Source organism: Hemitrygon akajei, chromosome 6 (assembly GCF_048418815.1).
Source record: "Hemitrygon akajei chromosome 6, sHemAka1.3, whole genome shotgun sequence".
NCBI lineage: Eukaryota > Metazoa > Chordata > Chondrichthyes > Myliobatiformes > Dasyatidae > Hemitrygon > Hemitrygon akajei.
The window spans coordinates 153,220,227-153,281,174 of NC_133129.1; the positions used below are offsets into that span (position 1 = coordinate 153,220,227).

Sequence of the window (60,948 nt, forward strand, 5' to 3'; positions counted from 1 at the left end):
GTGCTGAAGCAAGTACAGGCGGATGTTGGAGAGATTGGATCAGTTATAAGGGAAAATCGGAGAGGTGGGGTTGTTTTCCTAGGAGTGCTGGAGGCTGAGGATTAACTTGACAAATGTGAACATGGTGTGGATATGTAAAACAGCATCAGTTTAAAGTGAGAGATGGGAGGTTTAAGAGGGATTTTTTCTGCTGTGTGGTTGGAATTTGGATTGCTCTACCTGAAGAATTGGTGGAGATAGCTACTCTCACAACATTTAAGAACTTGAATGGCAAAGGCAATAAGTGCCATGGATGTGATGCAGGTAAATGAGATTAGTATAGATAGGTGTGATGGTCAATGTGAACGTGTAGGCTAAAGGATATAGTTCTGTGCCTTACAGCTTTATGACCTTTAACCGAAGTTTCCATAATTGGGAAAAGATCTAGTAAATCTCTTACTCATATCTGCATAGGTGAAACCATTAGGAAATTAATTCATGTGACTTTGGCTACGTGGTGCAGAGATGATCAAAGGTAATAGCCAGAACATTTATATCTTTGACACTCCTTCAAATGTGTCTGTCATATTTTTCAGCAACATGAGGTCATAATCACCTGTACTTTCCTGTGTCATTAAGGTTTTGAAGGACATCATATTATACACATAATTACAGTCTCTGTTGTAAATGTAGAGGAACAACAAAATGGAGATTAGTGTTTGCTTTCAGATCACCTGTGTTCAGTCCTCAGTATAAATCAGAGATTCTTGTTTGCCTCTTTCCTTCTCCATCCAATTACAATTATCTCTGTCTGTGGCCTCCTGAACTATTACAATAAGTCCCAGCATAAGTTTAAGGTACAACACCACATTTTCTGCATAGGCAGATGGCAGCCTTCCAAATGCAAAATCATCTAATTTGCTTTCTCTCTTCATGTCAAAACTAGTAATTTCTGTTGTAAACTATCCATCCGGTGGCTGTATTTTTAACATTCCATTATCATAGATGGAATTCCTGGGAATTTCCTACAGTACGCCATTTTGCAACATGTCTGTTTCCATTTTGTTTGCTTTATCATGCTGACTGTCCTCATTTCTTATCTTTGTTCATTTGCTCTTTCTCTAGCAGCCCTCATTAACCCATTAACAGATGACTTTCACAACTTACCCCTCATAAAATGCAGAAACATGGAAGACCGATAGCACAATACAGGCCCTTTGGCCCACAATGTCGTGTCTAACATGTCCTTACATTGGGTTAGCCATAGCCTCTACTATTCCACACTCCATGTACCTGTCCAGCAGTCTCTTAAAAGACCCTATTGTATCTGCCTCCACCACCGTTGCCAGCAGCCCCTTTCATGCACTCACCACTCTCTGCGTAAAAAAAAATTTACCCCTGACATCTCCTCTGTATCTACTGCCAAGCACCTTAAAACTGTGCCCTCTCATATTAGCCATTTCAGTGCTGGGAAAAAAAGCTTCTCACTATTCATACGATCAATGCTTCTCGTCATCTTATACACCTCTATCAGGTCATTTCTCATTCTCCATCAATTCAAGGAGAAAAGGCCAAGTTCACTCAATCTGTTCTCATAAGGCACGCTCCCCAATCCAGGCAACATCCTTGTAAATCTCCTCTGCACCCTTTCTATAGTTTTCACACCGTACCTGTAGTGAGGTGACCAGAACTGAGCACAGTACTCCAAGTGGGGTCTCACCAGGGCCCTATGCAGTTGTAACATTACCTCTCGGCTCTTGAACTCAGTCCCACAGTTGATGAGGACCAATGCACAGTATGCCTTCTTAACTACACAGTCAACCTGCACAGCTGCTTTGAGTGTCCTATGGACTCGGACCCCAAGATCCCTCTGATCCTACACACCGCCATTAATACTATATTCCGTCATCATATTTGACCTACCCAAATGAACCACCTCACACTTATCTGGGTTGTGCTCCATCTGCCACTTCTCAGGCCAATTTAGCATCCTGTCAATGTCCTGCTATAACCTCTGACAGCCCTCCACACTTTCCACAACACCCCCAACCTTTGTGTCATCAGCAAATTTACTAACCTTTCCTTCCACTTCCTCATCCAGGTCATTTATAAAAATAATGAAGAGAAGGGGTCACAGAACAGATCCCTGAGGCACATCACTGGTCACCAACCTCCATGAAGAATATGACCCGTCTACAATCACTCTTTGCCTTCTGTGGGCAAGCTAATTCCGGATCCACAAAGCAATGTCCCCTTGGATCCCATGCCTCCTTATTTCTCAATAAGCCTTGCATGGGGTACCTTATCAAATGTCTTGCTGAAATCCATATACACTACATCTACTACTCTACCTTCATCAATGTGTTTAGTCACATCCTCAAAAAATTCAGGCTCGTAAGGAACGACCTGCCTTTGACAAAGCCATGCTGACTATTCCTAATCATATTATGCCTCTCCAAATGTTCATAAATCCTGCCTCTCAGGATCTTCTCCATCAATTCTTCATCCTCAATACCCGAAGCCTGGACTGACACCTTGCCCTACTGTCCTGTTTATTATTTATTGTAATGCCTGCACTGTTTTTGTGCACTTTATGCAGTCCAGTGTAGGTCTGTAGTCTAGTGTAGCTTTCTCTGTGTTGTTTTTTTATATATTACGTAGTTCAGTCTAGTTTTTTGTACTGTGTTATGTAACACCATGGTCCTGAAAAACGTCGTCTCATTTTTACTATGCACTGTACCAACAGTTGTGGTCGAAATGACAATAAAAGTTGACTTGACTTGACTTGAATTTACCAACCACTGAAGTAAGACTCACTGGTCTATAATTTCCTGGGCTATCTCTACTCCCTTCCTTGAATAAGGGAACAACATCTGCAACCCTCCAATCCTCCAGAATCTCTCCCATCCCCATTGATGATGCAAAGATCATTGCCAGAGGCTCAGCAATCTCCTCCCTCGCCTTCCACAGTAGCCGAGGGTATATCTTGTCTGGTCCTGGTGACTTTCCAACTTGATGCTTTCCAAAAGCTCCAGCACACCCTCTTTTTTAATGTCTATATGCTCAAGCTTTTCAATCCACTTTAAGTCATTCCCACAATCGCCAAGATCCTTTTCCGGAATGAATACTGAGGCAAAGTATTCATTAAGTACCTCCGCTATCTCCTCTGGTTCCATACACACTTTTCCTGACACACTTGATTGGTCCTATTCTATCACGTTTTATCTTGCTCTTCACATACTTGTAGAATGCCTTGGGGTTTCCAATAATCCTGCTCACCAAGGCCTTCTCATGGCCCCTTCTGGCTCTCCTAATTTCATTTCTAAGCTCCTTCCTGCTAGCCTTATAATTTTCTAGATCTCTATCAATATCTAGTTTTTTGAACCTTTTGTAAGCTTCTCTTCTTGTCTAGATCTTCAACAACCTTTGTACATCATGGTTCCTGTACCCTACTGTCTCATTGGAATGTATCTATGCAGAGCGTCATGCAAATATCCCCTGAACATTTGCCACATTTCTGCCGTACATTTCCCTGAGAACATCTACTCCCAATTTATGCTTCCAAGTTCCTGCCTAATAGCTTCGTATTTCCCCTTACTCCAATTAAAAGTTTTTCTAACTTGTCTGTACCTATCCCTCTCCAATGCTATGGTAAAAGAATTGTGATCACCCTGGCCTCATTCTGTCAGAGAAGTTTTTTAAAAATCTTTTCAGTGCCTTTCCTATAATATGAAACTGAATTGCTTTCTCTTCAAGCTGCTGGAGAAATGCTCCAAGTCGGGCAGTATCGAGGGAGAGAAATAGACAGTATATGTTTCTGGTTGAGACCCCCTCTTTCCCACTTCTGCTGAAGAATCTTTGACATGAAATGTCAACTCTATTTCTTTTTCCAAAGTGCCACCTAATCAGTTGGGTATTTCCAGTTTTTCTTCTGGCTTTATTTCAAATTTCCAGCACCTGCAGTTCTTTAACTGAGGGATTGTTCAGGATCTATGTGGGTAGAACTTGAAAATAGGAAGGAGGCAATCACTCTGATGGGATTGTACTTCAGACCCCCAATAGTCACCGGGACATTGAGAAACAGATAAGGAAAGGTGTAAAAACAATATGGCTGTTTCTATGGGCAACTTCAACCTCCCTATTATAAACTAGGACTTTCTGAGTGCAGGAGGTTTAGATGGGGCAGAATTTGTTGGATGCATCCAGGACGGTTTCTTAAATCATATGTAGATAGTACAACAAGAGAAGGGGCTGTGTATTACATGGTGTTGAGGATGAGCTTTGCCAGGGTACTGACCTCTCAGTGGGTCACCAGTAAGGGAACAATCACCACGACTCCTTGACTTTTAAGATAGCTTAAAATACCTTAAGTTTTAAGTAGTGGACATGGCCCAGTCCTTCACTAGTAAAGCCCTCCCCATCATTGAGCACATCTATAAGGAGCATTATTGCAGGAAAGCAGCATCCATCATCAAGGACCCCCACCATCCAGGACATACTCTCTTCTTGCTGCTGCCATAAGGAAGAACCCTGAGGATCTGCACCACCAGGTACAAGAACAGTTATTACCCCTCAAACATCAGGCTCTTGAACCAGAGGGGATAACTTCACTCACCCATCATTGAGCCATACCTACTAAACTGGAAAAGGACTCTTCATCTCATTTTCTTTATATTTATTGTTTATTTATTTATTGTTGTTAGTTCTTTTTCTCATTTTCTTTTTGTATTTGAATAGTTTTTTTAATTTCCACATATGTTGTTATCTGTAAGATATAAGTGCAGAATTAGGCCATTTGTCCCATTGAGTTGGCCCCACCATTTCACCATGGCTGAGGCATTTTCCCTCTCAACCCGTCTCCTGCCTTCTCCCCATATTCCGTCATGCCCTGACTAATCAAGAATCTATCAACCTCTGCCTTAAATACATCCAATAACTTGGCCTCCACAGATGCTTGTGGCAACAAATTCCACAGATTCCCCACCCTCTGGCCATTATGGTCTGGTCCGGAGTCCGCATTCCGGGTCTTGATCTGGTCCACGGACTCCGGACTCTGGGTCTTGTAGCTGTCCCTCCTTTCGCCCTTGAGCCCAATTAGTCACACCTGTGGAACATCATGGCTTGTTGGGGCTCAAGAAGGCACACCTAATGCCCATCGGCTGGCGGTGTATATAGGGGGCTCTGGGACTGAGTGGAGTTGGGGGTGGTCATGGATTGGAGTCTCCCTGGTTAAAGATGAGTTCTTTGAGTAAGTTTGGCAGTTACCCTGGACCTAGTTCCCTTCCTATCCCTTGCCTCTGTTGGGCAAGCCTGGCTGGACTGCTGTTGCCTGGTGGGGGACTTTGCCCCTTTCCATCCCTTGCTGCTGACGGGTTGTGCCCTGCTACCTACCCAGGTGTCCTGTGACCTGCCCAGGCCCCTGTGTTCCTGCCTGGAAGGTCTGGGCCCTGCCCAGGAGTTGTGGCCTGCCCAGTGAACTCTGGGATCCTTCTTTGCCTGAACTCTAAGACTCTCCTGGAACCCCAGAATCACCTTGAATGTCACATCCCTCATGCACACCATGGTCACCACATCTTGTCTCTTGTTTAGTTGTTCCTGTCCTGCCCCTAGTACTTCAGTGCCTGCTTCCTGCACTTGGGTCCAGCCTCCTGTCCCCCCTATGACACTGGCTAAAGAATTTTCTTCCCTTTTCCATTGTAAATGGACACCACTCTACTTTGAGGCTGTGTCTTCTGGTCTTAGACTCCCCCCACCATAGGAAACATCCTCTCCATACCACTGTATTGAGGCCTTTCAACATTTTCAACAGGTTTTGAAGAGGTCACTCCTCATTCTTCTGAATCCAGTGAGTAGATGTCCAGAGCCATCAAATGCTCCTCATACAAAAAGCCTTTCAATCCTGGAAACATTTTCATGAACCTCCTTTGAACCTAATGTCAGCACATCCTTTCTTAGATAAGGAGCTCACAAAACTGCTCACAGTACTCCAAATTAGGCCTCACCTGCACTTTATAAAGCCTCTACATTACATCCTTGCTTTTATATTCTAGTGCTCTTGAAATGAATGCTAACATTGCATTTGCCTTCCTCACCACTGACTCATCTAGCAAATTAACCTTTGGGGAATCCTGCACAAAGACTCAAGTTCATTTGCACCTCAGATTTTTGAACTTTCCCTCTATTTAGAAAATAGTCTGCACTTTTATTTTTTTCTACCAAAATGCATGACCATACAGCTTCTCAACACTGTATTCCATCTGCCACTACTTGCCCATTCTGCTAATCTGTCTAAGTTCTTCTGTAGCCTCTTTACTTCCTCAAAACTACCTGCCTTTGTATCATCCACAAATTTGGCAACAAAGCCACCAATTCCATCATTCAAATCATTGACATATAATGTAAAAAGAAACAGTCCAAACATGGACCCTTGTGGAACATCACTTGTCACTGGAAGCCAACCAGAAAAAGGTTCCTATATTCCCACTCTTTACCTCTTGCTAATCAGCTAATGCTCTATCCATGCTAGTATCTTTCCTGTAATACCATGGTCTCCTAACTTATTAAGCAGACTTATGTGTGAGACCTTGTCAAGGGCCTTCTAAAATTCCAAGTATGCAACATGAACTGATTCTCCTTTGTCTATCCTGCTTGTTATTTATTCAAAGAATTCCAACAGATTTGACAGGCTAGGTTTTCCCTTAAGGAAACCATGGTGACTACAGTCTATTTTATCATATGCCTCCAAGTACCCCAAAATTACATCCCTACCAATTGGCTCCAACATCTTCCCGATGTCAGACTAACTGGTGTACGATTTCCTTTCTTCTGCCTCTCTCTCTTCTTGAAGAGTGGAGTAACTTTTGTAATTTCCCAGTCCTTCGGAACCATGCCAGAATCAATTGATTCTTGAATGATCATTACTAATAGCTCCACAATCTCTTCAGCCTCCTCTTTCAGAACCCTGAGATGTATACCATTTCATCCAGGCTGCATATCTACCTTTGGACTTTTCAGATTCCCAAGAACCTACTCACAAGTAATGGGCATCTCATCCAGTTCTGACCCCTGACACTCTCCATACTGTTATTGCCTTCCACGGTGAAGACTGGTGTAAAATACTTAGTCAGTTCATTCACCAATTCCTTGTCCCTCATCACTTCCTCTGCACCATCATTTTCCAGTGGGATAATTCTGGAAACTATAGTCCGGTGAGTCTCGTGTCAGCATTTGGAAGTTGCTGAAGAAAAAACTTAGGGATAGGATTTATGAACATTTGGAAAACCATGGCCTAATTATGGAGTGCCATCATAACTTTGTGCAGAGCAAATTGTTTCTTATTAACCTGATTGAATTTTTGGTGAGATGACTGTTATATTTCTTGACTCCAAAACATAAAATTACTTTGAAGAAAAAGATGGGTGTCCAAAATTTGAGTCTGACTCAGTTTAACTTTAAGCAAGGTGTGTGTATATTGTGGTAGTGTCATGATATATGCAATTCACTTAATTTTTACATATAATCTATAATGAATGATTTAAATGAATCAAACATGTTTACAATATTACTCAGATACAACTGTAATATTAAATACACAACAGTGATGGGGGTGATTGATGAAGGCAGATCTGTGGATGTTGTATTCATGGATTTTAGTGTTTAACAAGGGAGGCTCAACCAGAAGATCAAGGTGCATGGGATTCCATGGTGAATTGGCCATTTGGCTTCAGACCCAGCTTGCCTATTGAAGACAGACTGTAGCGGTCAAAGGGACTTATTCTAGCTGGAGGTCTGTGATTAGTGGTGTTCTGCAGGGGTCTGAACTATGACCTCTGCTGTTTGTGATGTGTATAAATGGATGAAAATGTAAATGGGTGGGTTAGTAAGGTTGCACATGATTGGTGGTGGTTGGATAGTGTAGATGATTGGCAAATAATGAGATATAAATTAGTTGCAGATTTGGCAGATGGAGTTTAACCCAGCCAAATGTGACATGTTGCACCTTGGTAGGTCAAATGCAAAGAGACAGTACACTGTTAAGGACAAAATATTTAACAGTGTTGATGAGCAGAGGGATCTTGGGGTCCAAATTCATAGCTCCCTAAAGTGGCTACACAGGTTGACAGGGTGGTAAAGAAGGAACATGGCATGCTTGCTTTTACTAGTTGAGGCACTGAGCTCAGAAGTCAGAAAGGTATGTTTACAGCATTATAAAATTCTAATAAGGCTGTATTTGGAGTATTGCATGTAGTTCTGGTTGCCCCATTATAGGAAGGATATCGAGTAATTGGAGAGGGTACAGAAGAGGCTTACCAGGGTATTACCTACCTATATTAGAGGGCAAGTTTGGACAAACTTCTCTGGAGACTCAGGGGACACCTGATAGAGGTTTATAAGAGGCATAGTTACACTACACAGGAAAATATTTTTTCCAGTTGTAATATCTAATACCAGAGGGCATGCATTTAGGGTTGAGAGACAGTAATTTCAAAGATATGAGGAGCAATTTATTTACACATGGTCTGGATGCGCTACATGCGGTGGTGGCAGAGACAGAAATATTAGGGACTTTTAAATGACGTTTATATAGACATACGAATGTGGGGAAAATGAAAGGATATGGATATTGTGTGTGCAGGAGAGCATAGTTAGCCATTTGATTACTAATTTAATTAGTTTGGCACAACATTGTGGGCCGAGGGGCCTGTTACTGTGCTGTACTAATCAATGTTCTATTCCGCTTTTTCTCTTCGAGAGTGCTTAATCATGTTTTTTTTAATTTCCGGTTTCGAATTGTAGTTTTTTTTTAAAATCTGGAAATCCCCTCAGGGTAAAATACGAGTTTTTAGCGCTTTGGGAGGGAAGGGACACTGAAGCAGGTGCGTCTTGAAAATGCTCTTTTAATAAAGCGTTATTGACAGAAGAATCGAACAAAAACATACTAAGTGCGTGTAACAAAAGCGATGTATAAATGCGGAGCACACCGATCTGTTCCAGCGAGCACGTCCCCATCGATTGGCTGGTGTAGGGGCGGGGCCGACTGGATTTCCAATCACATTCTTTATTACTGTTGCTCCAAAACGCATCACGAAGGAGTTTTATTCCTTCGCATCTTGTTAGATTGCGCATACGGAGCTGTGTGGCCGACGGGGACCGATATTGTCTTTTTCAGTCACTGCTGAATCGCACCTCTTTCTTTCCAGAGCTGCCGATATCTTTCTCCGCTGACGTTTCCGGTTAAAATTTAAAGTATTTTAAACAATTTAAAAACATCTTTATAGCCCCCTCTGTTAAGTGTGGGTTATTGAAGTAAGATTTTTTTTTAATATCTTTTTTTTTTGTCTTCCTACCTTGAGTTTCTTGACGTTGCTTGGAATAAAGGCGAGGGGAATTTGTTTCCATTAGATTTCTCCTTCTCGTTGTAATTGTAATTTTATTTTACCTTACCGTTATCGGTATAAATGAAAACCAAATTCTCTAGCGCAGTGGACACAAGGATGGGGCTCCTGATTGCACAGAATGGCCTCCATACTCAGCACGAAGAAACCACTGACTACAAAGCGGGAAAGCAGGACGTGCCCGACCAGCAGACCAAGCATAAAGCTTACCTATGGTGCAAAGAATTTCTTCGAGGTGCTTGGAAAACGTTAACAGAAGAAGAATTCCAAATCACTATCCTAAGGTTTGTGTGTGTGTGTGTATTTTCTAAACTAACGTTTATAAAATGCTGTGGGGGATTCTGTGTTTTTTTAAAAAATGTGGACTGTAGATATCTAAAACGACTGAGTTCGTGGATGGAGGATGTTAAATGAGCGGCAAAGGATTAAAAATGGAAGCTGCGCCTCTGCACGAGTGAAGGAGCTCGGATCAGATGGAGTTTACAGACGAAATACAATGCAGATCAATTATATCTGGAGTCCTTGTATGTATGGTCTTGTTTTAAAACAATGAAAAAATATAAGGGGACAATAATAGAAGGTAAATATTTTGGGTGGTAAAATGGTGGTTCGATCAATCAGGCTTTTTTGGCGTGCGGTTGTATGGTGAAGGAGATCATGCGGAGGGGGGTATCAGCGAATTTGGGGCGTTGGTATGTCAGCGGAATTAAGTAAATTATTTAATATGGCGGAGGGAAAGGATAGTGATTTGTGACTTCATGTATTTGAACCCTTATATTTATATTGAAGCTGTTTTTACCTGAAGCTTCTCATTACACTACTGAATTTCATTTCTAATATGGAAGGAGAAATTCCACATAGTATTGGAGCTACTAGGTTTTGAAACATTTTGAGCTACTAACTATATGAGAATAAATTGATTAAATGTAATATACAGAACCTTGCTATTACATTTGCAGTAGAAGCATTTTTTGACTTAAGGTGTGGGGGAAAGGTGGTGGGCTCTACGGCCGTACAGAACTAACCCGTCTCTTCCCAGTGAAATGAAAACTGATCTAAAGGCATTACGCACTTTGCTTCCCTGTTATGCTGCGTGTCATCTGATACCCACCAAAAAAAATGTTGTCTTTTGTGATGCTAAAAGCTGAAAATAACGTCAGCAAGCTTAGCCTGTGAAGGTATATTGATTTAAATAAGCTTTCATGTGAAAATTTACAGTCACCTTTAATCATCTTTAATAATTTCTTTATCTTGGACAATCAAAGGAGTAGAATCCAAATTAATAAAGATTTTTCATAATTTGAGCCTGAACCTCTGTTATTGACCTTTAAATCAAAACAATCATTAATTTGGATTACTGGACATTTGCTCTGGAAAATTTAAACTATGGTTAGGGGTTAAAATATCCATGGTATGCAGAGTGTATTGTAGCAATGGGAATGCAGTACAATAGATTGGATTTCGCAATGGGCCTGGTTTTGGTTATTGGCAAATGCATTTTCTTCACTTGCAGTGATACAGGACAGAACTGCACTCTATGGCCCAATTCATTCATGCCAATCTTAGTGTCTTTCGAAGCTAGTTTCCTTTGCCTGCATTTGGCCCATATCCATCTAGTTCTAATCTAAGTACTTGTGCAAACATCTTTTCAATATTGTAATTGTATCTGCCTCTACTACTTGCTCCAGCATTTGCGCCATATGGGAAAACTTGCTTTTTAGATTCCCTTTAATCTTTTTTCCATATAACCTTTAACCTATGCCCTCTAGTTTTATACTCCCTTTCTTCACTGTGTGGAAAACTGTCTCAGCCTAGCCGGTTTCTCCTTGTAACAGAAACCCTCCACTCCTGGCAAGGTAGTAATCTTTTCTGCACCCTCTAGCTGGATTACGTTCTTCCTATTATATGGAGATCAGAACCTCACACGGTGTTCCAGGTGCAGGCTCATCTTTACTTTGTAACATAATGTCTTGAGCTCCTAGACACACATCCCTCTCCAATGAAGGCAAACATGGCATACGCCATCATCATGTCTACTTGTGTTGCTATTTACTTTTCTTTAGGTCTCTGTTCTACAAAGCTCCACAGGACCCTGTCATTCTCTTTGCGTCCTACCTGGTTTGAACTCCCAAATTGCATCACTGCATAGTTGTCTGTGTTAAATTCCATCTTCCATTTCTTAGCCCACTTCCTATCTGATCTCCATACTGTTGTAGCCTTGGACAACCATCTTCACTGCCCACCGCAAACAATATCACCCGCATTTTTATCCAAATCGTTAAAATATGACAAACACATAGACCCAACAACAATTCCTGTGCATGCCACAGGCCTTCAGTGTCAGAAATAACCCTCCACTGCCACCCTCTCTCCTTCCTCTGAGCTGATTTTGTAACCAATGGGTTATCTCATGATCCCATGTGATCCAGCTTTCAGAACAACCTTCCACCAAAATTCTGGCTAAAGTCTATTTATTCTACATTCACCTTGCCCTCATCAATCTTCTTGGTCACCTCTTAAAACAAAACCTCAATCAAATTCATGAGACATGATTTCCCGTACACAGAGCTAAGCTATCTTTAATCTCCCTTGCCTTTTCAAATGCTGTTTCCTACCACTACCCTGGCTTGTCCTTCCATCTGTTCTTGAATAAAGGCACAACGTTAACTGCCCTAGAGTCTTCCTGGTGTCTGCCTGGGGCCATACAATTGTCAGGCTTCATGGATTTATCCAGTTTTATACCCTGCAACACCACCAGCATTGTAATAGCAATCTGTTTCAGGACATTGTTCTCCTTCCCAAATCTACTCGCTGCTGTGACCTTGTCTATAGTAAATAGAGACGTTAAACACAGTTGGTTGTCTGTTATAAAACCACAATAGCACCAGTGTAGAAATCAATTGACCATATTTGCATGTCATAAAAAGATTATCATCATATTGTGGCACTCACCAAACTTCAGGTTGGCATTCAAATTTAGTTTGAGAAAATTTGAAATACATTATTTCAGAGAAGGTCGAGAATCATGTTTTGGCCTTTTGTTTAAGTTTACTTTTCGGCCTTTTGCCTTGTAATCATATCTTCTCATTAGGATGTCACTTGTTCAGGTAGACCCAGCGACAATTCCTGTGGCACACCACTGGCGCAGGTCTTTACGTCAGAAACAATACTCCAGGTTGTTCCTGGGCTGCTCTTCGCAGCAATTTTATATTAACTGGTTTCTACCTAAATACTATATGTATCCACAATTGCATTCTCTTCTCTATTAAATTCAGAGATAATGTAGCACAGGCTTTCCCAGCCGACAAGCCACACCTCCCAGCTACCCACCTAGTCAAGCCTGGCCTAATCACAGGATAATTGTTGGTCATGAATGTGCATAAATTGAAGAGCTTATATTTCACTGGAGCTGGCAAAACCCATTGGCACAAGGATTCATTGCAAAGGGGTACATATGCCTAAAAATCTAATCCAGGTGATTTTAGCAAAGTATTTGATCCTCATGAGATTTGGCATATTTTATGCTTTATATTTTAAAAAAAACTTAAGTAATTTGAGGGACTACTTTGCATAGTTGATCCCAGAATTGGAGAGAGTAAGAGGAGATGCAACAGACAAGTTGGACGAATTTAAACTAAGAACTTAAGCAGTAGTGGTAACAGTAATTAATAATACAGAACATCTCTAAGTATCAAAAGGATCTTAATGATGTGAAACTGGTCACCAGCATAGCTGGTGGGGTATGAATCTTTAATGACCTTCAAGAAGGAAGTGATGCAACAGAATTTTTGGGGTTACTGCAATTCCCTGGCTAGAGGTGGGACTCATGAACATGCATCAGGTTTAATCCCTAGGTGAAATGGGACAACTGAATGCTTTCTTGATGAAACTTGGTACGTAAATAAAAACTAATGTAGATGATCAACTAGTTCATTGCATTGCATACACTGCTGCTCCCCCGGCATAGTGATTAGAGATGTATCTTTCAGCTGCGAATGTCTAAAAGGGGGGGAAAAGCAAATAATATTTATCCTACTTAAGACACAAATATTAATTCAGAAATTTTCCAGACTTTATTGCAGGCCACTTGTGAAATTTCTTTTCAAACCACTCTGTACTCTTAAATAACTGGATGACTACAATGACAATTTTATAAAGTTATCACAATTTTTTTAGTCTTTCACTCAGTCTTGAAGAGCGTTGTGGCTGATGCAGTTACATCAGCCCTGAGGTTTTCTGAGGTGTAACCAGTTGGCCTTTGTTAAAGCATAAGATATTTGGCAGACTTTCTTACTTCAGGGAAGATTGCAGCTGGGTTTGATCCTAACCTCATTAAACATGCATACTGTTCAATCCTCGCAAGATTCACTAAGTATCAGCGAAGACATGCAAATATGGTGGAAGTTCCTTCTCTAATTCAGACATAGAACATAAGAAGTGGAAGCAGAAATGGGTATTTATCCCCCTTGAATCTTTAGATAATTGCTGACTTTTTACCCCCATGCCACTTATGGAGGTAAAAGGTCAGCAATTACCTGAAGATAGAACAGTGTATTTGTGTCCCTTTATCCCATTAATGTACAAAATGTAATTTGATTTTTCTGTCGGTATGTGGGTTCCACTTTCCCCCCACACATCAATGGTGTCCTGCTTTCAAAATCAATTGGCTAATATAAATTATCAAGTGCCAGTTATTGCAAGAAGAATCTAGGAGAGGCTTTGATGAGGCTACCAGGAAATGTGGGATTACATAGATGATTCTTGATGATTAGTGCCATATACATTGTGCTGAAGGACCCATTTCTATGTCTCTGATAAGTGCATAGAATCAAAAGTAGACTATTTGGCCCCTTTTGCTTCATCTACTGTTTAAGATCATACCTGATTCTCTTTTTAAAAAAATTCTGGCTACACTTTCAAGCACTAATCTTATATTGTTTTTATTCTCTTTTATCCAAAAATGTATCGGTCTGTCTTCAATATAGTTGGTGCCTGCCTCCAAACCCCTCGGGTAAAGAATTCCAGACAGCCTCTGGGTGAAAAGTGTTCTTCTTACCTCAATCCTAAATGGTTAACCTATCATTTTGCAATTGTGACCTTAATCAGTGAAATTTAAACCCTGGAGCTAGCCTAATGAGATTCTTTTTGTTTAAATTCTAGCAAATGTATGTCCATTTCTCTTAAACATACTTAATATAACAGATAAGGAATCTATCTGACCTATTTGGTCCATGCTGACTCCTGACAGGGAAAAGCCATGCCCTCATTTATTTGTTTTTCTGTGTCATTATTATCTCTCAGCTCTTTTTTTTGCCACTTAACAGTAGCCAGTTAACACAAATTTGGTATGTGATCTGGAGTCATGGGGAGACTGCACATAAACCATACATGTAGTATCTGAAGTCATGGTCAATCCAAGGTCCTGAAGCTGTGAAATACCAACACTAATTGTTCAGTTCCAAGTTGAATTGTCATTCAATCATACATGAATACAGCCAAATGAAACAGTTCTTCCAGGGCCAAGATGCAAAAAGACGGTACCAACAGTCATACCCAGCACATGGCACTTACAGGATATCAGTACAATGCAGTTGCACAAAAAATATACATGCTGTGGCATATTACTTCTGCATCTTGTTTTCTAATTATGTTCATAACTTGTGTGATACCTTATGGGCTCTAGTCCAAATACATCCCAATCATTTGATCAGTTAGTTACAATCTAGGGGGAAAATTACAAAAGTGATTTCTCTTTTGTAATTCCATGTTGAGAATTCTGATATGTCAACCTTTGCAAGGGCTATCCTGAAATTCTATCAGAAGATAGTTGGACCATTTCCTAGAGTAAATGCTCCATTCTTGGTTTGCAGTAATTAATGTTTCTTTTCCAATATTTTTTGGAACTAATTTGATGAAAATGTATAACTTCAATATGAATTAATGTACAAACCATATTTAGCATTATTCCTATTGCTGATTGTGTTTTAGGGGTGGCCTTAGTAATCTGCTTTTTCTGTGCTCGTTACCCGATACTAAAAGCTGTGTAAATGACGAACCTCGCTGTGTTCTCCTTCGAATATATGGAGCAATTCTTCAGGTGAGATTGGGTTTCTCATGGTGGGATATTCAATTCTATTTGAGAGCTAAGATCTTGCGATTCAACCAGAAGCTAATGTTCAATTTTAGTCAGCTAAATGATTGAATAATTTTTCATTTTGATAAACTTTTCATATGAGTTCAAACTGTTCTCTATGATCAATACAAGTTTTACCATGTTAAAATTGTGTAAACTAATCCTTTGTTCTGCAGAAGAACAAAAGCAATAAACATTTCTTATAAAGCTAGTTGAAAAGTGTACTAGCTAGTAATAATAGAAGTAATATTTCTACTACTAGTTTACAATAACAATAGAAATGAACCATGGCTGCTGGCAATCTCATGAGAAAAATTCATAATTTACAGATTTGTTTAATCCAGTTGGCCATGAAATATATAGTAAGACAATGTAGTTTAATAACTTTGTATGACATTCAATATTTTATCCAACGATTGCAGAAGGCGTAAAATAGAGTACAAGGTAACCTTAACCGATGTAAAGGTTTTAATGAAGCATTTGTTACTTGAGAAGAATTGAAAGATATTGTAGCTAATAAGAACTTTGCTTATTTTCAGAAAATGTACAAGTGAAATGATCCAGCAGACTGCTGAAACATTAATTATGGAAATGCATGCAAAGTAAAATCATTTCATTGTTTCATTTTGATTACCGGAAACTGCTAGGCATGTCACTGATTGGCTTTTCAAACTTCAGGTTCATATGACAGAACAATTTGTTCCTTAGAACAAAGACCCATGTGTAAATGTTTGAGTTTAGAAGATACACCTGTTACAAATAGTCAAAAGGTAGGATTTTACAATTTCACAGTCACATCTGTAGAATTTCATAATATGTAAATGTTTTGATGGCTGTGCACTGTCACAGGATATTTATAAGAGTGTAATCAGTAAAGATGATTCATTCATCTTATGATGGCCTCTGTGTATCACTGCAGTGGTTAATCATTACAAGAAGTGCAATTGCTGTTGACTTCCAGTGTTTGCTTTGCAATTGGAAGCTAATGCCAACAGGTGCAATTTTAGATGGCTTTGAATGTTCAATTTGTGTAGTATGTTGAAATGGTTCATAAACTGCCATTCATTCAAACCTTGTAAGCGAAACAATACATAGAATTGCCAGTGACACCTATATCTTGCCAGTTGAAGTGATAGTAATAGACCAGTTGCATTATTTGATCATAAGGTCATAAGACAAAGGAGCAGAATTAGGCTGTCGGTCCATCGAGTCTGCTCTGCCATTTTTTTTCTTCAGCCCCAATCTCTGGCCTTCGAGCCATATCCCTTCGAGCCCTGACCAATCAAGAATATTTCAAACTCTGCTTTAAATATACATAAAGAGTTGGCCTCCACAGTTGTCTGTTGCAACAAGTTCCATAGATTCACCACTCTCCAGCTAAAGAAATTCCTCCTCGTCTCTGTTCTAAATGGATGCTCCTCTGTTCTGTGGCTTTGTCCTCTGGTCCTAGATTCCCCCACTATAGGAAACATCCTCTCCACATCCACTCTATCAAGGTCTTTCAGTGTGATTTCACCCACCCCACCCTCCCACCATTCTTCTGAATTCCAGTGAGTACAGGCCCAGAGCCTTCAAATGCTCCCTGTATGATAAACTTTTCAATCCTGGAGTCATTTTTGTGAACCTCCTTGGACTTTGTTACCTAGTCAAAGGCCTTCTGAAAATCCAATACACAATATCCATCGATTCACTTTTCTCTATTATTTCTTTTCTGTTATTTCTTCAAAGAATTCCAACAGATTTGTCAGGCAAGATTTTCCCTTGAATCCATGCTGACTTCAGCCTATTTTATCATGTGCCTTCAAGTACCCCAATGCCATATACTTAACAATCGACTTCAACATCTTCCCAACCACAGAGGTCAGACTAACTGGCCTATAATTTCTTTTCTTCTCCCTCTCTCACTTGAAGAGTGGAATGACATTTGCAATTTTCTAGTCCCCCCAGAACAATGCCAGAATATATTGATTCTTTAAAGATGATTATTAATGCCTCCACAATCTCTTCAGTTACCTCCTACAGAACCCTGGGGTGTGCACCATCTGGTTCAAGTGATTTATCTGCCTTTCAGAGTTTTCAGTTTCCCAAACACCTTCTCCCTAGAAATGGCAACTTCATTCATTTCTGCACTCTCGAACTTCTGATATACTGTTAGTGTCTTCCACAGTGAAGACTGATGCAAAATGCTTATTCAGTTCTGCAGTTTCCTTGTCCTCCATTACTACCTCTGCAGCATCGTTTTCCAGTGGTCTGAAACCTAATCTCGCCTCTCTTTTACACTTTGTATATCTGAATATATCCTCTTTAATATTACACCAGTAATATTACCTTTGTATTCCATCCTTTCCTCATTTGACTTTTTTGGTTGCCTTCTATTGGTTTTTAAAAGTTTTCCAATCCACTAATTTCCCACTACTTTTTGCTCTATTATATGCTCTCTCTTTGGCTTTTATGTTGGCTTGACTCTGTCAGTCACAGTTGCATCATCTTACCTTTAGAATAATCTTCTTTGGATGTGCACATCCCTATTATTTCCAAATTGCTCCCAGGAACTCCAGCTGTTGCTCCTCTGCTGTCATCCCTGGTGGTGTTCCCTTCCAATCAGCTTTGGCCAGCTCCTCGCGTCTGTCTCTGTAATTCTCTTTACTCCACTGTAATACTGACACATCTGACTTTGGCTTCTCCATCTCAAATTGCAGGGGGAAGTCTTGTTACATTATGATCATTTTTTTCCCAAGAGTTCCTTTACCTTAAGCTCTCTCATCAATTCTGGTTAATTGCACAACACCCAATCCAGAAAAACTGATTCCCCTAGTGGGTGCAACCCTGAGCTGCTCTAAAAAGGCATCTCGTAGGCATTTTACAGATTCCGCCTCTGGGGATCCAGTACCAATCTGATTTTTCCAATCTACGTGCATATTGAAATCCCCATGACTATTGTAACATTGTCCTTTTAACCTCTTTTTTTATTTACTGTTGTAATTGTGAACCACATCTTTGGTACTGTTCAGAGGTCTATATACAGGTGTCCCTTGCTTTACGAATGTTTGCTTTACGCCACTTCGCTTTTACAAAAGACCTACATTAGTAACCTGTTCTCGCATTACAAAGAGGATTTTTGCTTTTACAAAAAAATTTCCCATATAAATTAATGGTTCTTCACTTTACGCCATTGCTCTACCTTTGTAAAGGTGGGGTGGGGGGGGGGCACCTGTATAACTCCCATTGGGGTCTTTTTACCTTTGCAGTTTCTTAGCTTTACCTACAACAATTCTGTACTTTCTGAACCTATGTTACCTCTTTCTAATGATTTCATTTTTTTTTTAACCAACATAGGCACCTTCTGCCTACCTGCCTGTCCTTTTGATACAATGTATATCCTTAGACCTCAAGTTCCCAGATGTAATCTGTCAGCCACGGGAGTGATGCCCACAATGTCATGTATGCTAATCTGTAGCAAAACCTACAGTACTGCTTGGCCTTTGAGGCTGTAATAGTACACATCTTCAATGACAGAAGCAAATCTATTCACGTGAGATGTGTTTATGAAGAAATGGAATCTTCCCTTATACCCATGCATGGGTGGAATTGTAATAGATTTGCTGTAAAATTACTTTGAATATGACCAGTTCCAAAATGTTATTTTCACCTAAGTCTGGCATTCTTTTCAAAAGAAATGCTGGGTTTACATTTTGATTTGTTTTATTCTGCAATGTGCAAAAGAAAATATTTGACCAAATACAGATTTGGGGGTAGATCATTCAGTGCATCAAACTTGTCTGATGTTGCAATCATTTAATGAGTGATAGTATATCAACTCTGGCCAGACACCAGAATTCTGTATTCTTTTGTCCTTGCCCAACCATGATGTATTATGCTGAGATTTTTAACTGGCACCCTCACAACAGCCCCATGTGGGAGAGATTGCCATTAACCTGTGCGTGGGAGCCTGTGTCTTAAATAGATCCCAGAACAAACCAGTTCTAAGTTAAGGGTATGCCCCTTTGTTCTGTTGCCCTATCAGAGAAAGCAGTGTCCTGAGGTGTTACAAAGACTACTTTGCTCAATTCGCTGACTTGATGTGCCATAGTAATCTCTAATCTATTGCATTTCTGCCTAATCTGTAAGCTATTGAAGTATTTTAAACCAGTATCAAGTTTGAAGGTCATTGCTACATTCCTGAGATGGTGTGCCCAGAAAGGAACAAGGTTTATTTGTATGATCGTGTGAAAGTTCAAAACATCTTGATACAAAGGATGGTTTTATTGAGTCGAGCTTCAGCTTAGTATTAATTTGAATTGAAGGTCATGACTTTATCACATTTTGGCTTTGATTGCATTTGAGCCCTGTTCGGTTTAGACAACAGCAATTCATAATTGTGCCCACAATGTGCCCAAATACCCCAAGAAAATAGCAGAGTCAAACATTGGCATTTTCATTTAAATAGGCTTCTTAATCAAACTGCAATCTTTATTTAAAAATTGAAGTCCATCATGATGCAGAACTGTTGATATATTTAGGTTAGTGTTCTGCTTATGTATATTGAACAAAGTTGAATAAAATGTATTAATTTAAAGTTTTTATACAGCTATCTTGCTAGTACTATTTCCATCGTAGGGGAAAAAACTAATCTGATAAAACGTTTTCTTTATTCTATTGGTGCTTTATTTAATTTGGCAAGCTATAAATTGACATCAAAACGATTGAAACATCCATGTTACAAGATATTTGTATCTTTTTAATTTTACCAATTCAGTCTAAAAAAAAATAATGGCTGATGAGGGAGTTGTTGACATTTAGCCTGGACGACATGCCAGAGATTTACAAGCTTAATAATTCCACTTTATTCTTCTTGTCTGCAATCGTATTCAGTACCTAAGAATTAAAAACAAATCTATAGCTCTGTTTGTTGTGCTGTAGTAACATAAAACTTACTCCTAATTTTATAATTTCTGATACATTTCAAAGTATGATTTGGCTTCAAATTTTTCATTTCATTTCAAAGTACCATAAATGTATGCCTGTTGTAACATATTATTTCTATATCTTAGAAATTACTATGTTCCCTTTCAAAAACATTTCCGGCAGTGTCAGTTGAACTCGTTCATTGAAAACTTCAATTTGGTCAGCATATTCACAGCAGTCAAAAGCTAAAACATGATTCTTTCTTGTTAGAAACTAAAATGAATTTAAATGATAGTTGCAGTTTAGTTCTTATGAACAGTTCACCATCATTTGGAATGGACCTTCCCAACAAAAATACCCATGTACTTGAGCCATCCTTTCAAATGACAGAAGAGATAGAAGGAATCATCAGGTAAAATTAGTATAACACTAAAGCTTTGTTATAAGAAGAAATTATTGTGGATACATGTCATTAAGAAACTTAACTCTATTATGTCTGACACATTGCACGATGTTAATTTTATTCCAGATTGATGCAAATTATTGTAACCAGTTCATTATGGTTTCGTGGTCCAGGATGATCAGTAATTTAAATGATTACATGCTCGATCCAAATGTTTACTGAAGTCCTTTGAGTGATGGGGGAAAGAAACAAAATTCTTTATATTTTGGTCTTCTGTATTCAAAGTATATGTTCAATTAGCCCATATATAGTGCAGCAATATTTGTGAAAAGCTATTGGTCTACATAAAGCTATTTCACATTATGACACACAATGATCCAGAGACAATGCTCAGACCAGTTAGCAGAATATTTATACTATAGCCGAGCTGAATGGCTAATCGAATAGAAGTAGTGCTTTAATGAAAATCTGTAGGTGTTTGAAATCTAAAATAACAGGAAATGCTGGAAGCACTCGGCTGGTCTGGCTGCATCTGTGAAAAAGGAGTCGAAATGTTTTGGGTCTGAAACCCTAGAACATCGCTCACAAGGTAGTCTTGAATCTGAACCTTTTGCACAGATCCTGCTCGACCTGATGAGGTTTTCAGAGATTTCCTTTTTTTTTAAAATCCTAGACTGCATGATATTTATGGAAGTGCCTTGTTTTTAAAAAGGCACTGACAATTAAATTTAAAATTTTGCACAAATTAAACTGAAAATTGATGACATTAATACTTGGTTATTGAATGTTGTTTCATTGGAGATAATTATGTAAACATTTCAGTTGTTGAGTACTTTGCACATTAGTTTTATAAAGTTAAATATCTCAAAACCTTCATTTAGCTTTACTGTTATAATATCCATTTACATTTTGTAATGTAACATTACAATAAAATAGCTAGTCAATGCACCCAAAGTTTGTAATTACAGCTCCATATTCTATTCCATGTCAAGACTTATTGCATTTTCTCTGGAATCGTGTAGTGAGTATTCTACAAGTTTTTCTGTTTTGTTTCTCTACAGAAAATCTGGATGGTATCAGAACTTTATGTGCCAAAGCTGTCATGACGTGGCATGTATGCTTGCGGTTCTAATTGTATAACAGGATATTTATCATTTTTCAATTTACTAGAGGTTTGCTGAATGATATTTTGATTACTAAGAGGTGTGTTCTCATATTTCCTTTCAGTGAATATCTTAGTTTCTGGGCTTAGCAATCTATAAATAGGATGACTGTTTAATAGAAGACACAATTTAAGTTTCAGTGCTAAAACACTTCCCTCGTAATCCAGTCCAACCACAATTCCTACTTAGTGTGAATGAGGCATGGGAATGCAGTGGTTTGCTGCCTTTCTGCTAATTATATTGGTGTAGAAAGATGATAAAAAAAAACTGGCCTTCTGATATAAAAGTGCCCCATAGGGGAGAAAAAAATTACATGTGAAAATAAATTCATGAGAACAGGAAATGTTGAACATGTTCAGAAGATAATGTTACTTTATATAATAACTTTAAATTTAAACATGGAAGGTTCAAGTTAAATATTTCACTTCTGTTGATTGTCCTTCAACAGTACTGAATTTGTTTTAAATGTAAATAAAATACAAGATCTAAAACACACCTTTTTATCCTTGAGTAATAAATTGAAGACTTAAAATGAGATTCAAACTTAATATTTGGTTTGTAATCAAATTCAATTTTGATTTAAAATTAACAATCAGTTACCAAGTGGCCATTTTCTTTTTTTGAACTTGTGTTGGCAATGTGGTCTGGCTGAGCTTAGATTTTTAGAAGTTCATGTAGAATATGCAACTTACTTAGTTTCCTTGCCCACTTCCTAAATTGCAAATTTAATATACGGCTGGAATTTCGTGACTCAAATGATAAATGGTAAAAGTTGGATGACACCCAGTTGGATGATGGGTGCATTTCTTTGCTGGCGCCTAATTCTAATCCTTGCTATTTGCCAACATATTTTTCAAAATATTTCTCAATAAGCTGGTTGATCTTGCACTCTTTCTATCATCCAAGTTGATCCATTCCCACCATATCCTACCACTTCCCTTAAAATTTAATCTGGGCTATTGTTATAAAGCCACTTGAGATTAGATTGGCAGAATCAGCAGAGAGCAGGTTTTGACCTGGAGCCTTCATGGATTAGTTGGCTTAAAACACCTGACATTGCATGTATCCATGGATTTTACAGTGGAATATGCTATGTTTATTACTTAATGAGATATCAAACTTTTTATCAAATTATAAATGGAATATTTTACTTTATACAGAATTCATATATTTATAAAATTCTGGCATTATACACATTTTAGCTCAGTGTTTATAAAAATACATTTTCTAATAGCTAAATTTGATCTTAAATCTGATTTGCTGTGTACTTTATTCTAAATATTCATATAATGATTGCAAAGTAATAGTAACCTGCAGTAATAATTTTAAAAGTAAATTGAAAGAACATTCTAGCATGCGAATGTAATAATGCAAACATATATACAGTATTTTTATGAAACAGTGGTAAGTACTGGGGCACTTTGTTGATGCCCCATAGAACAAGTTGCAGTTGAAGAGCACAATTCTGAGAATGAAAGTTGATCACAGTTTTAATGTGCAATGTGCCTGGTATTGTTAAGCCTCCAGTAGATAAATAATAAGTAGATTTTATTTGGTTATTTTACACTCAAAAATGTTACTTACAGTAATGTAGCTTCTCAGTGTTTGCATGCTTAATTTATAATTGGTGGCTTGAAGCAATTACAGATCAACAACTTATGTTGGAAGTATCCCTGTTGTGATTGTTTTGAGTGTAGTGTATGATGAATATTAAAATAATTTCTGTCATTTTGCATGAAGATCTGTTCTCCATATGCTATCTCTTTACTCTGTCTGCCTTGAAATAAAATGTAGACACAGGCAGCTAAGAGAATTAGAAAAGTATATGATAACATCCTTGATTTAATGAAGTTAGTGGTAGTGTATTCCCAGCATCCATTATACACTGTTCTCATGAATTCAATGCCAGTTTGTTTGTTCCTGTGGCTTTGGACTAATTGTTGCCAAGTTTTGAACTAGGGAACCTGCAAACGGACATTGAGAAGCTATGTAAGTATTTGTAACATTTGCAATTAGGAAACTTTAATGATGGGAAACTTGCATTCACATGTTGGCTTGTAGAGCACTTTGTCCTGATTGCTTATGTCTGGAATAGGATAGCAATAGGACTACTACAGTTTTTGTTGAGGATGAAAAAGTTTTGTGTTTTTATTGAGCACTTGCAGAGGATTACTGATGGGGGAAGCGGTGTGATGAGACTTGATCCACAGTCCTGAAGGGTGAGTGAGTTATGTTGCTTTGAGGTCCTGAATTGCATTTGCTTCCAGAGATCTCAGCTCTCAATTGGTAAATCTCTGAACCCAGTAATTATTTGATTAGCAGAATAACATTGAGGATAGCCTTTGTTTTATAGTTTCATAATGAACAGTGATCAATACAGAGCATTAGATCGCAGAATCAGTGTCAAATCTATGTAGGTATTAGTTGATTTCAAGAAGGGGTTATTGGCATCAGCACTTTATTTAGAAAGGGCAAATTTTATATTGTTCCTGATTACTGCCAAGATTTGATCAATAGTGGTGTATCCCAACACCAGACACAGTGATCATGGAGTTGCAGAAGATTTTTGTCCAATAAAACCAACATTAGATTGTCACAGAGGAAAAATAGTGTAGAAATTTGTCTCACGTTTTCACATGGAATAGGCAAGATTGCCAGTTATATGTAATGATTGTTATTTAGCATCTTTGATGCTAGTGGAACTGTATAGTTAGGAGGTTGAGTATCTTGGGTAAAATATCATTAGCAACAAGTAATTTCTACCCCAAAATTATGGAAAGTTTAGCATGTAAATTCCTATTCTTTAGTGATTTAGAGGCTAATGTGTGGTGGAGAGTTGGATGATTCTTCTTGCTGTTCTTTCATTTGTTATACCATTGACCACTGTGTTCCATCATGCAAAGTAGTGTTAGAGTGTGCACAATTCCTCATTTTCAATTTAAACACGAAGTATTTTATAAAAAAAATCAACTTTGATAATCCCAGACAATATCAAAGTTCAGAACAGTATAACACAGGTTGCAATCCTTTATACAAAATGGAAACTGTTTTGTAACAGTATGATGTTTTCCAATAATCTCAATGATGTCTCAAATATAAGTCATGTGTTTTTAAAAAAAATTATATAGTTTGAATTTAATTTGCCTTGGGCAATCTCTCTGGCTTCCTTTCAGACTGAGGTAGCCATATCTAATGTGATGGGCTATTCCTCAAGAATTTAAATAAACACAAGTAAAATTTGACTGAACAAAATTAGTTTGCTAGTAAATAATACAATTTTAAACATATCTTGTAAAATGATAATCCTTTTACAATTATTTTTGTGAAAGAAACCAGATCTCAGACTTCATTGTCTGGTAAGTCTTTCCAGGAATGTCTGTTGTGTGCAGTTGAGTATGTTATGGGGGTTCTATACCACCTTGGCTGTACTTGCATATGTTCTCTGCTGCAGGCTTGCCCATGCGATCGTGCCTTTGCGATCGTGCCTTGAGCATTCTGGTTTCCAGGTGACAGACACGATTCACGGTACAGTATCTGATCTCTGACATCGCAGCAATTTCTACAGTTGTAAACAAAAACCTATTGGATGTTAAGTTTACGGTAAAATATTTTACTCATTTATAAGAGTTTTCTTTATCGAATTCTACATGAGCTTTTATGAAATTGGTTTACATAAAATTTGTAACATGTTCATTAACAATATAGTGTGGCTTAGTACTAAAGGTATTATTCCACAACAAAATTTCAAAAATAATGGGCTATGTAGTGCAGAGCATTGACCAGTTAAAGGGTGCATCATAGTGAGGCTGGATTTAGAACCAACACAGTTTGAATCCCCAACAAAAACCACTATCAAGTAAAAGAACCATTTCCTTCTCTAAGATTATATTGGAGAGCCTGGGCTGCTCTTGAGCAGCTCCTCCTTGGCACTCAAATGTGGCGTCACTGGAGCCCTGGGAGCAAACTGAGTTTGCACTCAGTTTGAAAATGATTCAAGAAAAAGAAAGGGAATTAAAAGTATTTTGAAGAAAAGAATTTGATTTTGTTTGAAAAGCTATGTGCTTCCCAGAGAATAGTTAGAATTACTGAATCATTGCAAATATACAGTAAATCTTACTTTTATTTTTCAAAACATAATTTGTTTATTTTGAAAAATGAAAGATTGCCAGAACATCAAATATGCCCCAGCCTAACAAATCTTGCACAAAATGCCTCTCTATCAAAACCTATTTTGGTAGAGAAGTCAAGCTGGTCTATTCTTAACTGCTCTTTACAATTTGTGTTAATTTATTCAATTTTCTGGCATTTCTGAAATGTCCAAAGCTCAACAGCCTGGCTGTTGTTGTCTCCATCAGACTGATTTTTTTTTCCTTTCCACTTGATAATGCAAAACCATAAAGTAAGCTTTTTTTTTTTGCATGGCCTTCCAGTTAATGGTTTTGAATAAATTTCAAATACCTAATTAAACTGGTTTTGAATAAATCTCAAATTCTTAATTAATCATGCTTTTATACTGTTCCTGTGGATTGAGATATATTCCAGGTGATGTTTATAGATTTGATGAACATAATACAGTACTGCACACGCGCAGGGCGTTTGGCCCACCGTTATCTGTGCGGACCATGATGCCAATCTAACTAATCCTATCTGCTTGCATGTGCTTTGTACTCCCTCATTCTCTGCCTGTTCATGTGTGTCTAAAATTCATTTTAAACATAGCTGTTATATCTACTTATACCACCTCCTCTGGCAGTGTGTTCCAGGCACTTGCTGTATTCTACATAAAAACAAACCTTACCTTGCTCATCTCCTTTAAACTTCCTCTTCTCACCTTAAGGCTATGCTTTCTAATATTTCATATTTCCACCCTGGGAAAATGATTATCTACCTATCTAAACCTTAAATTGGGTCACTCAGTCCCTAATGCTCCAGAGAAAATATCCCAGGTTTGTCCAACCTATACCAAATACTCCAATCCAGGCAACATATTCTTTTGTACCCTCTGCTGCTAAGCCTCCATTTCCTTCCTATGGTGTGGCAACCAGAAATTACACACACTACTACAAATGTGGCCAAACCAAATCAAAGTTGTATGTTTTCAGCGTCACTTGTCAATTTTTATACTCAATGCCATGACTAATGAGGATAAGCATGTTATATGCTATCTTTACCATCCTGACACTTAGGCTGCCGCTTTCAGAGAGCTAGGGTGTTCAATCCCAAGATCCCTCTGTAGTTCAATGCACCTAAAGTTTCTGCTATTTACTATGTACTTGCATTTGAGCTCCAAAAATGCATCACCTCATACTTGCCTGCATAAAAGTCCATTTGCCATTTCTCTCCAAATTTCCAACTGATTTATGTTCTTTGACAACCTTCACTACCCACAACTCATCTTGGTTTTGTGTTGTCTGCAAACATTAAACCACCTCCATTTTCATCCAAGTCTCTCCTCTTGCTTATCTTTATCATATACTTCAACAATTTTGTTTTTATAAATGATAACTGTAATGTAAAAGTAAATAGTATAGTTTAGCAAAATGTTTCCCTTATTTTGGTCTATGTATCTCCATACACTTTTTCAGTCTATGTACTTGCTTTGTATGTGTCTGTTTAAACTTCCATTTATCAGTTTCTATTGTCCATAGGTATATGTATACCTTCTCTCTGCTGTAACAAACATTTAATAAGAATGTCTTGTTCTATTTAATTTTTGAAACTTTAACATTTTAAAATGTGATCTTTCACCCAACCCTCCACACCCTTTGTTTGTAGTGTGTACTCTCTGATAGCAAGTGCTGCTGCCTTAACATTCTATGGAAACTATGCAAGTACTGACAGTAAAACATTGCAAATACTGACAGTTTTCTTATTTTCCTGCAATGGACCTGGCTTAGACCAATATGGCACTACTATTGCAAAATTCCCAAATTCCATTTGTGTCTGGTGGCAAATGTTTGTACGTTGGCATTAGTTTTGGATTTTTGGGTCTTCAGTTGGCTTTAATAAAGGTATTTGTGATTTTTATGGGGTAAGGAGAGGACCAGTTCATAATGGAGCTTGCATTCCCTCTGTACTTTTTTTTGGTTTAAAAAAAATGTTGCCTTCTGTCTTGTTGATAGATGACCTGTAATACAGGGGAGACCAAACAGAATAACCAGGATGGATTTAATGTTCGGGTGAGTTTATCTTGATTTAGTATTAGCTTAAGATATTAATAATACATTTGTAAATGAAGTGGAATTTTCCTTCCAGCTAAATGCTGGGAAAAGTAAACTACTTCCTTTTGTTTCCGTCACAACTGTTTCCAAACCCAGTGTATTCCTCATTCTTCTTGGCAAAGACCTGTGGCTGAACTAAATAACATGAGATGAGTGTCCCACCACATGTATCCGTGCCATTTCTAAAGTTGTCTGCCTTGACTTTGGCTAGCTAAATACTGAAACACACGTTTGTATTTCAGGACAATTATTTCAACATGCTCCAGGTTAAGCTCACACCTTCCACTCTTTATCAACTTAAGCAGTTCGCTCATTAGCTAGTTTTTCGGGTAGATGGAGCTCATCAGCCAAGGTTGGTAACTCATCTAGGAGAAGGAAAACTGATTTCAAACCTTTGTTGCCTTGCTGCTGTACCCGCTCAGGAGGAGGGCTTCAGGAGTAAACCTTGGGGGGTGGGGGTGGGTGGGAAATCTGAAGCTGGAGTCCCTAATGCAGTCCTAGATTGAGGTCAACTCTGACTGGCAACTTCTGTGATGTTGCTAATGCCAAACTGTGTCAGTCTTTGCTGTTCCTTTGGGTTCCTGAGATGTGTGGAGAGTGAGAGCTTGCTACATGGGTAGCAGCTTGCTCTCCATATTATACTTCCTCGGCTTGTGTATCTCAACAGCTAGGACACCATATCCATGGTCAACCCTGACCAACAGAGGCCTTCGGTGCTGAGTGAATTATTTGACTTCCCCTTAAACAGTTTCTTTAGTTGTAAAGTTTCTGACGTAGAATTGGTTATATGAATAAAAAAACTTACTTGCCACCGAATAGCAGGTAGGTAATATTATATAAAAGCATTCACAAGAAAAACATAAACATGAATGATACACCATTTTTACCAGGAAAGAAATCGAGGTTTATTTTAGTGCAAAATGATGCCATAGTACTAAACTGTAGTGATTAGGGTTCTGCTAGTTGGTTTAAGAACTGAATGGTTGAAGGGAAGTAGCTGTTCTTAAACTTGGTGGTGTGATAGCTAAGAGAGAATGGCATGGCCCGAACGGCTGCATCCATTATTAACCTTACCACGCAGAACATGCCCATTTCCCATTGCTGCCTTTGGGGAGGAGGTGCAGGAACCTGAAAATCTATATCTTCAACGATTCAAGAACAGTTTCCTCTTTTGTCATCAGACTTCTGAATGATTTATGAACACTATCTAATAATTCCTTTATCTTCCACTATTTATTTTGTAATTTGCAGTAATTTAAGTCTTTCAACTGTACTGCTGGTGCAAAACAACAGATTTCACATCAGATAAGTTGGTAATAATAAATTTGATTTTGATTATTGGGTGCTGCTTTCTTGCAGCAGTGCCTCCTGTGATACAGCTGATGGTGGGAGGGATGTGCCCATGATGTATTGGGCAGAGTCCACTACTCCCTGCAGCTTTTTACGTAGATGCACATTCACATTTCTGTACCAGAACATGATGCAACCAGTCAGGACACTTCCAGTACATCTGTCGAAGTATATTAGTGCTCAGTGACAAGCCAAACCTCCTTAATCTCCTAAGGAAGTAAAAGTACTAGCGTGCTTTCCTTGCATCTGTGTGCTGAGCCCAGGGCAGGTCATCCGATGTGTTAAGGACAAGGAATTTAAGGCTGCTGAAGCTCTCCTGCCGGTTTGTATATTCTTCTAGGGCCTTTTCCCGTACTTATGCACAATCCATGGCCTACCATGCCATTAAAGTATTGAAACAGAGATGCCTCGGAGGAATTATGGAAAAGACTTAGATAGTCTTGTGTCCCTTTTTAAGTGAGGAATGATCCACGGTATCAAACTGAACCTAATTTACAATGAATTGACTATCTATTTGTGAAGCCGCATGGTGCCTGCCATAAGAATGTAAAGTGGTGTACGTCCATAAGGTCTAGGAGCAGAATTGGGTCATTTGGCCCTTTAAGTTTGTACTGCCATTCCATCATGGCTGACTTATTATCCCTCTCAACCCCATTGTCCTGCCAATTATTATGATGATGATGATGATTATTATTATCATTAGAAGTGATCTTTGAATTGTGCGATTTACTCCATGCCTCCTCAGCAGATTGAATCCCAGTTACTTAGTTTTGCACCAAAGAGAACTTTTTAAAAACTCCTAATTTTCAAAAGACTTTTGATAGGCCACGATATAAAAGCTACTTTTATCTGTGCAGCAGTTTGATTAGATAAAACACTAGCACTGATAAGTGATTAAGTAAATAAACAAAATAGTAGGAATTGAGATCTTTCTGATGTTGGCACCCACGTGAGCGTTGGGCCACTATTAGCATGACCAAGAGGTCTGGAAGCCTTGTCCTCCTCATGTTTTATTAATCAAGTCCTATGACCTGGATGAAATGACAGTACTATAAACAGATTTCCAGATAATGCAAAACAAGGTGAGAATATGAGGAAAAACAGGCTCTTTTCTAATTTGTGGCAAAAAATTAGATGAGGTAAAATTTATCTGAACCCATTTTCTGCATGAATCAAGCATTGAAGTGATTTTTGGTTTTGTGTTTCTATCCAGTCCCTGCTAAGATCCTATCCATGGTCAGTTCTTGGTGTGACATTGTGTAGGATCATTTTTCTGGTATCTCCTATCAAAATGTATGGTGTCCAATGTTTGTTTAGTAACAGGAATTGAATGAAGTTTGCAATTTGGAACCAGTATTATTAATGCAATTCAACACCAAATGCATTAAGCTGAAAGTAATGAACCATTAATTGGTGTCTCTTGGTTTGTTAATTAAATTAATCCCTGTAATTTTTTACTTGTATAGAACCTATTTGTCAGGAGCCCTTTGGGGAAAAAATGAGGCTACTGTGACCCGAGTTCATAATCCCTTCATTTCTGACCCTATGCAGTTGCTGCTGATTAAGTGTTCTTGGGACCAGCATAGCCGTAGAGCATAGTCTGTCCATGTTCAGCAGTGTGGGTGGGATTCTCCCATGAAAGAGATAATGGCATCATCTATTGTCAGCTAGCAAATGCACTTTCTGGCACTTGTCTCGCAAATAGTGTTATCTGAAGTAAGCTAGTTAGGTTTTTTTTGTTACTAATTTGGCAGTAGGGATGGGAATAGAAGTGTAGAATTAATGCACAAAATGGATAAGAATCTGCAGAAGAAGGTGAAGTTGAGATTATGCACTGAAGTAGGAAGAATTGCTTTTTTAATGGAAAGCAACTAGTAAGTTTTATTATAGAGGTGCAGATTCAGCCACAATCGTACTGTATGTTGGAGCAGTGCAGTACAATCATGGCTGATTCTGGACCTCTGTACAATAAAACAATGGTTGCTTTTCATTTTTTAACAAAAAATCTTTCTGCTTGCAGTGCATGTTGGAGCAGCCCAGGAATTCGCAATTTTTTTTATGCCACGGACCAATACCATTGGACCCTAGGTTCTTGTGTTACTTTCTTATTTGGTCATACAGACAGCAATGGCATACAGCTGTGTTAATCTGATTTAATAAACAAATTATATAGTAGCTTGTTACTGTATAATTAGAAAATTGCTACTTGTTTGCAAGTCAGCAATTGCAACATTTCAACTGAATTGTAAAAGGACACTGCAGGGTTAATATTTGATGGGGTAATTTACTACAACAGAGTAAGCTGTTGCCACAGTAATATCAATAATGGATCCTGTGGACATCAATAATTCTAAACATAGAAACCATACTCTTACTGTTACACTTGTGTCAATAGTAGTATTGTGTGGATTTCTACATTTTTGTTAAGTATTACACTGACACAATTTGCTTGCTTCAGTTATCAAAATGATTTGTGATAGTAAATGGTTGTTCTACTTCATGTTCTTCTCCATTTTATGATGTAATTTCCTTTCCATTTGGCTCTGCTGCTGAATTCTCTTTCCTATTTATACCTTGTTAGGAAATTTTGGAAGTACTTCAATCATTATATTCTGCTGCAGTTGTTTTTGTATCTGTTTAAAGAAATTTCTAGAAAAGTTAAATACAGAAGTTTGATCCTATCACTACCAGTTGTTTATTTCCCATTAATTTGGAGTTGTTGGGTTTTTCCCCAACCAGGGAATAGGTCTTCAAGGCCTTTGAGTTAATATTTAGAATCATTATAGATTTAAAATTTTAATATAAAATTGTTAAAGTTTGCACAAATGTCAAGTGTCAGTTACAAACACAATCATCAAACTAATTCAAAATGTAGAAGTTACTTTATAAAAACTAAAAAGTAGCTGATTTTAAACACTTTGTTGAGATGAATCCAGTTTCACTTTCTGTTTTTGTCGCACAATCTTCTCTTTGGACTTCTGTCTCGGTTTCTGTCTCTCTGCACTTAGTGCCCATGATTGTTTTCAGCCTTGGCTTTATATTTCACCCTGAGCTGAATGGCTGACCCCTTTTGTCACTACAATTACCTAGTTCTATTTCTGCTGTATTGACTTTCTCTGTTCTTGCTTCAGCTTATCTACTGCTGAAACTATAATAGATTTTAAATTAGCACATCAGATCAAAATGATTAATTATTTTGGTTTTTATTTTGTAAGAAGTAACTAGGATTTTCTCTAAGGAATTGGGATCCAAGTCTGTAGCTCCTTGAAGATGGCCACACAGATTGAAAGGATGGTAAGGAAGGCATATGGCATGCTTGCCTTTATTAGTCAAGTAACTGAGTTGAAGAGTCAGAAAGTTACGTTGCAGCTTTATAAAACTGTAGTTAAGTAGCATCTGGAATATTGCATTTGGTTCTGCTTGCTCCGTTGTGTGGAGGCCTTGGAGAGGGTGCAGAAGAGGTTTAATAGATGTTACATGTGCCATATGGAGAGGCTGGATAAACTTGGGTTGCTTTCTCTGGAGTAGAAGCTGAGGGGAGATGTGATGGATGTTTCTAAGATTATAAGAGACATAAATAAAGCAGACAGCCAGTACCTTTTTCCATAGCTCAAATGTCTAATATCAGAGGGTATGCATTTACAGTGAGAGGAGATCAATTCAAAGGAGATGTGCAGAGAAAGTTTTTGGCGGGGAGTAAAGTTGGTGCCTGGAATGTGCTGCCTGGAGAAGTGGAGGCAAATAACAGTAGTTGTGTTCAAGTGTCTTGGATAGGCACACACATATCCAGGAAGTAGAAAATGTGGTTGTGGTGTTGATGGAAGAGATTAATTTATTTGCACATTCGGTTGCTAACTTTTTGGCACAACATTGTGAGCGAAGAGTTCTGCTCCTGTGCTGTATTTTTTATGTTCTACAAATTAATTACTTTTGTGAAATTTGGGAAACACGAAGCCCTTGAAAAAGAGTGTGGAGATTTCGATCATTTCTGCCAATGATTCCAGGGCAGTGCATCTCCAGCTAAGAGGTTGAAGCTGATTTATCTGTGGTGACGTGTTACTCCTGTTGGCAGCACGTCAGCTTCACTCTGTTTATTACAAGTGCTAGCTTCTCAGAGTGCACACAGGAGAGTGCCTCGACAGCAGCATCTTGACTGGAGATTATATCTAGTTGCCTCATGATTGGAGACCCCAGTGATGTGACATGCACGAGAGTGAACATCGTTTTGATTCACTCATAACTGGTTTCCAGTTGCAAAATATTACAAGGGGTTGAGTGGAAGGTCATGAGTTTTTTTTTCTGATTTTGAATTATCTGCATAAAAATAGTGTAGTGCCCGAGTAGGCATATCCTTTGTAATGCATGACCAGGTAATTGAGGGAGGGCATACAGCATAGGACGATGTGGAAAGAAAGAGAAGCAGCATTCACAACAGGAGGCCGTATTCATTCAGAATTTAGGCAGCTTTTCTCCTAACTGAATTTAGCAAGGAAGGATGTTTGTATATCAGTATGTAAGTCCTCACTGAAATCTGCTTAGTGTGGCTACAAGAGCAGTATTACTGAAAAGTGTTGGTGATTATCTCTAACAATAGCCTTGAGGGAGCCAGATGTTTCTTCTGAAAAGCAAACACGAGGAAATCTGCAGATGCTGGAAATTCAAACACCACACACAAAATGCTGGTGGAACACAGCAGGCCAGGCAGCATCTATAGGGAGAAGCGCTGTCGACGTTTCGGGCCGAGACCCTTCGTCAGGACTAACTGAAAGGAAAGATACTAAGAGATTTGAAAGCAGTGGGGGAGGGGGAAATGCGAAATGATAGGAGAAGACCGGAGGGGGTGGGATGAAGCTAAGAGCTGGAAAGGTGATTGGCGAAAGTGATACAGAGCTGGAGAAGGGAAAGGATCATGGGACGGGAAGCCTAGGGAGAAAGAAAGGGGGAGGGGAGCACCAGAGGGAGATGGAGAACAGGCAGAGAGAGAGAAAAAAACAACTAAATATGTCAGGGATGGGGTAAGAAGGGGAGGAGGGGCATTAACGGAAGATAGAGAAGTCAATGTTCATGCCATCAGGTGGGAGGTAGAAGGTGTTGTAGGAACAAACACTGCTGCTGTGATGCCATTGTCAGGAATAGACCTAGCAGTGCAATTGTGACTCCGTTGGAGTACCATCAGATCCATCTTGGTGGCTGACACCAACTAGCTAGTTACCACAGGTAAGTCAGCTTCCACCTCCCACACTGGAGATGCGTGGCCCTAGAATTGGTGGTGGAAGTGATGGGGATCTTTGGACGGCCTACCAATGTCAGCACAGAAGAACGACACTATTGTTTTGTACTTGGTGTTTTTTTTAAATTCCTACTGTTGCTCAACAGTGCAGAGTGAATGGAACATTTCAGTTATGAGCAAATATCAGACTTCAGTCTCATGAACATGGTATGCACATTAATGTGGATTATGATTTATTTTATTTTAAGATTAGTTACCCACCTTTCAAATTAAGGACAGCTAGGGCAACAGAGTGCTGCTGTAGTCATCCAAGCTGATCGGCTCTGATCATTCAAGTCAGACCAGAGATCAACCTTGGAATCCCTTGCAGATGGCACATTGTTGCTGTGGTTTGCTGTTACTTTTATTCATTGAGCCATTAAAAGCAAAATCATTTGCATAATTAATTCCAGAAAATAATTATACTATTTAGAAAAAGATGTTGATGAACAGAATGTAAGAACTTTTGTTGAAAGCACCTTGAAATGTATTCATTTAAGAATCATTGACTAATTGACACTATTGATATACTTTGTATACTTTGTCTATTTGTACATTGATATAAATACAAATTTGTGTGCAGCTCACATCACATTTTGAACTAGATACAAATTTCTTATTTTTATCAGCATACTAATAGAGAACTGGCAAAGGATTGTACTGTTTTCAAGGTTGAATTCCAAATCTGGTGGTTTTTTGGCAGTAATCATGAATAAGGTATCTTAGGGAACAAAATAAATGCAGAAATGAGATAACTTAGCCCAAAAACTATTCTTGATTTCAGAAACTTTGGACAGGGAAGTGATACTAAATAAAATGAAAGAAATGGAGTTACTTCAAATGTTCAGAAATGTAGGCAGAATGAGTGGCTGAATAGAGAGAATTACGTAATTGAAAAGAGTATGAAAATACTTTTTTGTTCACATGGGTATTAGAGCTGCATAATTTCTTGTTAAATCAGCACATTGGTGAAATCCTGCATGGATTATGGATTTCAGATGCATTCGCATCTTTAGTTGGTTATTGTTGCTTGACCTGTGAAGAAGAATGTTACAAAAACGCAAGTTATTCCATAATAAATTATTTTATACAAGATCTATCAACATTTTATTTGTACCATGTGCCAATGTTCAACTGATTTTTTTAAAACCAGAAATCCATATACATTTTCCATTGAATAGGTAGAGTCCATTTAATAGTCAGAAGCAGAGTATGAAAGTTATAGTGGTGCTGAATTAAGCAGTTAATTTTGGAAAGAATACATCCCTAAAGTATAACGTTTATACACAGCTGCCTTTGTTTTTGTTTCTTTCAGCTGAACCTTGGAACAGATACACAGCTGCCTTTGTTTTTGTTTCTTTCAGCTGAACCTTGGAACAGATGTGCCAGAGTAGAGAATGGGATGGTGCCCATGTGGTATTGAGTAAAAGGGATGGATGTAGTGTTTTATTGGGAAGTAAAAGCAAATCTTGTCCTTTAACTCACTGATTTCTATTATGTACATTGGAGATGTATTGGCATGCAAAAAGGGTGCAGAATATAATGAAAAGAACACCTCTCCAACTGTTAAGCACGGAGGTGGATCGATCATGCTTTGGACTTGTGTTGCAGCCAGTGGCACGGGGAACATTTTGCTGGTATAGGGAAGAATGAATTCAATTAAATACCAGCAAATTCTGGAAGCAAGCATCACACCGTCTGTTTTTTTTTTTAAAAAAAGCTGAAGATGAAAAGAGGATGGCTTCTACAACAGGATAATGATCCTAAGCACACCTCAAAATCCACAATGGACTGCCTCAAGAGGCACAAGCTGAAGGTTTTGCCATGGCCCTCACAGTCCCCCGACCTAAACATCATCGAAAATCTGTGGATAGACCTCAAAAGAGCAGTGCGTGCAAGACAGCCCAAGAATCTCACGGAACTAGAAGCCTTTTGCAAGGAAGAATGGGTGAAAATCCCCCAAACAAGAATCGAAAGACTCTTAGTTGGCTACAGAAAGTGTTTACAAGCTGTGATACTTGCCAAAGGGGGTGTTACTAAGTACTGACCATAAAGGGTATCCAAACTTTTGCTTCGGGCCTTTTTCCTTTTTTGTTATTTTGAGACTATAAGATGGGAATAAAAATGTAATCTTAAAATATTAAAGAAATGTATCATCTTTAACTTTATGCCTTTTGAAAATCAGGTCATCTTTTACTCACTTAGCTATTCACAGTAAAAGAAATTTTGACCAGGGATGCCCAAACTTTCGCAAGCCACTGTAGAATACACTCAGTGGAGTTTTGAGCCACTGATAACAATCAGAAAGCAAAATGTTGAAGATGTGTAGAAAGTCAGATGGCTTTGATAGAGAATCGTTTCAGGCTACTCAGCTTTCATTGGAACTGATAAAAGCTTAACATTTATGTATTGTACTTTAATAAGTGGATGGATTCTCTAGCCAACTTTATGGCTGTGGAATTTTGAAATTCCATTGATTCCCAAAGTACCTTTTGTAAGTGATCTTGAGGTAACCAACGGTGCTGGTCTGAATTGTCAACATTTGAAGCACAATATGCAGCTTGCCTGCAAACAGTGAGGCTATCAGTTTAATAAACTAGTTGCTGAGTGTTACTATATAGTTTCTGGATGTTGAAGGAAGTATTTTAAGGGCTAATTTTACATAATCAAAACAACCTTGTCATCTTGCATTCAGGTTTAATGATAATTTTGTAAGTAATAACTCCAGTGTGAAATTTGTATCATCTATTTCTCATCTAAGGCAAACTTTTCAAAATAAATTTTAGACAATTGGGAGTTTGGAATGTGCTAGCTTACCACACCCCAGACTCATTGCCTCTTTCTGTGGCAGGATATTAGAAAAAAATGTTGTTAGATGATTATATTTCTTGAACGTGGTTCTTAATTTGATCAAACATTGATTAAGTTGATTAAGCTTCATTCTTTTCCTCTAGAACTTGTTGACGTGGTAAATTTGAGTCGGATTTTTTTTTGTGTGGAAAAAATTAAAATTCAAAATGTACTCATTTTAATCATTTGTCTAGCCAAACCAACCACCACTAAAATTGATATCCATGAATGGAAAGATCAGCAGAAATAGGCAGTATTTTTATTTTAGCAATTAGTATTTGCTTAAATAAAAATGAGTTGTAAACTCCAATTTATTATTAATGATTTTTCACAGGCATTTCGAAAACAGGGTCATGTATGAAAGTTTTCTTAAATATTACTTAAGATATTTGTCCATACATATTAGCAGAGTTTCATTGTGGTTTCAGTGAAGTCATGCTCAACATTTGGAATTCACTGTTCTGATAAATCTCTGGTAATTTTCCAGACTTGTATATTTGCATTATAACTAGGCTAAAACTTTGAAATATTTCAGTTAAGAATTGGACAGTATTAATTGCTTCAGGGTAGCATATTCTGTGGAACATTTCAGATCTCATTTGTGTCGAGCCTGTGAATCCATGGAGAATTAATAATGTTTACACAAAATCTCATTTATTCTGCTTCAATAAACCACAATGGAAAAACACTGAGTACAAGTAGATACTGTGGAAAAATGTGCAGAGTTATGTGCATCGCTGTGAATAACTGGCAATAATAAGTTTCAAATTGTTGCTACCAAATTATTTTTAAAATTTTATGTTTTAATACCACTATGCATTATTAATAATGTAAGAATTAGTAACCGGGTAATTAAAGTTTTCAGAAGTTCGTAGCATTGTGCCTTGTATTTCCATTTTCTCAGGTACTTCCTGTGACACAATATATTTGGATCTCCTTCTCTTGACAAGTAGCTCTCAATTGTTGAATGTTATGATGATGAGAATAGCATGAGAATTCTACACATTTTCTTTTGAAATGAGCAGTCAGTAATTTATGTATAGTTAGGATCACTCCATTTTGAAGTATTATTTATGCAATAATATGTAATTTATTTTGTCTTTTATTTTAGGACTTGTTAGATTGTTTCTAGCCAATTATTTGGTGTATAAAAAACGGCTATAGCCTGAGTACTTGTATTTTGCTTGATACTTCAGCCTGACACAGTACTTGGGTTCCTTTTGGCTCAATCAGTCAGCCAGACAAGACGTTCTTGAAGTGCGAAGCCAGCAGATGTGTATTTTTACGAGGCTGTGATTAAAAGAAGCACAATATATAGCAACCAGCACAGATTGTAAATACATGAGGAATGAGATGAACAGTCTTGTATTGGAGTATTGCAGTGAAAGTGAGAATTATGAAAAAAACAGCAGTCTGTGCAATGAAGACAAGTTAGAAAAGTTAAAGGTGATTACTACAGCAGCCACCAATCCATGCATGTTAAGATAATTTTCCCCCTGACTTGGAAGCATTGCAGTCATGCACGTAGGCTACAAGGCTTAGTCACCAGGGCAAAGTTCCATTGCAGAGCCCCATGCCCTGGCCTCAGTGCAGTCAATTGTGCCTTCGCCATAGCAACTGCATAGCTTCATGTTCTGTCCAATGTCCAAAATAATGCCACAACAGCAAAAGAAATTGTGATCAAAACTAGATAATCAGGAAACTAGTAAACAGCTTTGAAGAATAGACAGAACCAGAATCAGGTTTGATATCACTGGCGTATGTCCTGAAATTTCTTGTTATGTGGCAGCGGTATATTTCAATACACAATTTAAAAAAAACTATAGATTACAATAAGTACATAAAAATAAATGTTGTGCAAAAAAGGGGGGGGGGGGGAAGAGAGAAAAAACTGGGGTAGTATTCATGGGTTCATTGGCCATTCAGAAATCGCTGGTCAGAGGGGAAGAATCTATTCCTTTAACATTGTGTGTCTTCAGGCTCCTGTACCACCTTGATGGTAGCTTTTTTTTTTACAAAGCATGTCCTGGGTGATGGGGGTCCTTAATGATGGATGCTGCCTTTTTGAGACTTTGCCTCTTGAAGTCCTTGATGTTGGGGAGTCTCGTGCCCTTGATGGAGATGGCTGAGTTTGCAACTTTCTGCAGTTTTTTTTCTGATCCTGTGCAATGGCTACTCCATATCAGATGGAGATGCAGCCATTTAGAATGCACTCCATGTACATCTGTAGTAATTTGCCAGTGTCTCCGGTGACATACCAAATCTCCAAAAACTCCAAATGAAATATAATCTGTTGTGTTTTCTTTGTAATTGCATCAATATATTGGGCCCAGGACAGATCTTCGGAGGTGTTGACACCCAGGAACTTGAACCTAATCAGCCTCTCCACTGCTGATCCCTCAGTTAGATCTGGTGTGTGTTCCTTCAACTTCCCCTTCCTGAAGTCCACAGACAGCTTCTTTGTCTTACAGATGTTGAGTGCCAGGTTGTTGCTGCAGCACTGCTTATCCAGCTGATGTATCTCGTTCCTGCTGTCCATCGCAATCTGAAATTCTGCCAACAATTGATGTATCATCAGCAAAATTACACATGGAGTTTGAGCTGTGCCAGGCCAAACAGTCGTGGGTGTTGAGAGTAGAGCAGTGGGCTCAGCACGCATGCTTGAGGTTGACGGTGTTGATTGTACAGGAAGTGAAGATGTTATTTCTGATCTACACAGACTGTAGTCTCCCAGTCAGGGGTCCAGTTGCAGAAGAAGGTATAGATGCCCAGAGTTTGGAGCTTGTTGATTAGAACTGAGGGTATGGATATGATGGTGTTGAAGGCTGAGTGGAGAGCCAGTGAGATTGCATCAACTGTAGACCTATTGTGACAGGCAAATTGAAAGCATGCACTGAAGGCATTCGGCTCATCTGGTAGTGAAGATGAGCCATCACAACCATTCATGATGTTGCAAATTCTGCCAGAGCTGACGTGCATCTGATTCCGTCTCTTCAATGGGAACTTTTTTTTTAAGCCTTAAAATAGTCTTCTGTAGGTTGTCCCTGGACCTTGTATAGATCTGGATCACTAGTCTTGAATGACACAGATCCAGCCCTCAGCAGACTACAGATCTCCTGGTTCTTCCATGGCTTTTGGTTTGGGTATGGCCTGTAAGTTCTTGAAGGCACACACTCATTCACACAGGTCTCGATGAAGTCAGTGACAACTGTGGCATATTCATTCAGATCCAAAGATGAATCCCTGAATATTCTCCAAGTCACCGACCCAAAACAGTCCTGTAAATGCTTCTGTGCCTCCCTTAATCATTTATTCTTGGTCTTCACCACTGGTGCAGCAGCCTTTAGTCTTTGTCTATATGCTGGGGCTACGAGCACAGCCAGGTGATCAGGCTTTCCAAAGTGTGGGTGTGGGAAGGCGTGATAAACATTCTTGACAGTTGAATAACAGTGGTCAAGTGTGTTGGCTTCTCTAGTTCCACAGTTGATAGGTTGGTGGTAGTAGTTGCTCAGATTTCTTTGATCTGGCCTGGTTGAAATCTCCCATAATGATGAGAAGGGCATTAGGTTGAGCAGTTTTGTGCCTGCTCATTACATTGCTCGGCTCCTCCAGTGCTTGCCTCTCGTTGGCCTGAGGTGGAATGTAGAGCAGAGAGTGGAGGGCAACAGCAGCCAGCTCTGCAGTAGTAACTAAGTCAGGAAATAAGAGTTGCAAGTAACAAGGGTAATGGAGCAGCCTTTAACCTGCATAGACTGGACAGTAATATTGCAGAGAACGAATTCATGAAGTATTTCAGATGGATCTGCATACTAATCTGGGAATGTGAAAAGGTTAATTTAAAATTTAGTAACTGGAGAAGAGAGGTTAGCATAATTTATAGCAGTGATCTGAAATGACCTAAACCAGTCTCTTAAATTCAGAATCAGGTTTATTATCACCGACATGTGTCGTGAAATATGTTAACTTAGCAGCAGCAGTTCAAAGCAATACATAATAGAGAAGAAAGAAAAAAAAATACATCAATTACAGTATGCATATTAAATAGATTAAAAATGGTGCAAAAATCAGAAATATTTAATAAGTGAGAGTGTTCAAGGGGTCAGTGTCCATTTAGGAATCGGTTGGTAGAGGGGACGAAGCCGTTTCTGAATCGCTGAGTGTGTGTCTTCAAGCTTCTGTACCTCCTACCTAATGATAACAGTGAGAAAAGGGGCATTCCCTGGGTGCTAGAGCTCCTCGATAATGGATGCTGCCTTTCTGAGAAGATGTCCAGGGTGTTTTGTAGGATAGTACCCAAGATGGAGTTGACTAAATTTACAACCCTCTGCAGCTTCTTTTGGTCCTGTGCAGTGCCCCCCCCCCATACCAGACAGTGATGCAGTCTCTCATAATGCTCTCCACGGTATATCAATAGAAGTTTTGGAGTGTATTTGTTGACATACCAAATCTCTTCAAACTCCTAATGAAGTATAGTCGCTGTCATGCCTTCTTTATAACTGCATCGATATGCTTGGAAAGGTCTTTCAAGGCTAGTTACTGTGATGGAACCGGGCTTCAGTTGCTTCTGCATTATTGCCTTTACCAGTTATTTCAGAGGTTTGCTGTGTAATCCTTCAAAACTAAGCTTTGTTTTTACAGGCTTCTAGTATTGGTATGGTAGCAGATCCTAGCTGTCAACCCTGGCTTTGACCTCACTGGAATTCCTTTCAGTCTCTATGGTTACCATTGACTTGGAGGGCATAGTTAATCAGCCGTGGGCCAATTTATTGTTGGATTTGTGTTGGATTCTCAACACAGGAGTGTTGTATGTAGTGGCTCTCATTTTTTCTGCTCTCTCTGTGTCCCTCTCCACCCTCTTGACCCTCACCCTTCTGCACCCCCACCAGTGTCTCCCCCACTCTGTGGCCCCTTCCCCCAATGAGTCTAAGATGGAGGATGGTAGTCATCCATATGTCTAATGGTCGAAGATTCAAACCAAAGTTTTGAGAAGTTTTAGAAAACGTACTGTATTTCTGTTTCCTTTCATTCTGCCTACTTTACATCTAGGGACAAGTAAAAGGGGGCAAGGGGTTAAGAATGAACATGCACGTTCTCAGATGTTGAAGGATTATTTAAAACATTCATTTTACACTGCATAACACAAGTGAATTATTTGTTTCCTGCTTGTTTAGGATCACATAAAGTATAAAACTGCCAAGTGCCACATAATTAGAAAAGATCTCCTATCAGTGTCTGTCGCCTTGTTTGTTTTTAAAGCATTCAAATGCTGGAGGCTTTTCTACTTGGTCTTGGATTACCAGATGTAACACAGAACTCCATTCTGGTGCCATCTGCATTAACACCTTGGAGTCAGTTTGTTAGGCCCTGGTCTCCCTGTTTAAGGAACACCATCATTCAGGGAATCGCTGATCAGTGATACAGGAAGATGAACTATTCTTAAATTTGAAGTCAAGTGTTTAGTTCATCATGATCTTTCTATTCCCATTTGCAGTGACATTTAGACATTTTTTTTCTCCTTCTGCATCCTTTAGCTACTAATATTTGTCTTGCATAAATCTCCCTTTAGCCATTCATTTTCTCCTGCATTTTGCACATTCCCCTTGGCTTTTTCTCTAATTAAAAAAATCTTACTACTAGTTATTTTCAGTTTCTGCTCAATTGTCTTGGTTAAAAGCAATAATGTATGCTAGAAAAGTACTTTATTTTTAAGTAATTAACAGTAAATTGATATTGTACTTCACAGGGAACTGAAGCCATGGTTTTGGAAAGTGTTATGTTTGCCATCTTGGCAGAACGATCCCTTGGTCCCAAACTGTATGGAATCTTCCCTCAGGGTCGTTTGGAACAGTTCATTGCAGTAAGACTAATATAAATTTTTGTTGTTCATTGTGGCCTGGTGTGATTGTGGGAAGTTAAAGACATGGAGGCAAATGCTTTTGGTAGCACAATATCATTTGTGTTCTACTAGTGTTGCTATTATTAAATACTTGCAAGTAAAACCTTTACGATTTTTCCCAAAATAGTTTGAAGTCCAAGAAGTCAGTGGAATAATGTTACTAAGCCCATTACCCCAGTTTGTATGAGGGAAGTCTTCTGACACCTACTATCTTGCAAACACTGCCTAATTAAAGTTAATTACTTCCCAATATCATTGGAACAAATCTGCTTTAGCAGAAATCATGGGCTAGTAAATTAATATGTCTTGCATCATTAAGAATATAATTTAAAAGGCGGTGCACTTCATTATACTAAATATTAAATGAGTTACCGTAGATTCCGGACTACAGAGCGCACCTGATTTTAAGCCGCTGGCACTAATTTTAGAAATAAAATCATTTTTTTAAATGTAAAGGCCGCACCGGATTTTAGGCCGCACCGGATTTTCGGCCGCAGGTGTCCCACGTTGTAATATGAGATATTTACACAGAAAGATATTACACGTGAGGATTTTTTTAACTTTTAATTAAATCCATATGGTAACAAAAACAAATACATATTGCAAATGCTTTTTTTCGAACCGTGCCCGTACGCGGCTACTTTTAAATATACGTTGCGTATACTTCTTTACTGAACAACATTCCAATATCTCCTAACGACTGGTAAAAAATATATATACTGCAGCCTACCAGGAAAAGTTATTGATACCTTTAACTTAAAAGCAGAGTTTGCTCGGATCCAAAGCCGCTCGCGTAATGCCGCTCCCCCCCTCCTTTCCGTTTCATCGCAAACGGCATTTAAAAGCAGATTTCGCTCGGATCCAAAGCCGCTCGCGTAATGCCGCTCCCCCCCTCCTTTCCGTTTCATCGCAAACGGCATTTAAAAGCAGATTTCGCTCGGATCCAAAGCCGCTCGCGTAATGCCGCTCCCCCCCTCCTTTCCGTTTCATCGCAAACGGCATTTAAAAGCAGATTTCGCTCGGATCCAAAGCCGCTCGCGTAATGCCGCTCCCCCCCTCCGTCCCGTTTCATCGCAAACGGCATTTTCCCACAAGACACCGCGAAACCGGGTGTGTCGTCATAGCATCCCGCGATGTAGTACAGAAAACAAATATAGTTTAAACTAAGTAGGGTAGGTAGCACAATGCTTCGAGTGTTTTCCATGTTGATGAGGGTGAGTACAAATGACTGATTTACAATAATTTAATTGTGAAAGTGCGCTTGATTTATCGTACAATTTCATTGGACCTCTGTGAACTACTCATCAATTTTATTGGTCTACTGTTACGAGGCAAAATGTTTACGAGGCGGCATGAAAAAAACCTTGCATTAGCCGCTCTGGATTATTGGCCGCAAAGTTCAAAGCTGTTCAAAATGTGGGAAAAAAGTAGCGGCTTAAAATCCGGAATCTACGGTAAATTTCATAGGGTTTATTCAAAAATACCCACTTCAGTTAGGTTTGCTCAAATTTAAGTGGCTAGTTTTATGCTGCGAGTGGCTCTAAAATGTAACAGTTTTGGGAAGTTGTTCAGTTACTTTGTCCAGTACTTGATTCAGGGTTGTTAAGGCACCTGCATTTATTTGTCCATTGTTATTAGTTTGATAAAGAAATGTAAACTTATTAATGTTGGTATCTAATCATGTAACTACAATAAAGAAGACAGGAAGTATTAGATATTTAAACAATTGTGTGGAAACAAATAACATTTTTAACTTTTGACAAGTTACAATGGAATTTTTGAACTTTGTATAACGAAGACTGAATTTGACGGTGCAAGAGGTGTGTTGTGGCAAGTAATTAGCTATTTGAATATAGACAGTCATACTTTTATTATAATAATATTCAGTATAACAGGTCAGATCAATACATGGATGTTTGTCACTTCATTCTAGAGTCGGAAATTGGAGACCAGTGAACTGACTATTCCAAGTATTTCAACAGAAATAGCAAAAAAGATGGCCACCTTCCATAGAATGACAATGCCATTTAACAAAGAACCAAAATGGTTGTTTTGCACTATGGAAAAGTAAGTACTTAACTGATAAATATAACTTGTGCAAAATCCATTTTATATAAAGCAACAAAAAAATCCAAACTGCTAGAGGAACAAAGTGGACCATGCAATCGGGATCTGTGTCATCTCTTTGTCTCCACGGATGCTACTTGGCCGTTTGAGTTCCTCTGGCAATTTGCTTTTTGCTTCAGGTTACAGTGCTTAGAGTTTGTTCTGTTTCCATTTATTATATACCTTTGATTCTTCTGATTGTTTTACCAGAATGGAATATATTGTATTATTTTTAAGACAAATTAAGAAAGAAAGGTGCAATTTCCAGTATTTATATTTCAACAAGTGTATAATCATTTCCTGCACTTGCTCTGCTTGCCAATTTGGTATGCTCTTGTGGCTCACTAAAGTGTGATTATATTATCTTTAATTTATTTTTATTTCGAGATACAGTGCAGAATAGGCCCTTCTGGCCTTTTGAACTGCATCACCCAGCAACAACCCCCGCCCCAAACAACTTCCAGTCCGGTTTAACCCTACTCTAATCATGAGACAATTTACAATGACCAGTTAACCTACCCAGAGTATCTTTGGATTATGGGAGGAGGCCAGGTACCCAGAGAAATCCCAGGTATTCCAATGGCAGAACATGCAGACTCCTAACAAATGATGTCAGAATTGAATTCCAGACTCCACCCCGAGCTGTAATGTGCTTTTATTGTGGAGCTTGTAATGAAGAGAGAATACAGTGATCATCCTTATTTCCACTCAAACTTGTTTTGGGGGGGAAAAAGATCACCCAGTTCTAATTGTCTCTTAACGTCTTATTTGCATGAACAAAACATCAGTTACATTACTTCAGTTGGCAGGAAAGGCCAAGGTGATTCTTTTGCATCATGATTTGGGTAATGTACTTGTACTCTTGTGTTTTGCCCATTTATGTAGTTTGGATGTTTGCCCACTATGTCAAGCTGTAGCTGCACGTTCAGAAATTCTAGTTTTGCTACCGTCACAGTAAGCGTTGGGACTGTATTTCCATTGATATTCATGAAAATATTTTAGATTGGCAATGTAGAATCTGACCTATCAGTAAAGAGTTCTTACATAAATTTAGCTTCAAAATGTTTATTGGTTTTCCCTCAAACAAACCAAAGTGCTAGATGAATTCAGCAAGTCCTTTAGGTTACCTTTTTCCCCGTTATTTTTGATTTTCTTGCCTTTTTGCGAAGTTATTCATAGTTTCTTATAAGGTTTTGACACCTTTCATTTCTGGCTGTTCTGTGAGAACCAGGGGTGTGATTTTAGTTTGGGGTTATGTGTCTGGGGATCTTTAAATCAGAATCTTCATTCATACAAAATCAGTCATGAGCAATTGTCACCAATCAATGCAGGGCAGCAGAGAGAATTTTATCCACCTCCCTCCTCTCTCACCTCCATCCTGAGAATTCTGCTCTCCATTCTAACACTCTCCTGTTGCCAATCTGACCTAACACGAGAGCATTATGATTTGGCCTTTTGTCATGATTTCATTAAGTAAGTTTGAGTCAGTTTAATTGGTATAAGTGTTAGTATAGCTTCTTGAAGATATCCTTTGTTTAATATTTCTCATAGAATCTGTGTGACTTGATTATAGTCTAGAATTTTAGAAACTGATAAATTGCAATAGAACTAGCGATGTCCATACGAAGAACCGAGTTATTCAAATATTGTATTTTAAAGCAAATTATACTTTGCACACTAAGTCATCAATGAATAGAATATAATTAACAAGCACCAAGGAAGTTGTTAAGCTCGTTACTTATGCAGTGTTTAAAAACAAAATAGTAGAGATGCTCAGGCAGTATCTGTGGAGAGAGGAACACTTAATGCTTGAGATCAGTGACTTCCATCAGTACAGGAAATGGAAAATGTTGACTCTTTTTCTACAGACATAGTCTGGCCTAATTATCTCCACTGTTTGCACTGACTTTTTTTTAACTTTTCAAGTTTATTGCTTATAGTTCTGTTCATATAGAGCATAAATCTGCAGTAGACACAACACTTTTATTTCAAGCTTGCTTGCTTGTTCATCAGTAGCAGCAATATTATCAACAATATTCTTTTATCATTAGGTATTTACAGCAAGTGATGCGAATTAACTTCACAAGAGAATCGCATGTTGGAACATTCCACAAACTTCTTGGTTACAACCTGCCTGAGGAACTCGAGAAATTAAGGTAGGGCTTTGAAGTGAAAATGTGCTCTAAGAATAAAACAGTAAACACTACTTGTGCATAATTAAAGTCTCCAATATTCAGAATGCTTTAGGTGGGGAGATGAAGCACATGCTGGAAAGGAAAGGGATGATGTTTTTAAAAACAATTCATATCATAATAAGCTACTAGAAATACTCAGCTGGTTAGGCAGGATCTGTGACCAGAGAAGCAGTCGGGTGTTTTGGGTTGATAATATTTTGATAGCTTGAAGTGTTAACTTTCTCTAATTAAGAGAAAGTGGTAACTATATTTACATTGTGAGAAAGTTGGCCAGAGTGCTTTAAATTGTGAAATTCTTCTAAAAAGAACACTTTCAAATTGGAATAATTATACTCATCTTACCAGCTGTATCTCAAATTAATCAGTATTTCAGTACGCTCTGACTGCTGGTGAAAATGAAGTTTGAAGGAAAATAAAGGAAATGTAGAGTGAGTTTAAGAACACTAAGAATAGGGTGTGCAATTGCTACCATGCCGCTTACTGCCATATTTTCCCCCTTCTTTCTTTAGGTCTTTGCTTCAAGCAACTCCTTCACCAGTTGTCTTCTGTCACAATGACTGTCAAGAAGGTCAGAATATACCCTGCACATTAAACTAACATTGTTTCATTTGTCAAAGTAAGATGTATAGTCTCAGACATTTGCAATGTCTGTTTAGACAAAATTGTGAAACTTCTCGTTTTAAATTTGAGGACAATTGTGTGGAAAATGGAGGTGTCTTATGAGTTGTAACAAATTTGCAGGAGAGTCATGCTGTTTTGTAATCTAATTTTGACTTTTCATCCCAGGAAATCTTCTGCTGTTGGATAATGCTGAGAACTCAGATCAGAAACTGATGCTGATTGACTTTGAATACAGTAGCTACAACTTCAGGTAAATGTAATGCTACTTTAAAAGTAGCTGTAATTAATTGAAGATATTTGTGCTCTAGTACTAGATATTTACTATATTCTGATGTTAATAACAAGGCATGTCATTTAGATAGATGACCAGAACTCAAACTTGTGCATTAAATGAATGACTTTTTCAAACATTTACTCAGGCTTTTCTGCTCATCTCTTGAATCATTAAAAATAATTTTTTTTGGCATGATCATTAGTATCAAATATTTGATCCCCTGATCCTGAAGTCTTTGATAACTGCCCAAGTCTTTCAACAATTCCCATAATTGAGTTGAAGATGTTACTGCAAAAGACCTTGTGCTTGTTGGGAAACTCTTTACTCTAAGCAATTTGGGATAAAAATTTGGTTTGTCAATACTTTTTATTTACCACAAGTAGGAGTGTAAACTTTAACATTACAAGCATACACATTCACAATTCCCACATGTGGTATGCCAGCTGACAGTGTGTTTTTCACTCTTATTTTCTATCAGTGTGCTCTTAACACATGAGGTTAAGCAGAATGAGAACCCTGTGCCAGTTTTGGTTGAATTGATCGTCATTGAATATTTTGATTGTGATTCATTTCTTTTAAGCACTGCCATGATTTGCTGCCTAGGTGGTTTATATTTAGAGTGATCTGCAAGGCGACAAAGTGCTTTTTTTGCGATCGGGCTTGTGCACAGAGCAGTTTCTTGCCCATTGGTTATCCTTTCTCTTGGCTTTGACCACACTTGGAGAAAGAACAGAAACTCTGCAGAGCCAGGTAGACGGCTGGAGTAGAGGTGGGGAACACCACATAGAACAGTACAGGAACAGGCCCTTTGGCCATGATGTCAGAGCTGAACGTGATGCCAAGTTAAATTATTTAACATATATTATCATTAGTAGAGGTTCAATTCCTCTGCAAGGTCTTTTGGGCATGGTGAGGTTAAACATCATAACTTTTAGTTGTGCAAATACCAGATCTAGGTTATACTATTTTCCTCTGTCGCTGATGGAACAAATAATTGTCATGTTTCACAGTTGGAGAGCATCACTTGGTTCTGCAGATCCATTTCAACTTCAAAGCAAGGAAATTTTAAAAATTGATCAGATGCATAAATGCTATTTACTCGAAAGAAGATGTCACTTTGAGTAGCTTGACCAAAACATTCTATGCTTAAACACGGGGTGTAAAATTGTTACTTTGAAGGTTACCTAGGGATATGAGCATATTTTTGCATGCAGTGTTTAAATTCATCTTGTTAACTTAAACTTCCCTTAATTTGCAAAAGGTAATGGTCTCTTTATTCAAGGTTTATCATTAAGAAAATAGAGCTAAAACAATTTTTCAACCTTTTCAGGCTTTGCTAGACAAGGCATCACAGATTAGACTTTAGCCACAATATCCTAGCATTACCTAGAAAATATGCAGCTGCTTCCCTTTAACTTCAATACATTTTAAATCAATTTTTCAAGAAATCATGACATTTTATGCTAAGATAACAAAAAATGGCATTAATCTAATTTGTTCTCCATTATAAAAGTCACACTCTCTGGTCAGATTCCCCTCCCCGTTCCCTTGCTATTTGATATTCTTCTTTCTTGGGCTGATAACCAGCTTCCTTTCACTCTTTAACAAAGACATCTAGATTCTAATTACAGTTGTAGAAACCTTTCCAGTACTTATTCCTAGCTGATGACCAGTAACTGTAAAGTTGCTTTTTGTCTTGCCGTAATTCTTGGCCTTTTCCTTGTTCTTCCAGGCTGTTGTGTGAATCAGAACCAGGCATGTTCATTATTTATTTGGAGCTGAGATTCTAGCTCCTCCTCCCTTTCTAGTTATTCTTTGTATTTCTATCCTCATGGTTCTGCATGTTTGTGCCCTACCTATGCACATCTGCTACTGAAAACCAGTATCCATCATTTAAACCTGCAGTCTTGACAGCTGTATCGTTTTCCCAGTCATCTTTCACTTGCCTCGTTCCTGTGCACTAATTCCATTCCTCAAAGGATGTAGTAGTATTAGAGGCACTTCAAAAGAGATTGGCCAGGCTAACTTACTTGAAAGATTGGGGGATTGAAGAATAAAGACAATCATGAAAAATGTATTCAGTTAATGATTTTTTATTATTATAGAGGATTTGATTTTGGGAATCACTTCTGTGAATGGATGTATGACTACAACTGCGATGAATATCCATTTTTTAAAGCTGACATCAAGAAATACCCCACCAAAATGCAGCAGGTATGTCTTTAAGTACTGCAATTTCAAGTATTCATTTTAATCCTCTGTAGACAAATTCAAATTATTGTATTCAATTTACTTCATTCCTTGGTATAGCATTCAGTGATACTGCATCATTAACCTAAAGCTAATTTATGCATACTAAGCTATATGCATAAGTTTAATATGCAGAAATGAGCTTTAGGTTAACTATAATAACGAACTATAGTTCAGTGATGGTGTTATAATCAGAAATCTGCAGTCCTTGTGTATTATTTCTAGACTGCTGCATTCAACATGAATTTTTAAAAGTTAAGATGTTTTTAAATGGTCCCTGTATTACACTGCATTGTTGGGACTTGTCTGATATCTATATCCTCATCTGAAAGATTGGGAGAAATAGGTAGGACATGCCCCAATACCAGCAGTTCAACCATCTATATCCTTGGTCCAATGAAATTGTTCCTCTTGTCTATAATACATGATAGATGTCAACCAACCAGTGAATTTGGGCAGAACTAAGGGAAGGCTAAGAGCTAGAAGCAGCAGTAAGCCATCTGGTCCATTCAGCTTACTCTACCGTTCACAAAAACATCTCATTGCCATTTTCCTACGCTATCCCCATATCCTTTGATTACTCCAACATCGCAAAATCTGTTGATCTGTTTGAATGATCTGATTACCAAGCCTCCAGCCAAGATTCATGATCCTGAGAGAAGAAATTTCTTAACTGTCTTAAATGTGCTTATACCTAGACTAGACCTTTGAGGCACAAGAGATTGTGTTTGTGGAAATCTGGAGCAAAAAAGACATGTCCTCTAATCCAGGTAGCATCCTGTTAAATCTACTCTGTATCCTCTCTAAGCTGCCACGATCTTTCTATAATGAGACAAACCACCCTGAACAAGTGCGGTTTAACCAGAGTTTTATGAAGTTGCAACATTACCCTGCGGCTCTTGAACTCGGTCTCCCAACTAATGAAGATTAACCACCCTGTTAGTATACCGAGCTGGCCAGTGATGCAGTGGCACCAGTACTGGGCTTTGAGGCGGACGGTCCTGTGTTTGAATCTGGCCGGGTCCCAAGCTGGACAGCAGCAGTATCTGCGGAGAAGAAAGGCCTGGCAAATCTACTTCCGTATCCCTATGGTCAACTGCACTCTACAACAACAATATTTTCAGGGAATCCCATTTCTCTCAAGTCCTTACAGTCTTAATGTATTTTCTGTGGTATTAAATATGACGACTGCCAGCTATAAAACATAACTGATGGAGTTCAACCTAGATAAGTGTGAGGTGGTTCATTTTGGTAGGTCAAATATGATGGCAGAATATAGCATTAATGGTAAGACTCTTGACAGTGTGGAGAATCCAAGGGATCTTGGGGTCCGAGTTCATAGGACACTCAAAGCTGCTACGCAGGCTGATTCTGTGGTTAAGAGGGCATACCGTGGGATTGAATTTAAGAGCCAAGAGGTAATGTTGCAGCTATGTAGGAACCTGGTTAGACCCCACTTGGAGTACTGTGCTCAATTTTGGTCACCTCACTACAGGAAGGACGTGGAAACCATAGAAAGGGTGCAGAGGAGATTTACAAGGATGTTGCCTGGATTGGGGAGCATGCCTTATGAGAATAGGTTGAGTGAACTCGGCCTTTTCTCCTTGGAGCAACAGAGGATGAGAGGCGACCTGATAGAGGTATACAGGATGATGTGAGGCATTGATCGTGTGGATAGTCAGAGGCTTTTTCCCAGGGCTGAAATGGCTGGCGCGAGAGGCCATAATTTTAAGGTGCTGGGAAGTAGGTATAGAGATGTCGGGTACGTTTTTCTTTTACACAGAGTGGTGATTACGTGGAATGGGCAGAGGTGGAAATGGCAGGGTCTTTTGAGAGATTTCTGGATAGGTACATGGAGCTTGGAAAAATAGAGGGCTGTGGGTAAGCCTAGGTTGTTCTAAGGTAGGGACCTGTTCGGCACAGCTTTGTGGGTTGAAGGGCCTGTATTGTGCTGAGGGTTTTCTTTGTTTCTATAACATTTAACAGTCTCTGTGGAAGACACTGGGGTGCATCTCCCTGTATCTACATTGGCAGTAGTGCAGTATTAATCCCACAATGAGCAACAAACATTGTTATTCCTTAAACATTTATCACCCTCAGACTTGCCGTTTGTTATTTTGAAGGGTCCTGATGAATTGTCTCAGCGGAAACATTGACTCAGTATTCCTCTCTGTAGATGCTGCCTGACCTGCTGAGTTCCTCCAGCAATTTGTGTGTGTTGTTCTGGATCTGCAGAATCTTCTCCAATCATTTGTCTTGCAATTATAGTTATAAATAAAGTTGTTACAGCTGGGGGTGGTAATGGGAAAAAGCTCCCACTACCCATTAAATGTTCCCAATGGCATGCACCTAAAATGGCCTCCACATCCAGCTCCTGGCATGCACGTGTGGCTTAGCTACTAAGCCCAGCGGAACCGTTTCTACTGACAGGAGAAGGGGCAAAGGTGAATTACTGCTTCCAGTCACTTCAGACAAATGGGGCTAATTAGCCATTGTTGGCAGCAACTCCAGGAGAAGGAAAACTCTGATCTCAAACCTCCGCTGTCTTACAGCTGTACCCACTCATGGCGAAACCTTGGGTAGTAAATCCCGGGGGGAGCGAGGGGAATCCGCAGCTGGAGTCTCTAAGGCAGTCCTACATGGAGTTCAAAGGTGAATGGCAACTCCTGTGATGCTGCTGGTAGCAAACTGTTGGTGTCTGCTGTTCCTTTGGTTCATCAGCTGCTGCATGGAGGGGGGAGCTTGCTGCCCACACTTGCGTATCTAGACAGCTAGAACAAAATATCCATGGTCAACTCTGACCGATGGCGGCCTCAGTGAGGAACAGAATATTGTTAAAAGTTAGAAGTAGATTTATTATCAAAGTACATATATTTTATCATATATAATCCTGAGATTAATTTTCTTATGGGCAGTCTAAGTAAATATACGAATTAATGAGAGACAGACAACAGGATGGAAAAACAACCAATGTGCAAAAGACAACAAATTGTGTAAATACAGAAAGAAAGTAATAACAAATAAATAATGAATAACATGGTCATGAGATGATGAGTCCTTGAAAGTGAGTCCATAGGTTATGGGAATAGTTCAGTGATGGAACAAGTGATGTTAACACCTGGTTCAAGATCCTGATGGTTGAGAGGTAATAACTGTTCTTGACCTGCTGGTGTGGGTAAGACTCCTGTACCTTCATCCTGATGGCAGCAGTGAGAAGAGAACATGGCTTGGGTGGTGGGTGTCCTATGACAGTGCTTCATGAGATGTGCTTAATGGTGGGGAGGACTTTATCCATGATGGAGTGGACCATATCCACTACTTAATGCTTTTCTGTTCAAGGGCATTATGATGCAACCAGTCAATATACTCTCTACCAAACATTTCCAGAAGCTTTTCAAAGTTTTAGATGACATGCTGAATCTTCGCAAGCTTCTGAGAAAGTAGAGGTGCTGATGCACTTTCATAACGACATGCATGCTGCACCCAAGACAGATCCTCCGAAATGATAACACCGAGGAATTTAAAGTTGTTGACCCCCTCCACCTCTGATCCCCTGATGAGAACTGACTCATGGACCTCTGGTTTCTTCCAATTAAAGTTAATAATCATCTTCTTGATCTTGCTGACATTGAATGAAATGTTGCCAATCCAAACTGACTCGGGTCTGTAAGTGAGGAAGTCGCAGATCCAGTTGCACAAGGTGGTATTGAGGCCAAGGTCTTGAAGCTTACTGATTAATTTTGAGGGTATGATAGTATTTAAATTCATGTTATAGTCAGTGTAGAGCCTCCTGATACATGCATCTTCACTGTCCAGATATTCCAGAGTTGAGTGAAGAGCCAATGACGTAGTATTGAAATGAAGTGTTTTTTAGTTTAACATTGGATGCTTCTGCTGTTTTTAATAATATTGCATTTTCTGACAGCTTCATTTTATTCGAGCTTACAATGCAGAGCTGCAGAATGACTGTGAAGTCATAAATGAAAAACAGATTGCAAAAATGGAGGAACAAATGCTGGAAGAAGTAAATAGGTGAATATAAAAATCTATTACATTAGCCTTTGAATTGACTTTCTATGCACAACAATTCAATGGACATTGATCAGTACAAAGGACAGCTTTTGTGTTACATGGCTCGCACTGCAGCTTGCTTATTATGAATTCTGATGGTTAAACTAAGCCTCAGTGAGAGGACACACTGAAATAATTGATTAAACCAATAACCAGCCCTAAAACTGTTAATGTGAAAATAGTCCATTTATTAACATGTTCTGTGCTGGGTTAAGTGCTCCACGCCAGTATTGGGGGAAATTGACATTGTATTATTTTACCTTGGGTTATACCAAATTAGTGGATGGGTGTGGAAATATGGGAAATTAGCTGTTTTTACAGATATGAACACTTCTGAAGATTTGGTTAATCTAGCTTTGATAGAAACTGAAATATGACATGGAAAATAACCTTAAGATTCATAGAATTTTTTTTATTATTTTTGCTCAGCATAACAAAACTTTCAATTTCCAGATACGTTACATTTCTTCCCCTCACAGATATCAGAACATTTCCATCAAAATATAGATATCACCACAACATAGAAACATAGAAAATATAAAAACATCCTATACAAAAGCCCTTATTAGTATAGCAGACAGGTTTACATCTACGTACTGCAGAAAATTTTCAGTTTTTTTTTCCACAGAAATTATTTAAGGTTCATTGCAATTATTTAAGACTACTTATGAAGCAATGGAAATGTGGCCAGTTAGAATCACTCTAGTGAATTTAGTGATTTGGAATTTTTAATCTGTTCTGACAAAAGATACCCAAGTGGAAACGAATGTTTCTATCAGTTTTAACTTGGCAGTCACAAATCCTCACCAAGCCAACCTGGGAAATAAACATTTTGTTATTTTTTAAATTTTCTTGAGGCTCAGAATAGCAAATATCTGAGATCCATGATGTAATGTTGAATCTGCCTTACTACAGACCAGAACTGTGATTCCCAACTGAGCCTTCAGCAGGTCATCTGAAGGAGTCAGTCCCAGGTCTCGGCACGCTGTCCTCCAAACTCATCCCCTCCTCTTCTTACTATCCTCGTCCCTCTCTCGCCTCCATCCCACTATAATATAAACTCCTGCACAGAGTTAAAATCTCGTGTTCTTTGAAGTGGAAGTATTGTTAGCTGATAGATAGGAATGCCCATTTACTGAGAGAGTGTAGGTAAATGCTTCTGTTCTGAGTTAATTATAACTGTTAGCTCCTACAGAGTCATCCGAGTTGGCAAATAGAGAAATAACGATCTAATAATGATTTGCAGGTAATGTGCTGAAGAGCCTGTTTCTGTGCTGTCGTGTTTTTACGGCCATTGAACAGCATTGAAGCATAGTTGTAGCATTAGTGCGAGTTCTGCCCAGTTCTAAGTATGAATAGTGATGTGCTGCTGAAAGAGTGCAGTAAGTGGAAAACCACCACTACTCATTGCCAACCAAAATTTATGGTTTGCAAGTTGATTCCTGACCCAATAGTTGCTATGCCAGCCACTGTTTTCTGCCACTCATCCTGTAATCAAAGTGTTTCCTGCAACTGTATTAGTTTCAGTGCTGAAACAAATCCCTCAGTTACTTGAGAAATTAGTTCTGGGAGGCTGTGCTTGTTGTAAGCAACAACGATGTGCATTTACACATTACCAATGCTATGCCAATTATGGGCTTGGAGCCAGCTGCAATTCATAATTTATTCTTGAGCAAAATCAATGTACCAATGATAGGATGGCTACTACTTATTTATCCTGAAAGTTTACACCAATTATGCAAATACATGTGGACAATAAGGAAAAACTTCTTCTCCCAGAGAGTTGTGGGGGTCTGGAATGCACTGCCTCAGAAGGCAGTGGAGGCCAATTCTCTGGATGCTTTCAAGAAGGAGCTAGATAGGTATCTTATGGATAGGGGAAATCAAGGGATATGGGGACAAGGCAGGGACCGGGTATTGATAGTAGATGATCAGCCATGATCTCAGAATGGTGGTGCAGGCTCGAAGGGCCGAATGGTCTACTTCTGCACCTATTGTCTAATAGATATTAGGACCCTTAGAAGACCATCTTCTGCTACACTGGTGTGATTTTTATTATGTTCTGTGTTGCAACGTTTATCAGCCAGTTAGGAAATGTTTCAACCTTTTGTGCTCAATTGAGACAGGATGGTTTTCATCCAAATAGAAGAACTGGATTCAAACTTGTGTCTGTTGCTGATAGCTTTCAAACTCATCTTCTGTCACATTAGGAACTCATTTTACTTCATCCTCTTAAAAATGGGGTTTCAACTACTGAATAACTGCTGTCAAGTTTTCAAAATGGTTTTTAAGATCTAAAATGTGTGCTGTTGCCTTGTTTAAAATGCACAGAGATAAAGCAATGTAGTTACTGGTGCCAAAGCAAGCATCGAAGGCATTTCAGGCCTTTGTGCTCATCCTGGCAATTAATCAGATCTATTCTTATCTTATTCTCCTGATTGCCTTTTTTTTATTAAAAAAAAATCTGAATGTATTAAGCAGTAGAGCATTTTAATTAGAGAACCACAAAGATTCACTGCTCTGTTGGTGACAATTTCTTCTCATATCTGTTCAACTTGGAGTTTGCTGTACCTCATCCGTGTAAGAATTTTGTGTGTTGCTGGAAATTCATATCATGATGGACAACTTCTGTGGAAACAAAAATGGTTATTCTTTAAATAGATTTTCATTATTTGGCCTTGATAAACTTGATCGAGAAAATGGTGGGGTGGGGGGGAGAAGAGAAGCTATAGAAAGTAAAATATAGCATTAGCAGGCAGTTCAGTAGCCATTTTTTTTAAACAAGCTCAGTGGTATTTAAATATTGTGAATAAGTGTATTTGTGGAGAAACCATTAAGATAGGGTTTTTTTGGTGATGCTGAATGATGCAAGATAATCAGATCATTCTGTGTTAAATCTGAGATCAGTGAAGTGCCCTATCATATTTCTTTGTGGTTCTATATGCAGTATTTATACATTATGCTAGGTAAAGCTCTTCCTTTGTGGCCATACATCAATGGATGTGCAATTTGAATAATGTGTTTAAAATTTGCAGATACGCACTCGCATCACATTTCTTTTGGGGCCTATGGTCTATTATTCAAGCTCGGATTTCAACAATTGAATTTGGATATTTGGTGAGTGCAATATTGTCATTTTCAGTGGGAAGTTTAGTCACAAGTGCATGTAATACATATACATTGGAGCAATTTTTATATCTTGAAGATAAGTGAAATCAAAACATTATAATTTTAATTGTTGAATATAATTGTTTCTTCCACAGGAATATGCTGTTGCAAGATTTGAAACCTATTTTGAACAGAAAAGGCATCTAGGTGTTTGAAATCTAGTGGATGATCCAGTGTGTGAAGTGAGGACGAAGGAAGAAAAGTAACGCTGGCAGGGCCAATTAAGGAACGTCACAGCAATATCCAATAGAGATCTGGCTGTGGGTATTTGATTCATGTGGTAGAACATGGATTTATAGTGTTAAAAAGTCAACTTTATGGAATGCAAAAAGTTATGATGTTTACTTTTTAGAGTTGCTTTATAAATAGAATTTTAAAAAGCACAGTAATGTATTGTTAAATCAATACTAAATGGTTAATTAATCCTTTAACTGGAGTAACTTTATTTGCTAGATATTTGGTGAACAAAATATTGGATAGTGTACATCTAAAATATTCTTCCAGCCTGAAAATTTGACATGTATTTTTAAAAGCCTTTTTTTTACATTACTCTTCTGTTTTTCAGCAAAGCTTATTTTTTAGGTAAAGTAACTGTACAAATGAGCCATAGTTGATTTATTTGTTGGAAAGCTTACCTGTAAATGTGGATTAAAACATTCTGTAATAATTTATTGCATACTAATTGGGAAACAAAGCTGCTGAAGTTAATTTTGTATATACACTATTGTATAATTTTGCTTTATTAATGGTATAAGGACATCTAACTGATATTTGAGCCATATAGGGCAACAGCACCCAAATCCTATTGATTGAAAAGCTAGAGGTTTAGCAACCTGGTGGGATAACTCTTTAAATGCTTGTATCTTCCCAGTCATCTCCAAATAATCTTGCAATAAGATGGTCCGAGCTGCTAATGAACCAGGATGCCTTTCAGTGTTCTTTGCTGGTATTCATATTGTTAGATCATTTGAACTTTTAAGTGTAGCCCTAAAGTGAGATATTCCATCTCTGGTGTTTAGCTAGTGCAAATCTATACCTATGTTTATTTTGGACTTGAGTATAAGGGCGGAAAATTGTGGACACAAATCTAATAAATGGAAAGGTGTTATGGACAGAACTTGATCACTGAAATGGGACAATCATTTCTGATATAATGAGCTGGTGTAGTTCTTAAAAAATCATAATTTAGGAAATAAAGCTTCGGCTGTTTTGATTTTTTCCATTCTGACATGTCATACATTTAGACTCTTTTTGAAAGAATGTGTTGCATTTATACTCTTTTATATAAATAATACTGTAGTGTGAATAAATATATTACATTTTAATGGTTTTGTAACAGGAGTTGCAAATATAGTAAATGATTAAGCTAACTCAAGTTTTCAAAGTTCAACATTGGCAAGACTGCATTAGAGATGAACAAGCAGGAATTTGTAAAAAGGCAGCTGTTCATGCCAGAGTAGAATTTCCAATCCAGATACATCACTTTCGAGCATTTATTTGGATCATACACTTCTTAGTTTCCAAGCCAATCAGATTGTGAATTTCTGTACATAATGAGTAACGGTGACTAATGTTTATTGGTAATTTAGTATTTTACTTATTGTCTGTAACTCAGTTGGCGTGCTCACGTAGGTCAAATAAGCTAACATCTGACTTCCTTTGTCTTGATGCCATGGTACTGTATGTTTTGCAAGAGATATGGTTAAGCTCTGAAATTCAGACCAAAGGCAAAATTCATTGGAACAGGATAGTTTATGAATTAATGTTTCTTGTATGTGAGCATTAAAGCTATTGTTGAATTATCTAGGGTAAAACATTAATGAAGCTGATGCTAAAAGAAAGCTAATGTGTACATATGTTTTGTACATGTTTTTGTACCTGCTGATGGTCACCAGAATAGGGTTTAACTCCTCATTCCAATTGAATATCTTACCAAGATGCAGACACAAGCCGGTCCAGTAGAGCTCTAAAACCTAATTTTTAAGAGTTTTGTACATCTAGTTGTTTAGGTAGAATACTGTTTGAAATGCAATTACCAACTTAAACTATGCCAACAAAACTAAGATTGCAATGTAAGATTTCGGTACAGTATTCCACTTGGTAGCAGTGAATCAACTTTTGTTGATTTGTCATTAAGAGTCTAACTGCTAATGACAAAAATCAACCATGTTACCTTCGTGTAGTACTTCTGCTTTACTAGCCAGTCCTGCCTTTTCTGTAAGATAGCGTAATTGCACTGGTGGAATTGCAGTATAAGCAATCAAAATTTACCTTGTATGCTGAGGTATTGATTTTGTTTATTACTGTAAAGAAAATGTAAATGCTTTTTATAATGCAGTGATGTTGTGTGATATGTTTATGTTAATGCCAAATCAGTTGTATTTTTGTAAAATGTCATTGTATGCACAGTATATGTATGGCATCAAATCTTTTAATAAAGGTCTTTGCTAACGGTGTAAGGAAATATGAATTGAAGAGTATGTATTTACTGTCTGAATGTGCCAAAGATTTATGAATGTATTTGTTACATTTAGGGCAGTTCTTATAATGAATGCTTAGCTTTTAAAATAACTCCTAAGTGGATGCAACCTCATGATCAAACAATGTTGGAAGCAGGTGATAAAGTACAGATGCTGCCCCTTCATCAATCAGGTATAATTTTAACTTGGTTAACTAATGTTAAACCGATGTGATTTAGC

General features: G+C 38.3%; 1 protein-coding gene and 1 long non-coding RNA gene across 7 annotated transcripts; both read left to right on the top strand.

Annotated features, from left to right (window-relative positions):
• The first annotated feature begins 9,095 nt into the window (after nt 1-9,095).
• On the top strand, nt 9,096-60,713 carry chka (choline kinase alpha). 6 transcript variants are annotated; one of them, XM_073049599.1, is made up of 14 exons: nt 9,096-9,285; nt 9,458-9,658; nt 15,363-15,471; nt 28,101-28,157; nt 43,412-43,525; nt 45,498-45,631; nt 47,722-47,826; nt 48,375-48,433; nt 48,652-48,736; nt 50,866-50,974; nt 51,709-51,780; nt 54,936-55,042; nt 58,117-58,198; nt 58,345-60,713. In XM_073049599.1, exons 2-14 carry the CDS (start codon nt 9,474-9,476, stop codon nt 58,402-58,404), a joined length of 1,278 nt encoding a protein of 425 aa, XP_072905700.1. In that variant the 5' UTR covers nt 9,096-9,285; nt 9,458-9,473; the 3' UTR covers nt 58,405-60,713. The 6 variants fall into 6 exon arrangements, with proteins under 6 accessions (XP_072905700.1, XP_072905699.1, XP_072905698.1 ...); XM_073049598.1 differs by having other exon boundaries at nt 9,463-9,658; XM_073049597.1 differs by having other exon boundaries at nt 9,096-9,658.
• On the top strand, nt 31,457-36,525 carry LOC140729627 (uncharacterized). Its single transcript, XR_012099374.1, has 2 exons — nt 31,457-32,843; nt 36,183-36,525. It is a non-coding gene; the product is annotated as an uncharacterized lncRNA (long non-coding RNA).
• Nucleotides 60,714-60,948: the final 235 nt, after the last annotated feature.

What these genes read in the sequence shown, in the direction of transcription:
- chka (XM_073049597.1), top strand. Translation starts at nt 9,438, where the DNA reads ATGAAAACCAAATTCTCTAGCGCAGTGGACACAAGGATGGGGCTCCTG. An exon ending in ACCCCACCAAAATGCAGCAG is followed by an intron (nt 50,975 to 51,708) that starts GTATGTCTTTAA and finishes GCTTATACCTAG; the next exon opens with ACTAGACCTTTGAGGCACAA. An exon ending in CAATTGAATTTGGATATTTG is followed by an intron (nt 58,199 to 58,344) that starts GTGAGTGCAATA and finishes TTTCTTCCACAG; the next exon opens with GAATATGCTGTTGCAAGATT.